The following is a 72,089-nucleotide window of genomic DNA, read 5'->3' on the forward strand; positions in this document are numbered from 1 at the left end:
ACAAATAAAAACTGCCAAGAACAATGAACATCATTGTGCTGAAAGTTAAAACTGCAGGCAAAGTGATAAACTACAAGGAGAAAGCTGTTGAATAACGATGGGTGTTCAATAGGCTTCGAACTAAGTCATCTGATAGTCAAGATGCAAGTTCTTAGACTATAGACAATGTCAACACACAAGTTTGGGAGAGATTCTTGATTAGGTTATGCATTCAGCGCTTTCTGCTCTATTCAAAACATAAAGTTCAATCACTTCGGCTGATGCCATATGCACGACATAGTGTGCTTTTTCGTGCACTGCTATATGCACGACTTCGTCAGATAACATTGCAAGCCGTTTAGCACACTGTTTTGACAGCACCTGAAAGGTACCACCCCACGTCAGCCTCTGAAAAAAGTTACTATAATAAATTGAGTGGTTGCGTGGAAAAGGTGGGTTCTTGATCAGTACAATAGTGTTTTACGTTCGAAAACAACCTAAAACTTACCCCTCCACTCCGACTCAAAAAATAATGCAGGGAATATTTGCCTTAGTATAGTGTTATTGTTTTATGGCTAATGGAATCTGCAAATGAAAGGAACCTGTTATTGTTTGCATTTTTTTGCGGAAACTACTGCTTTCATAGTGCGGCTTTAGCGATTGTTAGCTGTACTGCATCGTAAGCTACAGGAAAGCTACTGCACATGTCACGATCTTATTTCGAGTAGCTGATCGAACAGACTTCTCGGTGCAAATGCGTGCGGTCAGGCTACGCCGGTCATGCCTAGATTACGGCAAATGGCTACATATCACAACCATTTGTACTGCGCTAAGATGCGAGCGCTATTCCTGAATCGCCGCGTGAGCGTCACAATGAGCCCGAAACGTCGAGAAAGTCACGTTCGAGCGCATGTAAAGCAAAAATCGGCGTTTCCTATGGCATTGAAGCACACTTCTTGCACTGCGGTGAGCCAGATTTCATAGAATATGCCTGACAATGCGCTATGTCGACCTAAATATCACTAATAAGCTCGTGGTAACTTTCTTGTGAGCCTGAACCAAGTTTTTCATTTTGTGCTTGATCTGTTTGACTGTGACGCACACAGCGTGCCCGCATTGCTCGCTTGTGAGCTGGTTGAACAGAGCCGTCATCCTAGCGTACACGGGTGCATTGCGTTTCTGCGCTCGCAGATCGCGATGGTGATCCATCCACAAGTTGATGAGTAAATGCGTCAGTGACGCTGTGCAGGAAAAGCGTTTTTGCGCCGGCGCGCTCGCCTGCAGCGGGGACACGTTGCTGCTGGGGGCAGCCAATTTGCCTATTTCACGACGACACGGACGGAAACGGCGGCGGAAAGGAGACCGGCGAGCTTCGTTGATGTCAATCGCCGCTGAATTTTCAATGGTGCTCGCGCTAGGCTGGCATTTTCTTGAAACAGCGCCCAGTCGGCCAAATGGAGCTTCCAACGTCGTGGTTTTCTAGGAATGATTTTTGTAGATGTTAAGCCGATAAGAACGGGTAGATGATCGCTACCTTACGGGTTGTCCAAGACATCTCATTTAAAAGCAATAAAGAGAGAAAGGCGATGTTAGAGAAAAATTTATGCAGGTCTATCTTCCTGAGCGTGGGAAACAGTATGTGTGTTTGCCCTTGTAGAGCAGGCATATGTTATTGCACAGAATAAAATATTCTAAAATACTGGCCTCTAGCGTGCGTTTTGTTTGCTTCTCCACAAATTGGAGTCAGCATTAAAACCGCAGACTAACAGATATGGCTCTGGTAATTGTTTTAAAATGTCTTCTAAATCATGGAGTGTTACTGTCATGTGTAGTTGGAGAAATATGAAACATACTGTATCTGTTTTAAAAAGAACTACAGATAGTTCAACGGCTTAAGATGTTGTCGGAAGCTTGGTTTTACGAGTGGCCAAACTACTTTGAGCAACTATGACAGTCTGAGAGCCTATTTGCTTGCTCTTGGTCATGGCGAAGTACTTTATATTTTCTTAAAATACTTTTATGTTTTGGTCCCAAGTTTGTCTCCTGGAGACACAAAAGCCGCGGAATATAAAGCATGAATATCTTTTACGTCCCTGTAGTTTTTTATTATGCCTCGACAGTTCCAGTGAATTAAGAATGTCATATCTATTGACTTTTGGGGATGTATTTAAACACATATGCTCCCGCTTTTGCGGGGCCTGTTATTGGAATTTTTCCTCCCTTTTCTGCGCCGCCACTGCTCTGGTGGCGGGCGACTGCTTATATCGATCGCGTGGAATTGAGTGAATTGTGAATCAATGTGAATTGAGTAATTCACGTTGGGTCCACTCAGTTCGAATGGCTTGCGAGATGCGAGCCGCCAGGCGATGTATATTGTGGCACATTTCTGGACTGCGGCTGACGCCTCCGAGTAGACGAGTTGCTTGAAGGGCGTCAGTACGGATGGTAATGGGGGCTGTAGGGAGCAAGGTGACTGCGACTACAAAGGGAAGCGCATCTTGTATAGCAAGCAGCTCAGCACATAAGGAAGTAGGGGGTTTCGCGAATCGAAACATGGCCGCCTTTTTAAGGGCATACTGGCGGGGGCAGTAAAGTGCAGTCGTCGTTACACAGCCCTAGATACTGGCATCAACATAAGTAATAATTGAGCCGCGGGGTGGGTGACTATCTTGTTCCGCGATTCGCTCGCGAAGGGACGATGCCGCATAAGGTGAGGTTGGGCGACGTAGATCGGTAGGTTTGTTGTCGCTCAGCTGCACAAAGTCCCATGGAGGAAGAACTGACGGTGGCGGTTACAGTACGGTGTGTGATAAAGAAAAGGTCCTGCGTGCTCGCGGTGAATGCAAAAGGGTGGCCATAAGGCTACCAGCATCACGGCGCTGCTGCACAAGCTCGTCAAGGGTATTTAACTGAGTTTTTTCTTGAAGTGCCACGTTCGGCATGATGCGTAAAAAGGCAAGTGATAGCTCTCATTACATCTCGATTGACGGCTTCCAAACGATCCCTCTGAGCTCTGTTTATGTGTTGGAACTGTGCTTGGTAAATGAGGCACGGCTGCAAAACCGCTTTCACCAAATGTCGTGCTTCATGTAAGTGCCATGCAAGAGGAATGAAGGCCATATTGAACAGTGTTGGTGACAGCACCGAGCCTTGGGGTAAAGCGCGAACAGATTAAAATGTTCCTATGGAGTCACCACTGAGGCGTATGGCAAATCGTCTGCCTTCAAGGAAGGATTTTATAAAATTGCATATTCGAAGAGTCAAATGCAGCATGTCAATAGAATGAAAAATGTCAGCATGACTTATATTATCGTAAGCCTTTTCGATATTCATGGCGAGCACGGTACGTACACTGTGGCTGCGAGTCTATGACAGAACTTGCGACGCTAAGACAGCCAAACCATCTTCAGTGCCGATGAATGGACGGAAGTCAGTTTGGGCGGGGTGGTGGAAACCGTGGTGCTCAAGACACCACGACAGTCGTGTGGCTAACATTCTCTCTCTCAGCTTGCCCAGTGTTGATGTTAGAGAAATAGGCCTGAAGTTGCCAAGATCTGCCGGTAGCTTCCCGGCTTTTGGAATTGGGAACAAAGTGGCCAATTTACAGGTCTCGTTTAGCCATACTGGGTTAAAGGTGTCGAGAAGTTGAGGGAGGACATCACAACTCATGTTCTTGTACAACTCATATGGAATGGCATCTGAACCGGGCGATGTCTTTCGTTTAGCCTCATCTATTGCTGCAAGCAACTCAGGCATGGTAAAGGTAGACGCAATACCCTCGGCATCTGGTGCTGATGGCAGTTTATCTACGTAAGCTGGAATCCCTGCCAAGTTAGACTGGGTAGCTGAGGGTGGCAACACATCATATTTTGGAAAAAATTTCTGTGCGACTTCTTTGGCGAAATCACTCGGAGACAAGTTAGCTGCAAGGCATGCGGTGCTAACTGAGTCGGGACAAGAGTGACCGTGTTCCATTGAACGGAAACCTTGCCAGGGATATGGATTCGACATCTTCGCAAAAAACTGCTCACACCACGCATTCCGCTGCCTTCGTGATGAATGGCGTTCTTATTTGCGAGCCTTAGCAGTAATACAGCTGTCTTATACGTGGCTGTGCAGATGTGGGAACACGTGAGGCTTGCAGCTCGGCCTGTCGGCAGTTTAGGAGACCGTTATCTCGAACCGGTCGAGCGAAGTCTGCCCAGGTGCAGGTGGTAGCACTGTTTAACGCGCATTGTATGCGATCAGCAAGCGATGGTGACGACTCTGCTGGGTGATCCTGGAGAAAAGCACGGAAACAATCCCAGTTGACCACCGTGCACTTGCGGCGTTGCCGTCGAGCACGTGATGGATGGACACCGATGATTATAAGGTGGTGGTCACTGCCCCAACAGTCAGGCTCAAGGTGCCACGAGGGAGTGCCTGCGCCAGACCACCACGCCAGATCAGGAGCATATGTGGTACTGTGACTCTGACGCATAGCCAGTTTTGCTGAACTGGGGTGATTTAGAAGAATAAAAAACGCATCCGCGAAGGCATCCCCCACACGCCTGCCGCGGGGGCCCGAAGTAGGGTACCCCCAGTCTGGGTGTGGGGCGTTGAAGTCGCCTCCGACTAAAATCGAACACCCGGGGTATTGCCTACGCACAGTCAATAACCAGCCCAGATTAATACGGGAGCGAGCGCCACCCGCTGGTCTTACGTAAAAGGATACCACCACAACAGTTGCCTTCCGTACATTTACAGCAACTGCAACTACCTCCAGATAAGAAGTGCACCAAGTTTCCAGAGAGAGGCATACGTGAGGGAAACGCGCGTTAACGTACACCGCCGCCTTTCCTGGAGAGGAAGCAGTGTGCACAAGATGGTGGTTCATTGAAGGCGACGCGTAACGACTGGAGCCCGTAATTGCTGGCAAGGCATTTCTTCCCTTGTTCTCTGGCTTCTCTGCCGGTGGCGCGCAGGTGGCGCCACCAGCACGCGCCGTAACTAGGAAGACGTCAGGTGTGACTTCACCTTCTCCCGTCGCTATATCGACTTCTGCGCTATATTGACGCATTTGGTTGATTTCTTTGTTTTTTCTTCATAATTGGCAATAAATAAATAGTGTGACATTCCGTGTATGCTACGAGGATCCACGTTCGACGGCGCGGCGTAGACGGAGACCCGTGACAGCGGCATCATCAATTACCCAGCCATGCTCTTTGAGTGACGACCAGAAAAACCGGACCCGCCGCCGCCCCGGGGAAACAGGCTTTATCCTCCCCAATTTCCGGGCCACTGGGACAACATTCTTTCCCTCCCCCCCCCCCCCTTTGTCGTGGGCTATCGCCGGGAAGGCACCCACAGCTTCCCAGAAGGGCCGTGACGGACACCTGTCATGGCGGACAGGCAAGACTCGCCAAGAATGTGGAAAGACAGGCGCTAGTGAATTAGCTCCGAAGAGAGAGCCTGTGTATACTCTCACTTGAGAGAGAGTGGTGGCGTTTTTGTTGTTTATTTAGTTTGTATTGTTAACAGACTCTGGGTTCGAGGCTAAGCCCCACCCAAGGGGTGGTCCCCATCTCGCATGTTATTTTGGATTGGAGAATTGATGCTTTGGGCGGGCCACTGAAAATGACCGCCCTTAGTCCTTTGTTAATCAAGTGCTTAAAAGCGCATGTAAACGGATGCAGTCCAGTCTGAGCTGGGGCTCCATGCTTAGCATGTAATGTGATGCTACTTAGGCACTAACCTGCCCGGTCGATGAGTAAAGTAGTGCAAAGTTTGTTCTGTTGTAAAATTATGCTCTGCTGTCATCATCTACAAGCTCGCCTCCTGTTCATCTTCCAAGCCGAACGACACTAGAGGAAGGGTTTGTGAACCATCCTCGAAGAAACGGAAGAAGAACGCTCAGGACGACATCGTTCGCCAAGAGGGCCTTCAGCGCCGAAGCCCGACGGCGTGCAGCTTCTGCCAGCAACCGCTCGAGCCCAACTCCGGAGCCACTCCATCGCCCCCATGAAGTCGTCGGCACGTAAGCTCGGACGCCCCAGCCTCTGATGTATAACCTTAATCATGTGTAATTATTGAATATACCTGTTTGTTTAAACTGAGCCATACGGTGTCTCTTTGCCTCTCCGTCCCGTGTGGACCTGCGCATTATGGGGGTCATCACACTGGTGCCAGAAGTGGGGTCTCAAAAGCAAATGTCCTCTGAATGCTGTGACATTCATGACTTCAAAATTGTAATCAAAAGGGAATCACGGGACTGATTGTGGGACTTTTACCCCCATTTGAGAGGCTTGAGGCACTGGAGGGCTTGAAAAAAAAAATGACTATCTGAGGGAGCTCCCACTCCACAGCCGTCGCTCGGAGCAAGCATGCTGGCATTAGGAAGCGTCATTCCGACGTTTACGGGAGATAAGACAGGGGTTCCAATCTGCGATTTCTTTTCCATGCTAGAAGAAATTGGGAAAATGGGGGGATGGTCCGATGCTCAAATGCTGGGAATGGCGAGGTGTAAGATGGCAGGAGCTGCTCATGATTTTGCCTGGCGAGACGAAAAAGTAAAATCCACAAAATCATTTGCGGAATTTAAGAAGCTCGCGTTTGAGCATTTCGACACTGAACCACGTCACGTGCGGGTACAGAGGTTCCGTGACGCCGGACAGATGGTAGGGGAGGACGTGCGAACATTTGCGTCGCGGCTTCAGCGCCTAGCACGCGATACGTTAAGCAGGGAGGAGGAAGGAGACCAGCTAAGGAAGAAATACGCGGAGGATCTACTTAAAGAGGAAATGACCGCTTTGTTCGTGGCTGGTCTGCAAGACCCCGTGCGCCGGTTCGTGCTCTCGCGCAAGCCGAGCAATTTCGACCAAGCCGTGGAGGCCGCATTGGATGAGGAACAAAATGAGGCGTTAACGACAGCCGCAGCGAGAGTACGCGTCATAGAGAGAGCGGTGCTCAACCCTGAGGTTGCTCTCTTGACAGAGCGGTTAGATCGCTTAGAATAGCTGCTATCTCAGCAGGTAGAATGCCAGGTTGAAGCGCGCGCTCAACAGCGCCCATTCGCTGGAAACCGGAGACCGCCACAAAGCTACAGGCGCGGTATGCGAGATTTTGAAGAAATCGTATGCTTCGCTTGCCAGGGTCGCGGACACATCGCCAGGTTCTGCCAAAACGTGCGCCGTGGGGAGCCACAAAGAGAAGCAGGCGAGACACGCCCTAAGCAAGCCTACAGCGGGGCTCCAGATACCGAGTCAAAAAACTAGTTAGTCCTCCCCAGCCTGAGGAGCGTGGGGAGGGAGCAGTAGATGATGAGGTGGTGGTAGTTTGTGTGGCCGACGAGGCATGCCCTGTTGTGCGTTGCAAGTTAAATGGTTGTTGTATGGAATTGTTGATAGATACGGGGTCAAAGGTGACATTGCTTAAGGAGAGCAGTTTTAACACGCTTCGAAGGAAGGGGGACCGCGAGGTGTTGGAAGCGTCTGGTGGTATGACAACCAAATTTGTAGGCATAACGGGGGATCCTCTTGGCATAAGTGGACTCTACAGGTTACACTTCTCTCTCGGCGGAATTGCATTGGAGCACCCCTGCTACGTATGCCCGGACACAGTGTCTCTGCCAAACGGAGTGTCAGGTATATTAGGGCAGGATTTTTTGAGAAAAGGGAAGGTAGTAGTCTCATTCTCTGAGGAAGAGGTTAATGCGGGCGGCTCAAAAGTTCCGTTTTTGAACAGGAGAGGGGCTGAGATTCGCATTACCGATATTGACACCCGTCAAACAGTGGGATCATTGGAGAAGGTATATTCGCGGGTTGCCGTCCGGCTGGTCGAGGAGGCGATCGTCCTTCCTTGGTCGGAGCACATTTTGTACGCGTTTGTGCCTTCAGATGTAGAGAGCGGCGCCGTGGGAGTGCTTGAGCCGGTCGACTCTCTCAGCAATGGCCTGAAGGCAGCCGCGTGCCTCGTGACAGTTAATGACGCCCACAGAGTGCCCCTACGGGTGGTTAACTGTAGCCAGCAGCCACTGAGCCTTCCCAAGAACAAAACATTGGCTTTCTTCACCTCTGCGATAGAGCAACGTGAGCCCACCGATACGGTACTCGCCACTGTAGAGCATGCTAGTTCTTCGGCTGCTCCAAAGGTGTCGTTCGATCTTTCTCACGTAAAATCCAGGGAGAGGGAGGCTCTGGCTGGTTTGCTGAACGACTACTCAGAGGTATTCGCCGCGTCCAACCTGGATTTGGGCTGCTGTGGCGTTATAAAGCACAGGATAGAAACCGGCACTTCATCGCCCGTTTACCAGCGTGCGTACAGGATTCCTTACTCCCAACGTGAGGAGATGGAGCGGCAGGTGCAGGACCTGATTGATCGCGGCATTGTCGAACACTCAAAGTCACCCTGGGGAGCACCAGCACTATTGGTGGAAAAGCCAGATGGCTCGTATCGATTGGTAGTGGACTACCGCAAACTAAATGCCGTAACTCGCATCGATCCATACCCCATCCCCAATATACAGGAGACGCTTTCTCAGCTGGGCTCTGCCAGGTACTTCACGGTAGTGGACATGGCGGCGGGATTCTGGCAGATAGCAATGGATCCGGCAGATACCGAGAAAACGGCATTCAACACGCCCTCAGGGCACTATGAATGGAAAATAATGCCGATGGGTCTGGCCAACAGCCCTGCTGTCTGGCAGAGAACCGCTGATGTTATCCTGGCAGGTCTTCTGGGGAGGCTGTGCTTCGTGTATATGGATGACATTATCATATACAGTGACAGTTTTGATAACCATTTGCGCGATATTGAGCAGGTTTTGGTGCGACTAAGAGCAGCGGGTCTCAAGCTGAAGCCCTCTAAGTGCCAATTCCTCAAAAACGAGGTGAAATACCTCGGGCACGTTGTTTCAGCTGACGGCGTGCGACCGGACCCTGAGAAACTAAGGTGTGTCTCGGATTTTCCATCCCCGACTAGCGTCCGCCAGGTCCGGCAGTTTCTCGGCCTGATCGGTTACTACCGAAGGCACATAGAGGAGTTCGCCAAGCTCGCTAAGCCGCTCACCGCCTTAACAGCCAAAAATGTCGCCTTTCGCTGGGACGAAAACGCGGAGAATGCTTTTGGGGCCCTGAAAAGGAAGCTAATGAGTGCACCGCTGTTGCGCCACCCGGATTTTAATTTGCCCTTCGTTATGGCCACAGATGCGTCAAAGTTCGCAGTGGGTGCCGTGCTATCTCAGGTTATCGAGGGCAAAGAACATCCCGTTGCTTTTGCTAGCCGACAGCTGAGCCCCACAGAGCAAAAGTACGGAGCTACGGAAAGGGAGTGCCTCGCCGTTGTCTGGGCAGTAAAGCACTTCAGATGCTACCTTTACGGCCGCAAATTCAAGCTAGTCACAGACTGCCATCCTCTGAAATGGGTGACGAGTGTCAGGGACCCGAGCTCGCGACTCGCTAGATGGAATCTACACCTGCAGGAATACTGCTTTGAAGTTGAGCACAAGTCAGGAAAGACACATCTGAATGCTGATGCACTCAGCCGCACAGCTGCCGTGGCAGCTATAGATGAGTTTGTCCCCGTAGTCGACCCCGCCGAATTACGCACAGAGCAGTGCAAAGATCCGGACCTGAAGCGAATAATCGAAAGCTTAGAGGACGCACCGTCTCACCCCGAACAGCTAGGTTATTTCATTGGCAAAGACGGCACCCTGTGTCGGCGCACGAGGCCAACCAGGAAAGGGAGACCAGAGAAAACCGCTTGGGAGAGAGTCGTCATACCTCGGTCGTGGACAGAAAGGGTTCTTCGCGCGTTTCACGATGCGCCATGCGCCGGTCATTTTGGCGTAGCGAAGACACGCAGGCGTGTGGAGCGTTTGTACTTTTGGAGTGGCATGCGACAGGATGTTAGAGACTACTGTGCGAAGTGTCATTCCTGTCTCGAAAGAAAAACACCCAAGGGACGAAGACCAGCTCCAATTCAGCCGTTCCCTGAGGTTTCGGCTCCCTTCGAGCGGACAGGTATGGATATAATGGGCCCATTGCCCACGACCACTTCCGGAAACAAGTACATTTTAGTATTTGTCGACCACCTTTCAAAATACGCGGGAGCGGTAGCACTCCCAGATCAGAAGGCAGACACGGTTGCAAGAGCATTTGTCGAACAGATCGTGCTCCGACATGGACCCCCGAGGCAACTCTTGACAGATCGGGGAACGGACTTCGTGTCGCAGCTAATTAGGAGAGTTTGCGAGCTGCTTAAGATCGCTAAGAAGCAGACAACACCGTACCATCCGGCTTGCAACGGCGCGGTGGAGCGACTGAACCAAACCGTGGCCGGGTTCCTGTCGCATTTTGTTTCGCGCGACCAGCGGGACTGGGACTTGTGGCTCCCGTATGCAATGTTTGCCTACAATTCCGCAGCACACGAGAGCACGGGCGAATCGCCATTCTTTCTTCTCTACGGCCGAGACCCGGACCAGCCTAGTGAAGTGCCAGAGGGCCCCCGTCGTGTCCCATACGCTTCACTGGACGACTATAAGGTTGAGCTAGAATCGCGCTTGCAAGTGGCGAGGGACATCGCAAAGGAGTCCTTAAAGAAAGCGGCGAAGCGCAGGAAGGAGGTGCACGATCGCAGTGCTAGAGACGCGCCGTTTAATGTGGGGGACAGCGTGTACATTGAAAACTGCCAAAGGCAGATTGGGCTAGCTCGTAAGTTCCAGACGAAGTGGAGAGGACCGTGCGAGGTTGTCGAGAAGCTTTCTCCGGTAAACTTCAGAGTCCGAGACGTAAACCGGCGCTTGATAAGGATACACGCAAATCGCCTCAAGTCGGCACCGGTTCAGTATTCACGAAATGAGGAAAGGGAAAGCGCGGATTTTGATGGGGACAGAAGTGAAGCGGAGCGCGCAGATAGTTCGCAAGAAACGCCCTCTCCTGCATTTGTTCGGCAGGCGCCAGAGGTGACGGCCAGAATGCCACCGGATTTACTTCATGCATTGCTAGAAGAAGAAGCGCGCGAGGTTGCCGCGCAGATAACGCCAGGAGAGGCTCCTGCCACGAGCCCTCGCGAGTCCCAAAGCAGACAAAGGGTCACAGACTTACTTAGTATGACTCATGAAGGCCGATATCCGCTGCGAAATCGGAAAGCTAAGTCGGACTAATGGTGTAAACAGAGCGGAGTTTTGAACTGGTTAGAATTGTGTAATGCCACAGCTCATAACATTGCTATGTGCTTATGTGTTAAGTTATCGGAGTTGGTAGTTAAACCTTTCTGTCATTAAGTAACACCTTCACAGGAGAGCATGCGGAGCGCATGCAGAACCTGCGCTACTTCCTTTCGTTATCTATATTTTTGTCTGTGCCGTGATCGTGGTAGAAGTGGGAGCTCCTTTGTAACTGTGGTAAATTTATTTCGTCCAGTTTGGACTAGAAAGGAGAGGCTTGGGTGCTGAGTTTCATGTTTATCTGTAAAAGAAGATCAGTGCTGCCCCTGGAGACGCCAGTATTGACAGCGGAGGCATATGGTGTTGTGCAGTGGTGTTGAGTGCAGCGAAAAGCGTTTTGTCGGACGCACTGTGCGAGGCGATTCAGAAAGACAAGGGGAGCTGCGTGGACTCAAATGTTCGGAGAACATTCTTCTGGAGGGTGAGCGAGTGTGACATTCCGTGTATGCTACGAGGATCCACGTTCGACGGCGCGGCGTAGACGGAGACCCGTGACAGCGGCATCATCAATTACCCAGCCATGCTCTTTGAGTGACGACCAGAAAAACCGGACCCGCCGCCGCCCCGGGGAAACAGGCTTTATCCTCCCCAATTTCCGGGCCACTGGGACAACATTCTTTCCCTCCCCCCCCCCCCTTTGTCGTGGGCTATCGCCGGGAAGGCACCCACAGCTTCCCAGAAGGGCCGTGACGGACACCTGTCATGGCGGACAGGCAAGACTCGCCAAGAATGTGGAAAGACAGGCGCTAGTGAATTAGCTCCGAAGAGAGAGCCTGTGTATACTCTCACTTGAGAGAGAGTGGTGGCGTTTTTGTTGTTTATTTAGTTTGTATTGTTAACAGACTCTGGGTTCGAGGCTAAGCCCCACCCAAGGGGTGGTCCCCATCTCGCATGTTATTTTGGATTGGAGAATTGATGCTTTGGGCGGGCCACTGAAAATGACCGCCCTTAGTCCTTTGTTAATCAAGTGCTTAAAAGCGCATGTAAACGGATGCAGTCCAGTCTGAGCTGGGGCTCCATGCTTAGCATGTAATGTGATGCTACTTAGGCACTAACCTGCCCGGTCGATGAGTAAAGTAGTGCAAAGTTTGTTCTGTTGTAAAATTATGCTCTGCTGTCATCATCTACAAGCTCGCCTCCTGTTCATCTTCCAAGCCGAACGACACTAGAGGAAGGGATTGTGAACCATCCTCGAAGAAACGGAAGAAGAACGCTCAGGACGACATCGTTCGCCAAGAGGGCCTTCAGCGCCGAAGCCCGACGGCGTGCAGCTTCTGCCAGCAACCGCTCGAGCCCAACTCCGGAGCCACTCCATCGCCCCCATGAAGTCGTCGGCACGTAAGCTCGGACGCCCCAGCCTCTGATGTATAACCTTAATCATGTGTAATTATTGAATATACCTGTTTGTTTAAACTGAGCCATACGGTGTCTCTTTGCCTCTCCGTCCCGTGTGGACCTGCGCATTATGGGGGTCATCACAATAACTTTTCACTCTTCACTCATCAAGCTTGGCATAGTGGTTACATTCTGTCCCCTCCATCTGACGCTGTCAATTGTTTTCCGCTTACTTGATTAGTTGCCGCGCTACTTGTGGAAGACAACGTTACACCGGATGCGCGGGTATGAGCCAATGAAGGCTTTCGCCTTAAAAGAATGAAGTCAGAGACAAGTACCGTATTTACCTCATCGCCTTACAAGGCGAGAATAGGTGCAGCAAAACCTCCGAGGAGTAAGGTATGACCTCAAGGAAACGAAAGGGAAAGTCTAATGAAAAAGGCGTTGGTCGCAGAGTTCAACCGCGGGATATTGCAATGAAAGGAAAACGTTCTGCAAAGCGATCAACGGCAACAAATGTGAATGGGATTGCGTCGTGTGCAAATAATTATGAGCAGCAGAGCGCCTCGTTCTGTGTGGATCCAATGCACGATATGTGACGAGTGGGCTCACGAAGTGTGCGCAGGGCCCCACGGATTGTACTTCAAGTGCTCCGAGTGCAAGAACAGACGTTTTTTGGTTATGACAAAATGTCTCCTTTTGCCCCATGTGTCGGGGCAAAATGAGACAAATAGCTCTTTTTATGATTGATGAATATCCATAGTTGTGATGTTGCAAGGTTCCTTAGATTTGCTGACCGCTTACCTAAGAAGCCAACAAAGCCTCCTGTGCAACGTTTTCGGCTTCTGGAATAAAAGAGTAAAAACAGTGTGGGACTTTGCAAATTTGTGTCTCGTTTTACCTCGCCCTAGCCTACTATGTCGTTGTTTGTGTAGTTGTCTGTCGTAGTCGGCGGGTAAAGGGTGGGTGCGCTTCCATGGTAGCCATTTGGAGGGAGGTTACCATAGAATAAGTAGGGTATCGGGAGAGCGGCAAAAAGCCCAGCCGGACTTCGGTTACCCAAGAAAGATGAGGGTATGGGCGAAAGCGCAAGCAGGAGCAACAGGTCGGCGCTTGGCATGGACACTATCTGGAGCGTGGTTACCCTGGAATGACGACAGAGAGTTATCATGGACGTTGGCATTATGGCGAGAGCGTAGGAAGATTTAACCGTAGAATGCTTGCGACGGTAACTGCATGGAGGATGATTACCCTGGGAGGGAAGGAATGGCGAGGCTGTGAGAAGGCCCAACTCGTACGTGGTTATCATAAGAAACAACCATAAGGTATATTAAACCCCTTATATCCCCTTCAGCCACCAATTATGTCTGCTGAAATTTTTTTTTCTAAATCACGATAACTGGATCAAGCAGAAGAGATGTCCAAAAAATTTAGGCAAAATACTTTTACTTGAGCATGTTTCATTCCCGTCCACGTATGTCGACCTAGCGCCTCAAAGCTGCTATACGAACGTAAACACTGCAGCATTTGCTAGTATTTTCTAACTGATCGTTAGACATAAATAAGTCTTTAATTGTGAGAAAATGGGCTTCAAAAAATGTATTCTTTAGTAAATGACTTATGAAACAGATAAAAACAGTGGTTCTGTGCCGACACACATAGGAATATTCGACATTTCTGGCACCGAAAAGCGATCCATACTTCCAGGGCATTAGGGTATTCCTGCAATATTTGTTAAAGTGATTGAATGTCTCTAGCAGAAGCAAAAATGGTGATGTCCGCATACACAACACTTTGATGTCACCCTGAATTGGTATGTTCCGCATAAGTATGTTAAAAAAAAAGGAGACAGAAACAATTCCTGAGGCGCACTTCTGGCCTTTGAAAAGGTTTCTGAAGTAAATCAACAGTGAGAACAGAATAAGCTGCTATTTTTAGATATTCCTGCTATCAGTTTTATGAGGATTACTGGAGGAACCTTTCTTGCGTTTGTTGCTTGGGATGGCTGACTTCGACGGAGAAGAAGGAGCTCGGCGCTTCTGGGAAGGATTTACTATATCGACGTCTGTAGTGCAAGCGGTAGAAAGGCTGGTATTCCCGGCACCACGTACAGGCACAGACGAGGACGCAGCAGGAACAGAACCGAGAGGAGATACGCCGGAGAGGCTATGCGATGGATTAGTTGATGGAACGGAATACCAACAGTTGAATGAGCAAACTGACTTGAAATGACCTGCGATAGAGCTTCACTGAAGGTAGTACACATAGGTTCCACTTGCAAGCGCCTTCCCGACAGCTGACACATAATTTGTCAGCAACGCCTCTACCTCAGACATAAATTACCTAGATAGACCCGCGTGGGAATGCCTACTCCGGTCTAATAGTGCATAAGCATCGGCTCTAGAGCACCTTCTAGGCTGAATGATGTCCAGAACATTCGGCTCATCTGAACGTGTTGGACAGCAAAGATCATCAGCCGGATAAACACCGCCACAGAGGCTGCAAATGGCACTCTCAGATGTTCAGAGCTCGGAGGAATGGTTCTCCCCGCATAGTCGACAACGCGTCGCAGAGTTGCAAGCTTTGCTGTTATGACCAAAGCGCCAGCAATTACTGCATTGCAAAGGACCAGGACGTAGCGGGTGGACTCAGTACACTATGGATCAAACCTTAAGCTCAGACGGGCAAGACAATCCTGCAACTGTTGCGATCACAGACTCTGTTGGCACACGTGAGCCATTAGCATATCTGCTACAGCGGTAAACATTTAACACGCCAATGCCGGCATCCTGAAAGTCGCCAAGGAGTTCCTGAGGAGAGGTCGATGGGTCCACGCCACGTATAATACCTTTTGAACATGCGAGTTACTCTGGAATGAAAGGCATAACTGGAAATGATGTAAAGAATGTGCAGTGCAGCTACTCCGACACACACTGCAAATCAGAGGATAGGCACAGAATACCCCTAAAGCCGAAAGGGCGCACTTCAGATTTCCAGGTGGCGGCAGGTAACAGCGTAACACCTGCTCCTGAATCATTTTAGAATTTTTCAATTTTAGGGCCCAGTCTTCAATGCTGTCTTCAATTCAATGGAAAGAATGCAAGGGCAAACTTTGGGCCGGCAAGCAAGTGAACCGGAGAGCCGCACCCCCACACGTGGAAGCGAAAGACATTGCTCGAGGCCTCAGGGGACATTACACCTAGCTATTGGTACAGCAATACAAAAAAAAACTGAGCAGAAGTACAACACCTGGATCGGCCTCACCGTAGAAGGAAAAAGAGGGAGTCCAGCGGAGGCAACAGCGGAGGCAACAGGGCTCATGGCGCTGTTCTTTCGACCGATCGACCGAGGTGAAGAGTGCAGTAATTTAGGTAACGAAGTCATTTCACGAGTGAGTGAGTGGCTGCGAAAATGCAGGGAAAGTTTCCCTAATGCGCGTTGAATTTACGGTAGCAAAAAGAAACAGAATAAAGCATTTGTGGGGGGGGGGATCTTTCGGAGGTACCACATGTAAAAATCTCATAAACTTTAAAAAGGCATGAACACAAGGCCGATATATCCGCCGTAGGACCGAAAAGACTTCGTGGCAAAGTTACGTGACACCCATAAATATTTCTACCACATTAAAAGAAATATAGGAGAAGGTACGAACGCTGAAGAGTAAATACTCGACAATTCACACTTCCCCTTTTGCCGTGTTTCTCCTTGGCCTTTTAACTTCTTATACTTTTTGTACCTCTTATCTTTTTTAGCTCTGAAGAGCAAGTTTTATCGCCGCTTGTTTATGGCGTGTTCCTTGTTGGCTATTCAGTTTCACTTTCCTTTATTTTTTTCTTTCCTTGATACATTATAGTAAAGAGCTGTGTTGGTTGCTGCTTGCCTGCTGCCACCCTCACTCCATCTAGATCCTGAGTCATTGTCTTGTAAAAAATTGTCTTGCTCTGCTTGTGCGCCATTGACTCTGACCGAAAACTGTTTAAATACGTTGTAAAACTTTTTCTGAAATAAAGCTTAATGTTGAGCGCTTCTATCCGTGTCGTCCTCCTTGTTTCTTGTCTGTTGTTGTTTTTTTGCGCTGGTCCTTCTGGGATTATGATTTACCTACTAGCCACCTAACAGCAATTTTTGCCCTTCTAAAAGCGCCTGGTGTACAGAAAAATATCGAATAGCAAGCAGACATTTTAGGTGAATATTTTTCCGGCAGTTTCCAGCTCATCTCGTTATATAGAATCATTTCTTAAGTACAGAAAGGCAGCCGAGAAACAGACTCCCTACAAGTGGATATATGAATGAACCATATTAAAATTTTTACAGTCCAAGAAATAAGCACAGTCTTCCCCGCTGTTAAACAGACTGCGCTCGGTCCTGGCGGAATGCCCAATCAAATGCTGTCCCACCTCTCTGAACGTACCATATAGGCACATTTAAGTTTTCTTTAATAAGGTTTGGGTATCAGGTAAACTACCCGAAGCATGGAAGAAGACCCTCATTGCTCCATTTTTTAAACACGAAAAACCGTCAACCTCTCCAAAGAGTTATGAGACCAAAGCCCTCACCACCTTCATTGCAAAATCCTTTTAAAGCATCGCGAACCGTAGATTAACTTTCGTACTAGAAATCTGCAAGCTTATCAATGTCCATCAGTGCTGTCTCAATAAGGCAAGCTCCACAACAGACAACCTGGTTCGTCTTGAAAATATTGTCCGTGTAGCTTTTTACACAAACAACACTGTTTTGATGTTTTTATTTATTTAGAGAAAGCATATGATACAATTGCAGATTCTGGAATCTTCACGACTTGGCTCAACTTGACCTCTTCATGCTGCAAGCTTCTTGAACATATCGTAGCCAATTACATTAAAACATTTATTGATGACAACAACAAATTATCGGCTTTCCAGCATGGTTTCCGCAAAGGCTTTTCTACGGTCACCCAACTTACATCCGTAATTCACAATTTCGCTCAAGTTCTGGACCATTCCGGCCAAATAGATGTCATATTTCTAGATTTTAAGAAAGCTTTTGATTTAGTTCCGCACAATAAGCTTATCCATAAACTAGAAACTATAGGTCTTCCTTCTTTTATTGTTAATTGGGTTGCGGCTTATTTATCTAACCGATTTCAATATGTTAGTATCGATGGTCATTGTTCTAACAAACTTCCAGTCACTTCTGGTGTCCCGCAAGGCAGTGTCCTTGGGCCATTACTGTTTCTTATCTATATTAATGACATTACAGACATCATCTCTCATCCTGTTCAAATTAGGTTGTTTGCCGACGATTGTGTTTTGTTTAATGAAGTTAAAGTTCAAGACGACCAGATTTTACTTAATCATAACCTACACAATGTTAGTGAATGGTGCGTTAAATGGGGGATGGAACTAAACGCTGACAAGACAGTATTTATGCGGATTACTAATAAAAGAAACAGTCATTTCTTTTCATACAATCTTCCCACTCGGCACCTTTCAGAAGTCAAAGAATACAAGTACCTAGGAGTAACACTAACGAATAATCTTAGTTGGAATAAACATATTGAAACCGTATGCTCTTCTTCATTTCGCAATCTCTGTTTTCTTAGGCACAAGTTAAAACTAGCTCCCCCTAACGTTAAGCAATTGGCATATTAAACCATGATTAGACCAAAACTTGAGTATGCATGCACTGTTTGGGATCCTCACACAAAGGCTAACATTAATGCCCTTGAAAGAATTCAGCGCAAAGCAGTTCGGTTTATATTTTCTAAATATCGCACCACTGACTCACCATCTGCTCTGTTGCTTCAACATAATATACAGTCCCTTGAAACTCGGCGTAGAATACTAAGGTTAAGATTTCTCTTTCTATTGAAAACTAACAAACTGTCAATGGCCCCCGATTTGTATCTCCAACCGATAACGTCCAGGTCAACAAGAAACAGGCACACTGAATCGTTAAAACCTTACTTTGCCAGAACTAACATATTCAAATTGTCTTTTTTTCCCCGCACCATTACCGAGTGGAATCAGTTACCACCATCATCAACAGTTGACGTTGATGCCATTGAACAGGCCGTTCATTGACTTTTGTTTTGTGCTTTTCAGTATTGTGTTTATTGTGCCCCTCCTGCCAGGGCCCTTCACTGGGCCTGCAGTATGTCCTAAATAAATAAATAAATAAATAATAGACTTCCTCTCAAATCATTCATTCCTTGTACGCCTCTATTAAACCCTCTTGAGAATTTTCACTCAGGGAAACGGAGTACCTCACAGAAGTATTTTAAGCACGTTTCTCTTTGCTGTTAAAATGAATTCTAATATTAAAGTAGTTCCAAGGTCCATAATGTATTCAGTCTATGTCAACAATCTTCAAATAGCTTGCACGCCCTCAAAAATATAAAGATGCGAAAGACAAGTGCAGTTAACAATAAATAAACTGGCGACATGGGCTGAGCGAAATGTGTTCTGGTTCTCCACGGAGAAAAGAGTGGTCCTTCTTTTCTCACTCAAACGTCACCTACAGATAGATTCTAGACGACACTTGAACGAAACCGACTTACCGGTAAAGAGTGAGTTCAAATACCGAAGCATAAATTTCAACAAAAACTGACCTTCTTGCCCAACATAAAGAAGCTGGAAAAAAAGCCTCTCGGTCATTAAATATCTTAAAGATGCTTTGTCGTAAACGCCGGGGGTCTGAGAGGACCGGCCTTTTACACATCTACTCCACCATAGTTCGCTCTTGTTTAGATTATGGGTGCACAGTGTACAATGCAACTCGACCGTCCTACCTGAAGCCATTAGATCCAGTACATAACTAAGGTCTGCGCCTTGCAAGCGGGGCATACAGGACATAACCCATGAACAGTCTGTATGTAGATTGTAACGAACCAGCCGTAGCAGATAGAAGAGCCATGCATGCCATAGTTACGAAGTGCCCATCTAAGCAGCTTTTTTCTGACAAACCCAATGCAACGATGCCCCTTATCCTCCGTTTTGAAGGAATTTGCCTGGAATTAGGTATTCTGGACACACGACTTGATGCTGCCCAGAGACCCGAACCACTGTCACCTGGGTACACGTTTGCCGCTGTAGGGGACTACACATTGATACAATTTCATAAAAAGCACACTCCACGCGAGCAAATATTACAAGAATTTTTGGCGCTACACGAAAAGTACAAAGAATAAACATCGTTTTATAGACATGGTTCTAAAACAGCACTTTACGTGGGAGGTGCTGTAAGATAAATGGACGTTGGAAGATAAATGGGAAAAGGTAGTCAGCTTGCCTCATTGCGCGTCAATTTTCTCAGCCGAATGTTATGCCGTTTCTATGGCTGCATCAAAAATAGTCAAAAAGAACATTCAAACAAGCATTATCTACACCGACTCGCTGAGTGTAGTCGCACCACTGAACGCCAGAAATGTGAGAGTACCTTTAAAAGGTGATGTAATCCCGATCAAAACGCACGACAGAATTTTTTGTCGCGCATCTGTCGCGCGACACAATTTTGTGTAGCAAGACAAGCTGTCTTGTCGTGCCTTGTGTCGTGCGACAAGCTTCGTGTCGTGGGTTCTTTCGCGCGACAAAGTTGTTTGTAGTTGGTTCTGCCGCACGACAGACATCTTTCCTGCATTTTTTCGTGCAAAGAAAGTCCCTGTCGCAACATTTGTCGCGGGACAGGTTTCTGTCGCAAGTACTGTCGCGCGACAGTGGGAGTCGTGCCGCGCGACAGAGATTGCGTGCCTCAGCAAAGTTGCCTGTAGTGGGTTCAGTCGCGCGACAGACTTCTAGCGCGCCTCTTTTCACGCGACAAAAGTACCTGTAGTGCGGCCTGTCGCGCGACACAACAGCTTGTCGTGGGATATGCCGCGCGACAGATACCTGTTGTGGGATAAGTCACGCGACAGATACCTGTCGTGGATTGTGCCGCGCGATAGATACCTATCGCGGGATGTGTCATACGACAGATTCCTGGTGAGGGTAATTATTTTACTGCAGAATTCTAAAAATACTGTCGTGCGGTCGTGTGACAGCGATAGGATCAAATTGACCAAAGATGCTTCAAAGCGCGTACACTGTGGCGAGTCGCGAAGAGGATGCGAGGTGCTCTGGTCTGTTGGTGACGGGCACCGAGCGAAATGAAGTGCTCATTCGCATTGGCGAATCGAGTTTTCAACTCGCTTCCCGCGACCTGGCTCTCTCACCGAACGAGAATTGGCTTAGAGGAGAGGCACTGCTCGAGCACTCACTTAATTCCCTTCTGTTCCCACATGACAATGCGACGAAAATAGTGCATGCTCAAGAGTATAATGCGGCTTTGAAAGCCCTAAATCTGTATGCACAAGCGGCGAAGCCAGCGGTGCCTGCGTATCCGCACGCTCTTGCGGTGGCGGCATGTAGCTGCAGCAACGACAGCGCGTGCACACCAATCGGTGTGCGCAAGTCAAATGGCGCTACTGAAAGTCAGTGTCCTCTTGGCATCTGTGACATGTTCAAGCCATGTAACATAATGTACCGCTACTACTATATGCGCAGAAAAAACCAAGGACACTTCTATGCGTCGCGGAAAAGAATGTCGTTAATCGTCAATCAGGGAAAATTGCTCGCCATAACCATCCGGCTACACAAAGGCAGCATGTGTGTACATGCACGCAGTTCTCTGTATAAATGTTCAAAGCAACCCCGATATCATTTTTCCGCGCGTTTCAGTTTTAAGAGCGTCAGCTCTTACTACTTACGTTTGTCAAGGACACGTCTGTCTGCAGGGAAGGTCAAATTAGCCAAGACAGTTCCCACACTATATCACATAGCAACAGCGGGCGCGTAGAGCCTCAGTTGTCACAGATACCTTCGATCCGTTTTACATATGCCAGTATAGCGGCTATCGAAGTGGAACCCCGGGGACCCCCATTTGCATCAAATTTGGGGGCCGCCCGTTTGATGCATAACGATCGAAGTGGTGTCATTTGACTTGTCATGTTCCTGAGGATAAAATAAATATTTAGATGAAGAGCAAAATATGTGTGGGATTCGCACCGACGACCTTTTCGCCCCCAAACCGTACATTCCGGGGACTTCCAGACAGCCATATGGCCTAATCGTTTGTCGCAGAGGGTTCCAGATGCAGTCAAACGATTCATCTTGTTGTAATGCACACGTTTATAAAATTCGTTAGCTGATATATAAGGAGGAAACATACCGGATATAGCGAAGGTGGCTGTATATCGCAATAGTAGTGCAAAATCTTTGAAGTAGATGACGCTGCTTGTATCTTAGAACGAATGTTTCCGAAACGAAATGCCCTCAGATGTTTGTGTTTTGTCTTCTCCACGTTTGCTGAGCACCCCGATCTAGCACCCCGATCTAAAAACTTGAAGCTCTCGTAGCTAACGCTCTTAAGTCCAACGCTGATACAGTGTTGGCGGAGAATTTTTTTTAGCGGCAGTGACGTGGTGCTTATCATAAAATAGCAAAAAAAAATACTTTACGATGTCGTTCATTGCCTTCACTGAAAATTTCATGACGGTGACACGAAAATGTCGCTAAATATAGACAGCAGCGTATGCAGCCGAAGGTGAAATGCGGCGGCCGGCGAGTATGAACCGATTTCATTCTCGGTCGAAATGAGAATAAAGTCTTGGGACTGACGTCAACCGCGCGCTTTAAAGAGTTTCGCCTGCTTTGACACAGTCTAGCTCCTGTGCACCCGCGCTCGGTCCTCTAAACTACTCTGGTCCCAGTGTGACTGTGTGCTATGACAATCTGAGCGAAAAGGAGGATGTCTGGGGGTTTTGATGTGCACCACGGCCATAAAGTTGAGCGACATGATAACGTACGGGCGCGGCATGCCAGCCTGAATACCGGCCGCCAGCGTCAGAAAAATGCGACAGTAATGTTTGTTCAAGTCCATACTAAGCCGTCGGATGGAGTATCGTTGGCCAATATCGAGTCGTTGGTAGAAGCGATAACAGGAATACAAACAAATGTCTCCCCACGGCGCCTTTAATTGCTGCTGCTCAATCGCGGCTCTCCTGGCCTCAGCTGGCTCCGCTCCTGAAGGTGTCGCGGAAACCGAGCATATCTTTGTTTTACTATGAGACGAGGATCACAGTAAAACGATGACGAGAGCAGCACCTCAGCGCTAGCCAGTTTCGAAGTGCACTCAGCTGCTGCATCGATGCGAAACCGGCTAGGCTTAGCGACGACTAGGGCAGCCAGGGGGTAGCGCGTAGTTCATTGCCCGGCGCGCCCGCGGGCGGCGTCGTTCCCGAAAGCTCGCCTCGCTCACTCCCGCTGGCTCACTGATTGGCTCAACAGCTTGCGACCTTCACTGGGAAGGCTGGAAAATTGAGAAGCGAGCGACTGGCGCTGCGACTGAGCTATACTTTATGCCCACGCTTGCACTACTGGTGAACAACCTTTAACGCACATATGCTTGGGTTATCGGCTGCTTTGCGGCGAGTCTTAGTTAAGATCGTCCGCGACGCCGTCACCGTCCGTGACGCACAGGCTGAGAACTTCAATTCCAGTACGTGCCGAAACAACTCGTATTTTTCGTAACGATACGAGCTCGGAAACACGCCTGCTTCGATGCGCTAGTGGGCTCTTGCTAGTTAAACTACACGCGATCAGGATGCGGCGAGTGCTAGCCACTGTTGCATATTAGCTAAAGTGAGACGCAAGTATCGACGTAGTTTCGTAACGTAGTTGATATCAAAGCACTCCGCTTGTACTGGTCCCCGATTAAGCTGTTAAGTTTCATGATCTCCGGTGAGCGTGCCAGTGTCGCGCAAATTAATGCATCGCAGCTACTCTCCATAGTGCCAATTGCGTTCAACTTATCCACGATATTCGCCAGCTTGAGATACGGCGCTTTTCTTCGCTGTTTTTGTCGCAACTTAGTGATTTTATCTGGCATCAAACGAAATTGCATTCTGTCAACACCGTCGTCTGCTCCGTCGTCTGCTAGGGCATCCGGGTCACTTCAGGGGATCACAGGATCGCAGCTTCTTCAAACGACATGCCAGAAAAAGTAACTGAAAGCACTTTAGTATTCTTAAATAATCTAAAAATAATTTAAAATAAATGCAGTGTCTTTGTTGTGAAGATAATATAAATATTTATGGTTTAAAAAACAAATTTTTTTGTCGGTTTCAATTTTTCACCGACACGAAAGCGCAGCCGTCGGTGCCATTGCAGCGCAACCGACGCACCGTGTGAAGAACTCATTCAATAGGAAGGTGAGCAGGAGTGTGTTTTGGAAGCCAACGACCAAGATTTCGACCTGTCAACATTGGCGAGTTTCAACGGGTAAGCCATGAAGAGTGCTGCGACGTCTTTTCATCTGTTAGGGGAACGAAGACTCCTGCGCCGTTTTACTAAGCCTGGATGAATCGCATGGCCGGTGAGTCCCGCTCTGCGTTTCTTTGCTAATGATCAGTATTCACACGCGCTATTTGTATGCGGCTATATAGGGATGTGAGTGGAGGCAGTCCGCCTGCGGTTGCCGCAGCTATAATGCGGCGCCAAAAAGCAGGGCCTATATCCTGCATGACAAGTGTTGTTCTCATTGTCTTTATGTGCATTTATTACTCGCGTGCCGTGGTAAATAAAAATGGCACCAGATATCACAACAGAGTTACGCTTTCGCTTGCTAGTGCTTCGACACTCGGTGCAAAAGCATGGATTTGCACTGCGTAGAAGACGTTGAGCGAGAAGTGCCACGCAGCGGAGCGCTCGCGCTAGGCCAGCTGCGATCAGACACCGCACTATTTTGCTCAGGGTTAGTACTCATCGGATTAGTGCTTGTACCTTAATATGCGTCATACTAAATTTTGAGACAGTGATCGCATGCGAAAGGCTAGTTCATATTCATCGCCTTGTCATTTGTAAACTTGTCTGCGCTTCCCCAGTGGAACATTATTTGAGGCAGTGTTATGTCAAAGTTAGATTAATCTTGCGTCTCCTGAGCTGTAAACGTTGATGATTCCTCTCCTTCTGAGCACTGCGAGCTGTCGGATATGCAACTGCACAATTATTTAGGATTTCTACCTTTTTGCTATATCCCTCGCTTTTGTGGCCCGCATTCAAGTCGTTCGCCATTGTCGAAGGTTTTTTTGTTACTTATTCTCGCTTTGTTATTTTTTTCTTGGTTGTGTGCCATCAGCTGTGGTGCCGGTGATTCTCCGAGCTCGGAACTCTTCCCAGGCACGGGCTCCTACCCACAGACCTCCCTTAGCTGCACTCACGAGTGTTCTTTGGTATTTTTTTGTTTCTCTTGCCTTTACTTGCACTACCAGTCGACAAATTTGTGCAGCTTTTAATTGTATGCAGATTTGTTAAATGCGCTAGCAATTTTTCTATGATGCCAAGCTGTGCTGTGAGATATCAAGCTTCTTGCAAGTGAAGGCATGCTTTTTTCCATTCTCTCTTCTCATTTAACCAAGGCAGACTGGTTGCAAGTTTCAATTTAATACCTAGACGTTGGTGCAAGGCACCATGATAGGAATTAATGAAAACCTGCACATCCTATATTCAAATTGGTGTGCGGTATTTCAGCCAGCTCATCTTTCAGTGTGGTTATAACAGTCATTGTGACTCTTCTCAAAGAATGTATATGGGTGCATTACATAAAATCTGTTCATTTGTTTTGTCATGGGCTAGCTCATTGGTTTTTTATTTACTTATATTACGTCTAAGTTTAGTTTTTAAAGCAGTAGACGATTTCCTCTCTTGCCATTCATGACATGGCTACAGCCACTGACAGCTGTTGCTCTGGATGTATTTATTTGCAGTTGCCAGCGGCCAGCATCTATTGGGTCATGCGTGCTTCCTGCCTTCGGCTGTGTCATCCCTCCTGATCCGTTCATGGTAGTTATTCTTTTTCAGTGATGCATATCTTAGCTGCCTATTTAGAAAAATATTTTCAATATAGGCTTGCAGCTAGGTTTAGAAATGCATGAAACTCTACATGCACTTCACAGCAGTACCTCAGCTTATAATTACCGGAACTGTAGGCTTGTACAAAATATAGTCGCTGATGTAGCTCTTAACGCAGCTGCTGTTAACATAAACGTGCTTTGACATTGCACACCTGTTGCCTGGTATGCATATGTGTCCTCGAAAAGGACCTATATGTTCGTTTATCCCTTTAAAAACATTGTGCTCTACAATGATGGTTTAGCAGTATTTCTGACACAGAGACCAAACTGTCAGTCAGTAATGTAACATTGCACGATGACACCAATCCTTGTATGGTATAGCATCCTTGCAATGCACTGGGCAAGCTGCTGTCAGCACAGATTTATTGCTCGTTTATTGCCATAGCATATGGTTATACTGCACGGTTTGCACCTCTACCTTCTTAAAGCTGTATACTTGGGAACTTTAAAATTAGTTGAAGGAAAATTCAAGGAAATGTAACAGTAACTGTCTCACATTTTGGTGGACACTTGAACCGTGATATAAGGGAGGGATATAGAAGGGATGTAATGAAGAGCTGATGCCCATGTTAGATGCCCCTCTTTAGTTAAACATACCTCGCAATTAACACATTTGGTGCAAAACAAACATAGGACTTGCACGCTCACAAGCACCCTCATGTCAGTAAAACAAAGTGCCAATGTTGCCGTACTTTAGAGCTTTGCTCCTAAAAGCGCAGCTGACTGCTGCTCAAAGTTGAGAGCAAAAATATGTCTACTTTTCCTCATGTGCAGTCTGCAGTGCTGGTGCCATTTGCAATGGTGATTGACATTGTGTTGCATGATGCTCAGTCTGTTCCTGGTGTTAGTGATTTTGTCTGTCGTGTGAATGTGCTGTTAAAATTAGTGCAGAACAATGGTTCTCTAGTTCATTTTAGGTAACTGTCTCCTGTGCCACATGCTACCACCCTTTTTCCTCAAATTTTCTAATCTCATTTAGCCACCTGATTGCCACCCATTCATGCATTCACCTACTCTTGGAATCCTCCCAGTGTTTTAGTGCGGTATTGCTTATATCTTCTCTGCATTACTCATGCACTGCATTTCCTCTTTTTTTGATTTAGTCAAGATATCTCTGTTCCTGTTTCTTGCATAAGCATAAGAGGCGACTCAAGTGCACCATCTGGGCTTGTGATGCAATGTGTAAGGTTATTGGGTAAAACCTGGTTTCTTCCTACTGTTGCACCAAAAAAGATTCTTAAAGATCAGGTTCAACCCAATTTCTGTGCAAATGTGCCTGTAAGAAAGTGTGGTTTGAAGGTGCACATGGCGAAGAACTGCTGGAGTGTAGTGGATGTCACATAATTCTTCTGACAGATTTTTTAAACAATTCTGGTTATTTTATTTCTCTTTTAATGTTTATTGTTTTTCGGTTGCTTATAATTTTTGGATAAACTGAAAACTACATGTACTGACTGGTATTTCATTCCAATAATTATACCCATTATTATGAAGCTGTGTTGGAAGGTAGGTGTGCATTTAGTATGCGTGCTTTGAATTTCAGTGATTGTTTCTGCAATGCAAAATGGAGGACAGGTCTCTGCTGTGCGAGTTTTTTGCAATAGAGTGAAAGTAGCTGGAGAAGCATTTGCTACTGTGTCACACAGCCAAAAGTTCTCCCACAGACCACTGAGCTTCTGAATACCGATGGCTTAAAGCTCGAAGCTGTGGTTGCCCTTTCCGAGGTTTTCTGCATTAACGAGTGCAAGCCCAAGGGCTCAGAGCTAACAAGCATTTGAAACCATAGAGCTATACACAGTAGTGCTGGGGCCGTGCAGCAAGTCAGTGTGAATTAGGTCGCGATAAACATGGTTTACTGTAGAAAGCTTGTGTGAAAAAATAGTTGCGCTCACAGAAACCGCTGTTTCTTTCTTAGTCGGTCATTGAAACAAAGCAATGCATGTAAAATTTTATATCTCACTGATCTCTCAATTTTTTTCCAGCTAAAGACCAAGAGTAGCATGGAAGTTGTGCAAGCCACCAAGTTGCGTGTGATTTTTGCCAGGGACCTGGAGCAGGCTGGGAAATTAGTGGATGGCCAGTGGTATTCACTCAGTAAGGCAAGCTTTTTCTGTAAGTACAGTTTTTGGCATGGCATTGCTTAGGAACGCATGCACTAATCTGACTACTCTATGCCCGCCCATGCTTCAAGAATAATGAAGTACATGAAAAAAATTGATTGCCGAAAAAAAATTGCCGCTTCTGTTATGTTTTTTCAGGAAAGTATTTGCCATTTAAAGGGCTGTGAAAACCTTAAAAATTATATGCTTGTTGTGGCTTTTTTTCAAATTTCTTCCACGTCTATGTTGGCCTGACCTTGTACCTTGTCTGCATGAGATTGGCTGCTACATACAGTTTGCTTTTTTGTTGCTCCTTTATTGCCTGTCACAATCTTTACTTTGCGTGGCAGTGTCATGCAGTTTGGGAAGTAATCTGATCTTATTTCTGCATTGGCCTGTAGTGCAAGCTTTTGCATGTGGGGCAGGTTTATGGTGTCCTTTTGTTTGCTGTAACTGCAGTTTGGCAATGAGGGTTAGAGGCTTAGTCCTTTTTTATTTTGATGCAGTGTCATATACTTCATGCATAAATTATTGAAGTAAGCACTATTTTTTGTAATAAATGAACATGCATTAAAAGTGCACTTAACTCTAAGATGGCTTTCTTTCGGCATGCAGTATTACATCTTAAAACCAGCCGGAAGACACAAAACAGGAGAAGAGATGAGCACAAGATGAGGCTGATCTAACAACTGAAATTTTATTGAAGGAAAGTGGCAAAAGAAGACCTGCAAAGAGATTCAAGCACACAAGACCCCAAAGCAGTGAGAGGGCAAAAAATAACCGAAAGGCACTGACGTACTAGTAAACCATCTAAAAAACTAATTCCTTATAGTGAAGGTTCACGGACGGTTTAGCCAGGCACTTGTTTTTAGCCTTACTGATGTAGTAAGCCTCAACTATATCAGGACAGATTTATCACTTCCCTAAACCACTGATGTGCCGCAGAAATCAGGCGTGCAAAGAGAAAGGTCGTCCTCCGATGGCATTCACGAGATTGAACGTGCAGTGTCAGGTGAAAATTCGCCTTCCTCTCTATACAGTGAAAGTGCTCTCAGCCAGGCGCACATTCAGATATCTGCTTGTCTGCCCATAGTAGTTTAAGCTACGAGGCAGTGGAATGCAAAAAACCGGTTTACTTTTGCAAGTGGTGAACATTTTTTATCTGCCACTGTGCATAGCGGACGATTACCCGTAGTTGTATCAAGCCTAGTTTGAACGAAGAAGCAAAGGGCTCCTACCTTACTTTTAGCGGTCAAGACAACAGCAACATCATACTTTGGTGCAACTTTCTTGGGATGGTGCGAAATGGCGTGGAGGTAAGGTATAGAGCCCGTCTTTTTGTGCTGCTCAACTACATCAGCATCATGTGAACGGTGTTCCCTCGAGAGAGTAAAAACACACTCTGACAGGTGCGCAAGATGGGCAAGTGGGAACCCAGGTGCCATTGGCTTGGAAACCTGCTCCGAGAATCCATTCTAAACACTGTGATGGCATGACTTCCATAAAGCAGTCGTGATGCATGTGATTGTCAACCTGTCCTTCACCAGCCTCGAGTGGTTCAACTCGTAGCTAAGAGGCTTCCTGATATTGGCCTTTGGCGCCAACATATGTGGTCGTCCGCAAAGCGCAGGTCTAAGTCAAGAAACCACAAACGGTTATGCTTAGTGGAATTCAGACCTAAAAGATAGGCTTTGACCACATGCCTAAAGATTTCTAAAACGTCTTGTGCCAACTTATCTGCGCCCTCCTTGTGCAAACAAAATAGGTAGCTATCAACATAACGAAATGCTACTATGCCGAGGCCTTCCAAACAGGGCTTTGGTGCGGTATCGACTCTGGACAGAAGAATGTCGCGGAGGAACAGTGCAACCTGGGACCCTCTGCATATGCCTGATTTATGATGTAAATACCGCCTTGCCAACTCACAAAAGTGGAGTTCTGTGGAGTTCTAGTTTCTTGTGGACAGCAACCTGGGCAGGTGCTCTGCAGTGAGTATCGACATGGAGGGCCTGCACTATTCATTGTCACATGATAGACCTCTGAGGTATGTGCAAACTGCATCAGGGTGAACAATGAACATGCTTTTATAGATGATTGCGTGATTTCGGTTGCTGGCTTCTTGGGGCTGTTGTCCTTTTACTTCAAATCCGCATTTGTCAGTTGGCAGGGTGGTATTTACACGCAGGTCGTACCTTTGCTCAGCAACATTTTTTTGTCTAAAGTCAATAAGGCATTAGAGCCCTGTTTGGAAGACCTTGGCATAGTAGCATTTCGTTGTGTTCATGACTGTAATTTTCCTGGACATAGAAGGCTCAGATAAGTTGGCACAAGATGTTTTAGGAGTCTAAGGCATGCGGTCAAGGCCTGTCTTTTACATCAGAATTGTCTAAGCAGAACCAATAGCAGTTTCTTGATGCAGACTTGCGCTTTGTGGACGAATATGTTTGTCGGGGCTACAGCTAAAGATCGGGGAAGGCTCTTTTTAGCTACGAGTTGGACCACTCGTTGTTGGGGAAGGATAGTGAAGAGGTGTATTTGTCGCTGGTTAAGGTCAGTAAAGATGGAAACACTTGATGGGTGTGCAATCGTGTGCATGGCATCAGCTTTAGATAAGTCATGCCATCACTGCTGAGGACGCATTCTTGTAGCAGGTTTCCAAGCAGCTGGGTTCCCACTTGCCCATCTCAACAACCTGTCATAGTATGTTTTCACTCGCTCGAGGGTAAATAGCACATACTCCGATGATGCTGATACACCTTACTTCCACAGTATTTCACAGTCTCAAGAAAGTCGCGGGAAAGCGTAATCCTGCTGTTGTCTTAACGGCGAAGTGCAAGACAGGAGGCCTTTGCGCCGCCATTAAAAAGGCTTGATAAAACTGGGTACTTGTCCACAATGGACAGTGTCACAAAAAAGGTTCACCACTTGCAAAAGTAATGGAGTTTATTGCGTTCCACTGCCTTATGGCTGCAACTAATATGAGCAGACAGGCAGATATTTGAATTTGCACTTGACTGAGCACATTCACTCTATAGGGGGAAGGCAAATTCTAATCTGGCACTGTATGCTCAATCTTGTGAATGCAAATCTGAGGATGTCATGTCTCTTTGCACGCCTAATTTCCACGACACATCAGTGGTTTATGGAAGGGATAAATCTGTCGGTAGATAGTTGAGGCTTACTACATCCGTAAGGCTAAGGACACGTGTGGCTAAGCCATCGGAAAACCTTCACCGTAAGGAATTTGCTTTTTTACATGATTCATTAGTATGCCAGTGACCTTTGATTGCACTTCGCCCTTTCACTGCTTTGGGTTATTGTGCGCTTGTATCTCTTCGCGGGTCTCCTTTTGCGGCTTTCCTTCAATGATGCCGCCGCAGTGGCTCAGTGGTTATGGCGCTCGGCTGCTGGCCCAAAAGACGCAGGTTCGATCCTGGCCGCACCAGTCAAATTTCAATCGAGGCGAAATTTTAGAGGCCCGTGTACTGTGCGTTGTCAGTGCACGCTAATGAACCCCAGGTGTTCGAAATTTCTGGAGCCCTCCACTACGGCGTCCCTCATAGCCTGAGTCGCTTTGGGACGTTAAACCCTCACAAATCAAATAATCAAAATCTTCAATTAAATTTTTGTTAGTCCCGCCTCTTGAGCTCATGTCTTCTTGTGTGTTCTGGCTGGTTTTAGGGTGAGTCAGTACCACTCGGCCAGTCATAAGCCTTGTTCAGTATTACAACATTTTGAATAAAGTGAGAAGTTTACTAGGCTATGTTGCCGGGGATCGTGTCCGCAGCAGTTTTGGGCAACTCAGAAGAGATAGCTTCATAGTATTGGTTGTGTAATTGGCAGAGGATGATGTGAGGATGCTGCTCGAAAAGAAAATTTCATAATCGGATAATTATTTACAGCCAAAAATGTCCAAAAAGTGGCTGGGCCAGAGAAAAAGTGCCGCGAAATTTGAAAACGCTGTAAGTAGGTGGAGCTACAGCGTAGTGCCAAGTTTGAAAATCTGGAAGTATGGACAAAGCCAAAGTTTGGCGCCAAGTTTGAAAACTCGAAATGAGCAATCACGTGACCAGTGATAAGTGTCCTATACTTAACCTGGAGATAGGAAAAAGAATGATAAATTAGATGCAATTAGGTAATTATTGAGAAGCGAAAGGCAATGATCGCGTGATTAGACTGGGCGGGTATTCAGTGAGTGGGCAGGAACGATCCGTGGAGGGAAATTTGAAAACTCGAAATCGTTGCTGGGATGAAATGAGGGTAAAATAAGAGTTAATTGATAACCAATCAAGTCAACGAGAAAACAACCATGGCGCCAATTTTGAAAGGCGACCAGTGTCGAGAAAGCATCAACGCTTTCACATTTTTTTTGCGCAGGTAGCTGCGGTGATCTCTATTTTTTGTTTTTTTCAGCCAAGACAAAAACCATTTTTCTTGGCTCATGGGCGATATATCTAGGAACCTGCGGCCAGGACAACGCTGGACAGCATGCATCCGCAAGCTCAAAAAAAAAGCACGAAACAGTAAATAAATATTGATCATTTTCATTTCAATTCTAGTGGTTTTGTGCACAAATTACTCTGGAATGCACAAAGCTTGTGTTAATTGACAGGCGACCATTAACAAGCTGTGCATTTTTGTGCATAGCCTGCTCCAGAACACAAATCCTGTGTTAATTGACAGGTGACAGTAACGACTGTTACACAGTGTGCGAGCACTACACAAGACACACTACAGAAGACAAGGCAAATTACAGAAGACAAGACAGACTACAGAAGTCAAGACAGACTACAAAAGAGAGGACAAACTACAGAAGACAGACTATAAAAGACAAGACAGACTACAGAACACAGGACTACAAAAGACAAGACAGACGACAGAAGACAAGACAGACTACACAAGACATGCCCAAAATACGACAAGACAACAGACTACAGAAATTTTCTGTCTTAGAATCCTGTAGTGCGTTTTGACTGGGATATATAACGCAACTGCTGAAAGTGAAGGAGATATAATTAGGCTCTGATGGATATCAAGTTATCTTGGAACCAGCAGAAACGAGAGAGCTGACGTGTGCGCTGCTCAAGCTAGCTGGCTTTAAGGAAAGTTACGACTGTAAATATACTCTAGGCGGATCGATAATGTTAGTGAAAAATATACTTAAAGAAAAATGACAGTTTACATGGAAGAGAGAAGAAATTAAAAAAACTGCATTTAGTGAAACCTATTCTGAGAGAATGGAGATCATGCAGCAATCAGGAACGTTTGATAGAGGTAATTGTTTGCTGCCTGCGCCTCGGGCACTGATACCTAACACATAACTTTCTACTGACAAAAGAAAACAAACCTTTGTGTGAGAAATGTGGAGATGAGCTCACAGTAAATCACATCTTATTCTCGTGCACAGAAGTCGAACGGCTAAAGAAAAAATATTTTACACTATTTTACAATAAACGCATTCTCTTCCACGAAAATATAATTTAGGAGGTAAAGTACTTGTAGTTATTTTGTCTGTTTTTAGTTTTCGGAAAGAAGCGGCAATGTTAACCAAAATGTAATATCACCGACGCATTATTTCTAAAAACTCTTACCATGTGAGTTGACGCATTTTGTGTTGCACCTCATTCATTTTCTCAGGCCTGAGAAGAAGGCTGAGGTCTACATTTGATTTGTATGGCTCCTTGGAGTCCATGTCCGGACAAGGGCTGTCGCTGAGGACACCCAATATTTGAAATTATACCATGTCTTTGGCGCATGATAGCCTGAGTTGCTTATGCGCAACAAAACCCAATACAATTCAACACCTTTAGTTGGGATTATCTTTGACGGCCTGTGCACATTTTTAACGCCAGTCTCGTCCGCATTGAAAATTTGAGATGGCCTGCGCTGTTCTTTGGAAAAAATTATTTCCAAATGGTCAAATTACTCCCTCACTGGAGACCTTGAATGTGCCTGGACTCAGAGCATTGAAAGTCTTTCCGGTTTTCGAGTCGATAACTCCGCATGATTACGGCCAAAGTAGGAGGTGGGGAAATCTTTTGCTGCGATCTTGCGGTCTGTGTTAAATAGATGAGACATTTTGTTTGCTTCATAGAAGTCATAAAAGAGTTCCCCAACATCCCTGCACGTCATTCCAAAGAGGCATTTCTCCACACAAAAAATCTGCCCTACGAGAATTTATTCTTACTTCGAGGAAGAAATTTGTCTGTTTCATCCAAGCTGCTTCTTGCAAATCACGTAAGAACCATGCGTTTTCAGTCATTTTGCTCGTTTTGAACGGCATCCTTATGCACAGAGAAGGCTTTCTCTGCATCCCGAATAGAACGTTTTCGCTAGCGCACGCTTTCGAGAGCCTTCTTCATATTGGCGTCGCTGCACGCCGCCCTCGTCGGGTTTCTTTTGAATGTGCGGGCCATTCTAGAAAACGACCGAAAAAACCAGAGCTAAGAATGCACTTAGCGCGAGGAGAGACTGTAATTCTTAACCCGATCGACGAACTGTCGAGTTTTGCTCATTCCATAGGTTTCTACAGAATCAATTTCATAGTCATAAAGAATACCACATAGGGAACTGTAATTGCTTTCACAGCTAGCCAAGAAGATTCAGTAAAAACACAAATACGTACCTTGTTGCAATAGTTCACGGCTACGCTCCTGCACAGGTGCAAAGAAACGGGGCTTCAGAATTTTGCACCTTTTTGGCGGAACAACCACCTCCATGAAAGTCGATACAGAATTTTTTTTGGAAGTGGACAAAACAAGAATAACGCCATTTTTTACACGCGTTTATTGAACACTCAGCGGCATTTATTGTTGGTTTAGAAACCTACTTAAATTTATAAAAATTTACGAAAGATGTGGCTAGATGAGACGTGTCTCATTTTGCCCAATGTCTCAGTTTACCCCGACCAACCTTCTGCGACGGGGAACCCATGAACGGGTGCTTAACGGGAGTCGCGTTAATAACCTAATATCTTTGCAAAAGCAGAATTTTAGTGCAGTTAAAGGAGTCAGAATACGAAATAAAATAGCGCAATCCCGAATGAGCTCGGTGGTCTTATGCCGGAGAAAACGCGGCTTAACATCTTTTAAAAGACATAGGATGTAACGTACAGAGCCTGCGCGGAGCTTTTAAGCTTGCTAAATGGAGATTTTAAAATAAGAGCGGCAGACGTACAATTCAGGGAAATCGCCCTCTCTTGCTTCAGTCGTCGTCACCTGTCCAACTGGCCAAACAGCATGCAGTATAGCAAACTTCGAATCTGCCCTCAAGTGCGCTTTACACGCTGTGGCTTGCTAAATGGTACATCATACTGAGGACTGGAGCGCAGTTGCAACACGCACGAGAAAGAAGGACTGATACACCTTATAATCATATATATATATATATATATATATATATATATACGACATATATGCAAACTGCCCTGAGGTAGAGATAAAAGAAAAGAATCTCTGCAGAGTCATTTTACGAAAGATTGACCGAAACATACAGTTTACCTGCATAGGGCTTAGCACTGCTAATAATTACTCAATTCGACCTGGTATTTGCAGCTCGGGAACATTGCAGATAGAGATCACAAGATACTCGAGAGGAAATTCCGAAAAATACTTCGGCACAATATTTAACTTTGTTACCTTGAGGAGGTCTCAAAAAGTCCGTGAGCAGTGTTAACTTTGTTACCCTTAGGAGCTGCAAAAAATTCCTAGCAGTGCATCTTCAAACCGGCGGCCGTACCAAGCTTATGTTAGATTTTTAATAATTACTCAAGAGAGAAACAAAATAACGAACAATCACCTGAGAAAAAAAAAACTTTCATATCAGAATCGGCGAAAAATAACTGCATAAAAACTTGTGCGACGTGGGCGCGAAAATAAGCAAATGCACATATTTCTTCCTCACAGTCACATTCGCTTACGATCCTGCAGGGCAGAAGTCGAGGTGGACAGAACTTAAGTTCGCAGAAAACTGTTGTTAAACCTTGGAACGCGACAACCACGACCATGTAGCTGATGCCTTTCTTGGGTACGGGCTGCTAAGTCTGCCTGCCGCCGTATAGGTCGGCAAGAATCTCAAAAACATCGGCTTCGGTTGTGCGAGATTGCCCGTCGACTCGGATCGGACCGTAAGCTTGTATTTCACTCAAACATTAGTGTTACTGCCCCTGACTTGAGCTCCTGTATGTCGTACACCTAAAACATATTATTGTTGAATTTATGTCTGTTATCCGTCTGCTATTTTACACGCCTTTACCAGCTCAATTAATTCGCTAAAATGTTTTTAAACCATAACATTAGGAAGTAGTTGTTAAGAAGACAGATTAATTGAAGTCTTCGCTCAGTGTGCATAATCTGCACAGGGGCAAGACATTTTTCAGGTAAGAATTCGAATACTGTTCACGGAGTGTACAGCTTGATGGTAACGGTAAGTGCATATCGACCTGTTCGTGCATGTCAATGTTGCCCTTTCGAGATAAACTCATGGCCCACTGGACCTGCAATGTGGAGAGTGCAGGCATTAATCAAGGTGTGCAATCACATTAAAAACTGCCGCTCTTACGTGTATCTCTTATCGCCGCCGATTTTCTTTATTTGACTTCAACCGTATGCAATAGCATGGCAGCTATAAACAGCTAAAATGAAATGCTGAGCTAAAATAAGACTAGCTGAAATGAAATTGCTGACAATTGCTCGCTCACCAGCCAAACTAGCCGCGTGTCACTGTTTATAGCGTAAATATTTGTTGCGTTCTTGTTGGTATGTAATGCATTTACAGCCACGCGCCTTTCATCCGCGGTGCCATGTGACCCGATTTTGTTGCTAATTTCAAAATGCGACCTCGGCTATCGACATCCCCTGGAGTAAAAGTGCGCAGAGCGCATGTATTCGCGAAAAATTTTCTGTCGCACTGTAGCTAAAAATAATAGACTCTTTGGCATGGATAAAGTGCGAAAACGTTCAGACAACAAGCAACAGTACTACGGAATACATTTACAAACAGAACTTTTCTCTCGTTCCTCAGTCTCGTCTGGGCGCTTTTCTCTTTTTCTCTTTGTCAACCCGGTGCACCTAACCTCCGCTCTCTTCAAATGGTTGTGCAGTTATTGACACAGAAATGTAGGAACAAGTACAAGAGTTAAAAACAACTCAAATCTCGTCGGTGGCAAAGGTTGGCTCCGTTTATAGCTAGTGGCTAAACTCCTACTAGCCCTTTATCGTGACGGGAACGTAGTTCTTCACACGAAGTTTATTAAGAAAAACAATTTCTATTATATTATTGCTAATGCGTTTTCTGTTTATTCACGATAGAAAATGTTTTATGTACTATTCTACATAGTGCTCGCATCAGATGAGGCGGCGAAATATCAGAGGTCATGCAAAATGTCGCAGCACTTGATGGCACAACTGCGTTCGTGGTTACACAGCCTTAGAAAGGTTTAATGATTACTATTTGTGCTCGAAGCTTTAGACATGTAGAAATATCTGCGTGCTTACTCCAAGCAAAAAATATTATCGTGCCCCTCAAGATGGCAGCTCTCTGAACTTGCTATGAAACCAGCATCGTGCGCTTACTGAAAAGGACTCGCAGGCTGCACCACTATTTTCAATTGAGGTGTCCAACATCTGTACTGATAGTACCGTTAGTGCGCCACTCATTCACATGAACTACCTGAATCTCATTTCCTTCCGCATTTTCAATATACTTAGTCTTGTGTTAGTTATATCCCCTGTATCCCCTGTGTTATCGCCTGTGATACCGCCAGTATAGCTGTACTGCCTTGGTTAGATATACTCCCTTGTATATTAAGCACAGAGGCAGTTCAGAGCTACCTGTTAGCACCAGAGTGTGCTTGTGGGGATCAATCGTACTTTTCCGGTCCTATTACGTGGTAAAAATGATTACGCCTGTTTTAATGCAGTTGTATCCGTTCACTTTTTTGAACACCACTGTAAAACGTCCTCACGTATTCGCACCACCTTCAATCTGTTTAGGAGGTGCTGAAGACGAGAAAAGGATATGACTTTGAACACGCTTGCTAAACAGGTACAAGTGTTTCAAAAAAGACCAGGAGAGCAGATACTTTGTCTAGTTGGTTGATAATCATAGTGAAGAAGTTGGCGTGGAAAACGAGGACAAGAGTAGACAGACAAAGACCTCGAGCAATACTCACGACTGAAGGTTTGTTCTATACATATGCTCGAATAAACGAAAAACAATCCAGAAGAAAACAATAATGTCCTGAACACCCCCTGTTACGCCGTGAAGCCCAATGATTTCAAGAACAGATACTCCGGATCAGAGAAGCGGACGGTTGTCTGACTAATGTACTTCTCTCCACTGATGTGCATACGGAAGGCTTCCATAAGCACACGCGTGAGTTGATCCCTGTGCCTGAATAGGAAGGTCGTTTTGCCGGAAAGCGATTCGCACTGGAATTTGTTTTTCTTGACGTTTTTGCTGCACGTGCGGCAATGTTCAGGGAGATTGTCAAGAGAATCTCCCCCGAGTAATCTTCGGTGTTCTCCTCAAGTTTCGCAACGTCCGGTTTTGACAGTGTATACCCTTCGCGAGATAACGGCAATTTCAATATAACCCCCTCCCCCTGGCACACTTAACGAACGACGCTTGGTGTTTAATGCTGCAGCATTTTTTCTCTGTCATGCCGTCCTTTCGCCTCCTTCTTCCATCCCGCTGTGCACCTGAGAACAGATTGATTCCGACTTTAGAGCGGCAAAAAACGCAATCCGAATGCTTTAACGCGCAGCTACATTTTAAGCCCATGTGCCAATCTGTGCGCGTATGGCATGAAGGCAACACTTCGACGCTCTGTTTCCAGAGGTTTTATTCGCGTCAAAGCGTTGATCCACCTTACCAACCTTCCACTAGCTTCTGCGATTATATTCTGAGGGTACCCTCTTACTTTTACATTCTTCAACTGGGATGTAACACTTTCATTAATTGCATGGGGGAAGGACTTGGCGATGGCCGCCTTCTGACAGGAAGTGAATGTCTAGGTCTTTATGACTTTGGAATGGCCGGCTGAATAATCAAGCAATGTTGTGTTGGCCTAGGGGGGTATACTTGCTGCCTGTTGACTGTTGAGACTTATGCCTGAAGTGGAAAACTGAATCTAACTACTGTAGAGCACTGCGTTTTTTTACTGGAGAAGCGCTCGTCTATGTCAGTCTACGCTTGTTTTCGTTTTTCCGACGTCAACTTTTCAATATACTAAATTTTCTTTAATGAGGCCTACAATCATCACTGTCTATAAAACTGATCATTTGAGAACTCATTTGTGGCGGACATTTTAGGTAAGCTGTGATCCGAAGCACATCACCTGCACGCGCAATGTTTGCGTTATTACAGAGGTCCGCCTGTCCTGGTTTGCCCGGTGGATGCTCCTACGCGGGGCATGAACATCTAAAGACCTTGGAGGACTGGCACACCCTGCTGCGGTCAAAGGACGCGGCCAGTCAGACCATCGCCACACGCCGGGCCACCAGTGCTGTGGACGTTCGAAACAATCATTTGAGGGCAGTGGGGTTGTTCGGGAACGCAGGGGCCGCATGCTCCAAAATCATTTGTTAAAATAAATTTTTTCTCCTGTCTGCATACCTGCCTGCCTGCTTGCCTGCCTGGCTGCCTGGATGGCTGGCTGGCTGCGTGGCTGCCTGCGTGCCTGGCTCTTTGCCTCCTTGCCTAGCTGTTTGCCTGCCTGCCTGGCTGTCTGGCTCTTTGTCTGCCTGCCTGGCTGCTTGCCTTGCTGCCTCATTCATTTTCTGCACTGGGGCAGGATATTCTCTTCGTATCAATTCCAATAGTGTTTACAGCATATACAACTTGATGGTAGTGGTAAGTGAATGACAGTCTTTCTGTGCATGTCGGAGTTAGCACTACGAGATAAACTTTTCCCACTAGATCACATTGTGGAGATTGTAGGAATTACTCTAGGCGTGCAATTTCATCAAATACTGCCGCCCTCTGTTGTATGTCCTGTCGCCGCCGATTTTCCTTAATTGATTTTGACCGTGTGCAATAGCTTGGAAGCTCAAACTGGAATTCTTAAACTGCCGAGCACCACCCTTTCACGTGCCGAAACAGCCGCGTGTCACTGTTTATCGCGTAAAAATTTCTTGCATTTATGTTGGCTTGTCATGCATTTGCAGCCAAGTGTCTTTCATGTGCGTTGCCATATGCACCGATTTTATTGCTAATTTCAAAATGCGACTTCGGCTATGGACATCACTTTGAGTAAACGTGCGCATACCGTAGCTATTTACGAATAATATCCTCTCGTGCTGTACATAAGAGTAATGGACACTTTGGGATAGTTGAAGTGAGAACCCGTTCAGACAACGAGCAGCAGTACGTCGAAATACATTTACAAAGAGAACTTTTCTCTCGTTCGTCAGTCTCGTCCGGGCGCTTTTCTCTTTTGTCAACCTGGTGCACCTAACCTCCGCTCTCTTCTAATGGTTGTGCAGTTATTGACACAGAAATGTAAGAACAAGTACAAGATTAAAAACCAGTCAAATCTCATCGGTGGCAAACGTTAGGCTCCATTTAGAGCCACTAACTAGACTGCTACTAGTGTTTAGATAGTGACAGGAACAGAGTTCATCAGACGAAGTTTATTAAGAACAAAAACAGTACGTATTAAGTTTATCCTAACATATTTTCTGTTTATTCAGGACGGAAAATGGCTTCATGTGTTATTCCGCACAGTGCTCGGATCAAGTGAGGCGGCGAAATATCAGAGGCCATTGTGAATGTCGCCGCGCTTGATGGCACAACTGCGTTCGTAGTTACACAGCCTTAGAAAGGTTGAATGATTACTTTTTATGCTCGAAGCTATAAGCATACCGAAATATATGGGAATTTATGCCAAGCAAAAAATTCTCTCCCGCCCCTCAAAATAGCAACACTCAAAACTTGCAGTGAAGGAAGGATTGTTCGCCTTCTAAAAAGGACTCGCAACATCTTCGCAGGCTGCACCCCTATATTCAGCTGAGAGAGGCTCATATTAACTTAACCTGCCTATACTGATATTAACGTTATAGCGGAACACGATCACTTAACGTACCTGAAACTTATTTTCATCCGTATAAGCAATATACCAAGTGCTGTGCTAGCTATATCGCCTCTATTCCCTGTGTTATCGCCTGTCATATAGCCATTATAGCTGTACCGCCTGGGTTAGCTATACTGCCTCGTATATTTTAGAGCCACCTGTTAGCTCCAGAATCTGCTTGAGCAGATTAATCACACTGCTGCCAGCCATATTAGGAGCTAAAAAAGATTACACGTTTTAATGCACCCGTATCCGTTCGCTTTTTTCAACGCCACTATGAAACGTCTTCGCACCACCGTCAATCTTTTTTAAAGGTTTTGAAGACGACAAAACGATATGACTCTTACCATGCTTGCTGAACAGGCACAGATGTCATAAAAAAGACTAGCAGAGCAGAAAGCTTGGCTAGTTGGTGGATATGCATACTGAAGAAGTTAGAGTGGAAAACGAGGACAAGGGTAAACAGAAATAGACCCCGAGCAATACTCACGACTGAAGGTTTTTTCTATACATATGCTCGAATAACAGAAAAACCATCAAGAACAAAAAATAATGTCCTGAACAAACCCTGTTGCGTCGCGAAGCCCAATGATTTCAATAACAGATACTCCCTATCAGTGAAGCGGACGGATGTCTGACTAATATACTTCTCTCCACTGTATAGCATACGGAGGGCTTCCATGAGCTCACGCGTCAGTTGATCCTTGTGCCTGAATAGCAAGGTTGCTTTGTCGAAATGTGGCTTGTACTAGATTTTATTTTCCTTGCCGTTCGTGCTACACGCGCGACAATGTTTAGGGAGATTATCAAGGAAAGTCTCTCCCGAGTAATCTTCTGTGTTTTCTTAATGTTTCTTTGGCGCATCCTCCGGATTTGACAGTGTATACCCTTCGCAAGATAACGGCAATTTGAATATAGCCCCCCCCCCCCCCCCCCCTGGCGCCGTTAACGAACGGAGATTTGTGTTTGATGCTGCCGCATTTTTTCTCTGTCGTGCCGTCCTTTCGCCTCCTTCTTCCATCCGACAGTGTGGCTGTGAACAAATTGATGCTAACTTTACAGCGTCGAAAAACACAATCCGATCAGCGTAACGCCCAGCTACATTTTAAGTTGATGTGCCATTCTTTGCGCGTATGGTATGACAGCAACATTTCGACGCTCTGTTTCCCGAGGGTTTGTTCGTGACCCAGCCGTGATCCACCTTGCAATCCTTCCACAACATTACACAATTACATTCTGAAGGCACCCTCTCACTTTTACCCTCTTCAACTGGGATGTAACGCTTTCGTTGATTGCATTTGGTAAGGACTTGGTGATAGCCGCCTTCAGACGGGAAGTGACTGTCTCATAGAGAACGAGCATTGTTTTTTTGGCCAAGGGCGGTGTCCTTGCCTGCCTGATGACTGTTTAGACTTAAGCCTGAAAGTAAAAAATTGATTCTATCAAGTGAAGAGCCCTGTGTTTTTTACGGGAAGAACGCTCGTCTCTGCCGGTCTACGCTTCTGCTCGTTTTCCGTGTCCAATTTTCTCTCTCTATACTAATTTTGCCTTATTGAGGCCTAAAATCATCACTGTCTATAAAGCTGGTCATTTCAGAACTTCGTTGCGTCAGTCATTCTAGGTACGAGGTAACCCACCCATATCATTTGCACGCTCAAGGTTTGCATTATTACAGAGATCCCTCCATGGTTGCCCACTGTACTCTTCCCTTCGGGGCCTGAGCATCTAAAGACTTGGGAGGACTGGCACATCCTGCTCTGCTCGGAGGGCCCGTCTAGGCTGACCATCGCCACTCACTGGGCCGCCAGTCTTGTGGACGTTTGAAACAATCATTTGAGGACAGTCGGGACCAATCTGTTTTCAGATGCACAGCGGGATGGAAGAAGGAGGCAAAAGGACGGCACGAGACAGAGAAAAAATGCCGCAGCATTAAACGCCAAGCTTCATTCGTTACGTTTGCCAGGGGGATGGGGGGTTATATTGAAATTGCCGTTATCTCGCGAAGACTATATATCGGCAAAACCGGACGTTGCATCCGCGAAACTTGAGGAGAACACCGAAGGTTACTCGGGGGAGAATCCCTTGACCATCTCCCTGAACATTGCCGCACGTGTAGCAAAAACGACAACAAAAACAAAATCCAGTGCAAATCGCTTTCCTACAAAACGACCTTCCTATTCAGGCACAGGGATCAACTCACGCGTGTGCTCATGGAAGCCTTCCGTATGCACATCAGTGGAGGGAAGTACATTAGTCAGACAACCGTCCGCTTCTCTGATATGGAGTATCTGTTCTTGAAATCATCGATCTTCACGGCGTAACAGGGGATGTTCAGGACATTGTTTTCTTCTGGATGGTTTTTCGTTTATTTGAGCATATGTATAGAACAAACCTTCAGTCGTGAGTATTGCTCGAGGTCTTTGTTTACTCTTGTCCTCGTTTTGCACGCCAACTTCTTCACTATGATTATCAACCAACTAGACGAAGTATCTGCTCTCCTGGCCTTTTTGAAACACTTGTACCTGTTCAGCAAGCGTGTTCAAAGTCAAATACTTTTCACCACTTCAGTACCTCCTAAGGTGGTGCGAAGACGTGAGGACGTTTTACAGTGGTGTTCAAAAATGTGAACGGATACATCTGCATTAAAACAGGCGTAATCAATTTTACCACGTAATAGGACCGGAAATAGTACGATTGACCCACGAAAGCACACTCTGGTGCTAACAGGTAGCTCTAAACTGCCTCTGTGCTTAATATAAAAGGCAGTATAGCTAACTAAGGCAGTACAGCTATACTGGCGATATCACAGGCGATAACACAGGGGATACAGGGGATATCGCTAACACAGGACTAAGTATATTGCTAATGCGAAGAAAGTAAGGTTCAGGTAGTTCATGTGAATGCGTGGCGCCTTAACGGCATTATCAGTACAGATGTTGGACACCTCAATTGAAAATAGTGGTGCAGCCTGCGAAGGTGCTGCGAGTCCTTTTCAGTAAGCGCACGATGCAGGCTTCATAGCAAGTTTAGAGATTTGACATTTTGAAGGGCACGATAATATATTTTGCTCAGAGTAAGCGCGCAGATATTTCTATATGTCTAAAGCTTCGAACACAAATAGTAATCATTCAACCTTTCTAAGGCTGTGTAACCCCGAACGCAGGTGTTCCATCAAGCGCTGCGACCTTTAGCATGATCTCTGATATTTCGCCGCCTCATTTGATGCGAACACTATGTAGAATAACACATAAAACATTTTCCATCTTGAATAAACAGAAAACGCTTTAGCATTATTATTATATGAATTGCTTTTCTTTATAAACTTTGTCTGACGAACTAAAATTCCGTCATGATCAAAGGGCTAGTAGCAGTTTAGCCAGTAGCTATAAACGGAGCCTAACCTTTACCACCGACGAGAGTTGCGTGGTTTTTAGCTCTTGCACTTGTCCTTACTTTTCTGCGTCAATAACTGCACAACCATTTGAAAAGAGCGGAGGTTAGGTGCACCGGGTTGACAAAAGAGAAAAGCGCCCAGACGAGACTGAGGAAGAAAAGAAAAAGTTCTGGTTGTAAATGTATTCCGCCTTACTGCTGTTAGTGGTCTGAACGTTTTCGCACTTCATCCATCTCAAAGTGTTCAATATTTTTAGCTACAGCGCGACAGGAAATTATTCCTATATACTTCCGCTCTGTGCACTTTTACTCAAGGTGATGTCGATAGCCGACGTCACATTTTGAAATTAGCAATAAAGTCGGTGCCATGCGCATGAAAGCCGCTTGGCTCTAAATGCAGTACATGCCAACAAGAATGCAACAAATCTTGACGCAATAAACAGCGACACGCGGCTGTTTTGGCTCGTCAGCGAGTGGTGTTCAGCAATCTCATTTCAGCTATTTTCATTTAAGCCCAGAATTTCATTACAGCTATTTTCTCCTGCCAAGCTATTGCTCAAGGATGAAGTCAAAGAAAATCGGCGTCGATACCAGTTACACGCTATAGCGGCAGTTTTTAAGGTAATTGCATGCCTTCATTAATGCCTGCACTCTCCACCCTGCAGGTCCAGTGGGCCATGATTTTATCTCGAAAAGCCAACTTTGACATGCACGGACAGGTCGATATGCACTTACCGTTGCCGTTAAGCTGTACACACCGTGAACATTATTCGAATTCGTACATGCAGAATGGCTTGCCCTGTGCAGATAATGTTCAACCCTGAACGAAGACTTGAATTCATCAATCTCTTTAGCAAGTACCACCTAATGTTATGGTTTAAAAAAAAGTTTAACGAAGTAAATGTGCTGATAAGGGCGTGTAAAATTGCAGACGGATAACAGACAGAAAATCAACTTCAATATTTTTTAGGTGTACGACTTACATGAGCTCAGGTAAGGTGCAGTAACACTAATTTTTTGAGTGAAATACAAGTTCATGGTCCGATCAGAGTCGACGGGCAATCTCAAACCGACCGAAGGCGATGTTTTTGAGATTCTTGCCGACATATACGGGTGCAGGCAGATTTAGCAGCCCGTACCCAAGAAATGGTACCAGCTACTTGGTGGTGGTTGTCGCGTGCGATGTCTTAGCAAGTTTTATACGGACTTAATTTCTGCCCAACTCATCTTCTACCCTGCAGCATCGTAAGCGAACGTGACGTGAGGAAGAAATATGTGCCTTTGCTTATTTTCGCGCCCACATCGCACAACTTATGTTGTTCTTTTTCGCCGATTCTGAAATGTATGATATTTTTTCAGGTGATTGCTCCTTGCTTTTTTTCTCTCTTGAGTAATCATTAAAGAACTGATAAAAGCATGGTACCGCCGCCGTTTTGAAGATGCACTGCTCAGAACTTTTGGCAGCTGTTCAGCCTAATAAATTTATTACTTTTCAACGACTTTTTGGCAGCTCCTCAAGATAACAAAGTTAAATATTGTGCCGAAGTATTTTTCGGACTTTCCTTGCGAGTATTCTGTGGTCTATTTTTGAAACGTGCACGAAATGCAAAAACCAGGTCGTAATGAGTAATCAGTAGCTGTGGTAAGCACTATACAGTAAAACTATTTGTTTCAGTCAATCTTTCTTGAACTTACCCTGCAGAGATGCTTTTCATTATATCTCTACTTCAGGGCAGTTTGCGTAAATGTCATATATATATATATATATATATATATATATATATATATATATATATATATATATATATATATATATATATATATATATATATATATATATATATATATATATAGTATGATTATAGGGTGTTTTCGTCCTTCTTTCTTGTCAATGTTGCTACTGCGCTGGAGTTTGGTTGTCTAGATATGTTGTTGTCGCATAAAGACGACACAACTCTGGTTGCGGCGCACGCGACCTCTCCTTTTCAATCCTCCGACATGTTATCACGCATGCGACGACCCAGCTTTTCATTTTATCTCTGCTTCAGGGCAGTGTGCGTATATGTCATATAAATATAGTATATAATTATCGGGTGTTTTCGTCCCTCTTTCTTGTCCGCGTTGCTACTGCGCAGGAGTTTGGTTGTCTAGATATGTTGTGGTCGCATAAAGACGACTCAACTCTGGTTGCGGCGCACGCGATCTCTTTTTTTCAATCCTCCGACATGTTATCACGCATGCGACGACGCAGCTTTTCATTTTATCTCTGCTTCAGGGCAGTGTGCGTATATGTCATATAAATATAGTATATAATTATAGGGTGTTTTCGTCCCTCTTTCTTGTCAGCGTTGCTACTGCGCAGGAGTTTGGTTGTCTAGATATGTTGTTGTCGCATAAAGACGACACAACTCTGGTTGCGGCGCACGCCACCTCTCCTTTTCAATCCTCCGACATGTTATCACGCATGCGACGACGCAGCTTTTCATTTTATCTCTGCTTCAGGGCAGTGTGCGTATATGTCATATAAATATAGTATATAATTATAGGGTGTTTTTGTCCCTCTTTCTTGTCAGCGTTGCTACTGCGCAGGAGTTTGGTTGTCTAGATATGTTGTTGTCGCATAAAGACGACACAACTCTGGTTGCGGCGCACGCCACCTCTCCTTTTCAATCCTCCGACATGTTATCACGCATGCGACGACGCAGCTTTTCATTTTATCTCTGCTCCAGAGCAGTGTGCGTATATGTCTTATAAATATAGTATATAATTATAGGGTGTTTTCGTCCCTCTTTCTTGTCCGCGTTGCTACTGCGCAGGAGTTTGGTTGTCTAGATATGTTGTTGTCGCATAAAGACGACACAACTCTGGTTGCGGCGCACGCCACCTCTCCTTTTCAATCCTCCGACATGTTATCACGCATGCGACGACGCAGCTTTTCATTTTATCTCTGCTTCAGGGCAGTGTGCGTATATGTCATATAAATATAGTATATAATTATAGGGTGTTTTTGTCCCTCTTTCTTGTCAGCGTTGCTACTGCGCAGGAGTTTGGTTGTCTAGATATGTTGTTGTCGCATAAAGACGACACAACTCTGGTTGCGGCGCACGCCACCTCTCCTTTTCAATCCTCCGACATGTTATCACGCATGCGACGACGCAGCTTTTCATTTTATCTCTGCTCCAGAGCAGTGTGCGTATATGTCTTATAAATATAGTATATAATTATAGGGTGTTTTCGTCCCTCTTTCTTGTCCGCGTTGCTACTGCGCAGGAGTTTGGTTGTCTAGATATGTTGTTGTCGCATAAAGACGACACAACTCTGGTTGCGGCGCACGCCACCTCTCCTTTTCAATCCTCCGACATGTTATCACGCATGCGACGACGCAGCTTTTCATTTTATCTCTGCTTCAGGGCAGTGTGCGTATATGTCATATAAATATAGTATATAATTATAGGGTGTTTTTGTCCCTCTTTCTTGTCCGCGTTGCTACTGCGCAGGAGTTTGGTTGTCTAGATATGTTGTTGTCGCATAAAGACGACACAACTCTGGTTGCGGCGCACGCCACCTCTCCTTTTCAATCCTCCGACATGTTATCACGCATGCGACGACGCAGCTTTTCATTTTATCTCTGCTCCAGGGCAGTGTGCGTATATGTCTTATAAATATAGTATATAATTATAGGGTGTTTTCGTCCCTCTTTCTTGTCCGCGTTGCTACTGCGCAGGAGTTTGGTTGTCTAGATATGTTGTTGTCGCATAAAGACGACACAACTCTGGTTGCGGCCCACGCCACCTCTCCTTTTCAATCCTCCGACATGTTATCACGCATGCGACGACGCAGCTTTTCATTTTATCTCTGCTTCAGGGCAGTGTGCGTATATGTCATATAAATATAGTATATAATTATAGGGTGTTTTCGTCCCTCTTTCTTGTCCGCGTTGCTACTGCGCAGGAGTTTGGTTGTCTAGATATGTTGTTGTCGCATAAAGACGACACAACTCTGGTTGCGGCGCACGCCACCTCTCCTTTTCAATCCTCCGACATGTTATCACGCATGCGACGACGCAGCTTTTCATTTTATCTCTGCTTCAGGGCAGTGTGCGTATATGTCATATAAATATAGTATATAATTATAGGGTGTTTTTGTCCCTCTTTCTTGTCCGCGTTGCTACTGCGCAGGAGTTTGGTTGTCTAGATATGTTGTTGTCGCATAAAGACGACACAACTCTGGTTGCGGCGCACGCCACCTCTCCTTTTCAATCCTCCGACATGTTATCACGCATGCGACGACGCAGCTTTTCATTTTATCTCTGCTCCAGGGCAGTGTGCGTATATGTCTTATAAATATAGTATATAATTATAGGGTGTTTTCGTCCCTCTTTCTTGTCCGCGTTGCTACTGCGCAGGAGTTTGGTTGTCTAGATATGTTGTTGTCGCATAAAGACGACACAACTCTGGTTGCGGCCCACGCCACCTCTCCTTTTCAATCCTCCGACATGTTATCACGCATGCGACGACGCAGCTTTTCATTTTATCTCTGCTCCAGGGCAGTGTGCGTATATGTCTTAAAAATATATAACATAATTATAGGGTGTTTTCGTCCCTCTTTCTTGTCCGCGTTGCTACTGCGCAGGAGTTTGGTTGTCTAGATATGTTGTTGTCGCATAAAGACGACACAACTCTGGTTGCGGCGCACGCCACCTCTCCTTTTCAATCCTCCGACATGTTATCACGCATGCGACGACGCAGCTTTTCATTTTATCTCTGCTTCAGGGCAGTGTGCGTATATGTCATATAAATATAGTATATAATTATCGGGTGTTTTCGTCCCTCTTTCTTGTCCGCGTTGCTACTGCGCAGGAGTTTGGTTGTCTAGATATGTTGTTGTCGCATAAAGACGACACAACTCTGGTTGCGGCGCACGCCACCTCTCCTTTTCAATCCTCCGACATGTTATCACGCATGCGACGACGCAGCTTTTCATTTTATCTCTGCTTCAGGACAGTGTGCGTATATGTCATATAAATATAGTATATAATTATCGGGTGTTTTCGTCCCTTTTTCTTGTCCGCGTTGCTACTGCGCGCGAGTTTGGTTGTCTAGATATGTTGTTGTCGCATAAAGACGACTCAACTCTGGTTGCGGCGCACGCCACCTCTCCTTTTCAATCCTCCGACATGTTATCACGCATGCTACGACGCAGCTTTTCATTTTATCTCTGCTCCAGGGCAGTGTGCGTATATGTCTTATAAATATAGTATATAATTATAGGGTGTTTTCGTCCCTCTTTCTTGTCCGCGTTGCTACTGCGCAGGAGTTTGGTTGTCTAGATATGTTGTTGTCGCATAAAGACGACACAACTCTGGTTGCGGCGCACGCCACCTCTCCTTTTCAATCCTCCGACATGTTATCACGCATGCGACGACGCAGCTTTTCATTTTATCTCTGCTCCAGGGCAGTGTGCGTATATGTCTTATAAATATAGTATATAATTATAGGGTGTTTTCGTCCCTCTTTCTTGTCCGCGTTGCTACTGCGCAGGAGTTTGGTTGTCTAGATATGTTGTTGTCGCATAAAGACGACACAACTCTGGTTGCGGCGCACGCCACCTCTCCTTTTCAATCCTCCGACATGTTATCACGCATGCGACGACGCAGCTTTTCATTTTATCTCTGCTTCAGGACAGTGTGCGTATATGTCATTTAAATATAGTATATAATTATCGGGTGTTTTCGTCCCTCTTTCTTGTCCGCGTTGCTACTGCGCGCGAGTTTGGTTGTCTAGATATGTTGTTGTCGCATAAAGACGACTCAACTCTGGTTGCGGCGCACGCCACCTCTCCTTTTCAATCCTCCGACATGTTATCACGCATGCTACGACGCAGCTTTTCATTTTATCTCTGCTCCAGGGCAGTGTGCGTATATGTCATATAAATATAGTATATAATTATCGGGTGTTTTCGTCCCTCTTTCTTGTCCGCGTTGCTACTGCGCAGGAGTTTGGTTGTCTAGATATGTTGTTGTCGCATAAAGACGACACAACTCTGGTTGCGGCGCACGCCACCTCTCCTTTTCAATCCTCCGACATGTTATCACGCATGCGACGACGCAGCTTTTCATTTTATCTCTGCTTCAGGACAGTGTGCGTATGTCATATAAATAAAGTATATAATTATCGGGTGTTTTCGTCCCTCTTTCTTGTCCGCGTTGCTACTGCGCAGGAGTTTGGTTGTCTAGATATGTTGTTGTCGCATAAAGACGACACAACTCTGGTTGCGGCGCACGCCACCTCTCCTTTTCAATCCTCCGACATGTTATCACGCATGCGACGACGCAGCTTTTCATTTTATCTCTGCTCCAGGGCAGTGTGCGTATATGTCTTATAAATATAGTATATAATTATAGGGTGTTTTCGTCCCTCTTTCTTGTCCGCGTTGCTACTGCGCAGGAGTTTGGTTGTCTAGATATGTTGTTGTCGCATAAAGACGACACAACTCTGGTTGCGGCGCACGCCACCTCTCCTTTTCAATCCTCCGACATGTTATCACGCATGCGACGACGCAGCTTTTCATTTTATCTCTGCTTCAGGGCAGTGTGCGTATATGTCATATAAATATAGTATATAATTATCGGGTGTTTTCGTCCCTCTTTCTTGTCCGCGTTGCTACTGCGCACGAGTTTGGTTGTCTAGATATGTTGTTGTCGCATAAAGACGACTCAACTCTGGTTGCGGCGCACGCGACCTCTCCTTTTCAATCCTCCGACATGTTATCACGCATGCGACGACCCAGCATTTCATTTTATCTCTGCTTCAGGGCAGTGTGCGTATATGTCATATAAATATAGTATATAATTATAGGGTGTTTTCGTCCCTCTTTCCTGTCCGAGTTGCTACTGCGCAGGAGTTTGGTTGTCTAGATATGTTGTCGCATAAAGACGACACAACTCTGGTTGCGGCGCACGCCACCTCTCCTTTTCAATCCTCCGACATGTTATCACGCATGCGACGACGCAGCTTTTCATTTTATCTCTGCTCCAGGGCAGTGTGCGTATATGTCTTATAAATATAGTATATAATTATAGGGTGTTTTCGTCCCTGTTTCTTGTCCGCGTTGCTACTGCGCAGGAGTTTGGTTGTCTAGATATGTTGTTGTCGCATAAAGACGACACAACTCTGGTTGCGGCGCACGCCACCTCTCCTTTTCAATCCTCCGACATGTTATCACGCATGCGACGACGCAGCTTTTCATTTTATCTCTGCTCCAGGGCAGTGTGCGTATATGTCATATAAATATAGTATTTAATTATCGGGTGTATTCGTCCCTCTTTCTTGTCCGCGTTGCTACTGCGCACGAGTTTGGTTGTCTAGATATGTTGTTGTCGCATAAAGACGACAAAACTCTGGTTGCGGCGCACGCCACCTCTCCTTTTCAATCCTCCGACATGTTATCACGCATGCGACGACGCAGCTTTTCATTTTATCTCTGCTCCAGGGCAGTGTGCGTATATGTCATATAAATATAGTATATAATTATAGGGTGTTTTCGTCCCTCTTTCCTGTCCGCGTTGCTACTGCGCAGGAGTTTGGTTGTCTAGATATGTTGTTGTCGCATAAAGACGACACAACTCTGGTTGCGGCGCACGCCACCTCTCCTTTTCAATCCTCCGACATGTTATCACGCATGCGACGACGCAGCTTTTCATTTTATCTCTGCTCCAGGGCAGTGTGCGTATATGTCTTATAAATATAGTATATAATTATAGGGTGTTTTCGTCCCTCTTTCTTGTCCGCGTTGCTACTGCGCAGGAGTTTGGTTGTCTAGATATGTTGTTGTCGCATAAAGACGACACAACTCTGGTTGCGGCGCACGCCACCTCTCCTTTTCAATCCTCCGACATGTTATCACGCATGCGACGACGCAGCTTTTCATTTTATCTCTGCTTCAGGGCAGTGTGCGTATATGTCATATAAATATAGTATATAATTATCGGGTGTTTTCGTCCCTCTTTCTTGTCCGCGTTGCTACTGCGCACGAGTTTGGTTGTCTAGATATGTTGTTGTCGCATAAAGACGACTCAACTCTGGTTGCGGCGCACGCGACCTCTCCTTTTCAATCCTCCGACATGTTATCACGCATGCGACGACCCAGCTTTTCATTTTATCTCTGCTTCAGGGCAGTGTGCGTATATGTCATATAAATATAGTATATAATTATAGGGTGTTTTCGTCCCTCTTTCCTGTCCGCGTTGCTACTGCGCAGGAGTTTGGTTGTCTAGATATGTTGTTGTCGCATAAAGACGACTCAACTCTGGTTGCGGCGCACGCCACCTCTCCTTTTCAATCCTCCGACATGTTATCACGCATGCGACGACGCAGCTTTTCATTTTATCTCTGCTCCAGGGCAGTGTGCGTATATGTCTTATAAATATAGTATATAATTATAGGGTGTTTTCGTCCCTCTTTCTTGTCCGCGTTGCTACTGCGCAGGAGTTTGGTTGTCTAGATATGTTGTTGTCGCATAAAGACGACTCAACTCTGGTTGCGGCGCACGCCACCTCTCCTTTTCAATCCTCCGACATGTTATCACGCATGCCACGACCCAGCTTTTCATTTTATCTCTGCTTCAGGGCAGTGTGCGTATATGTCATATAAATATAGTATATAATTATAGGGTGTTTTCGTCCCTCTTTCCTGTCCGCGTTGCTACTGCGCAGGAGTTTGGTTGTCTAGATATGTTGTTGTCGCATAAAGACGACACAACTCTGGTTGCGGCGCACGCCACCTCTCCTTTTCAATCCTCCGACATGTTATCACGCATGCGACGACGCAGCTTTTCATTTTATCTCTGCTCCAGGGCAGTGTGCGTATATGTCTTTTAAATATAGTATATAATTATAGGGTGTTTTCGTCCCTCTTTCTTGTCAGCGTTGCTACTGCGCAGGAGTTTGGTTGTCTAGATATGTTGTTGTCGCATAAAGACGACACAACTCTGGTTGCGGCGCACGCGACCTCTCCTTTTCAATCCTCCGACATGTTATCACGCATGCGACGACCCAGCTTTTCATTTTTTCTCTGCTTCAGGGCAGTGTGCGTATATGTCATATAAATATAGTATATAATTATAGGGTGTTTTCGTCCCTCTTTCCTGTCCGCGTTGCTACTGCGCAGGAGTTTGGTTGTCTAGATATGTTGTTGTCGCATAAAGACGACACAACTCTGGTTGCGGCGCACGCCACCTCTCCTTTTCAATCCTCCGACATGTTATCACGCATGCGACGACCCAGCTTTTCATTTTATCTCTGCTTCAGGGCAGTGTGCGTATATGTCATATAAATATAGAATATAATTATAGGGTGTTTTCGTCCCTCTTTCTTGTCCGCGTTGCTACTGCGCAGGAGTTTGGTTGTCTAGATATGTTGTTGTCGCATAAAGACGACACAACTCTGGTTGCGGCGCACGCCACCTCCTTTTTTCAATCCTCCGACATGTTATCACGCATGCGACGACCCAGCTTTTCATTTTATCTCTGCTTCAGGGCAGTGTGCGTATATGTCATATAAATATAGAATATAATTATAGGGTGTTTTCGTCCCTCTTTCTTGTCCGCGTTGCTACTGCGCAGGAGTTTGGTTGTCTAGATATGCTGTTGTCGCATAAAGACGACACAACTCTGGTTGCGGCCCACGCCACCTCTCCTTTTCAATCCTCCGACATGTTATCACGCATGCGACGACGCAGCTTTTCATTTTATCTCTGCTTCAGGGCAGTGTGCGTATATGTCATATAAATATAGTATATAATTATAGGGTGTTTTCGTCCCTCTTTCTTGTCCGCGTTGCTACTGCGCAGGAGTTTGGTTGTCTAGATATGTTGTTGTCGCATAAAGACGACACAACTCTGGTTGCGGCGCACGCCACCTCTCCTTTTCAATCCTCCGACATGTTATCACGCATGCGACGCTGCTTTTCATTTTATCTGTACTTCAGGGCAGTTTTCGTACATGTCATATATATATATATATATATATATATATATATATATATATATATATATATATATATATATATATATATATATATATATATATATATATATATATATATATATATGTTTATAGGGTGTCTTCGTCCTTTATTGTCAGTGTTGTTACTGCGCTCTAGTACTCAGTATGATGGACCATTTAGCCAGCCACAGCGTATAAAGAGCACTTCAGGGCAGTTTCTAAAGTCTGCTGTACTGCATGCTACTTGGCCAGTTGGACAGGTGACGACGACTGAAGCAAAACAGGCTGATTTCTCTGAATTGTATGTCGGCCACGCTTATTATCAAATCTCCATTTAGCATCTTAAAAGCTCCGCGCAGGCTCTGCACGTTACATCCTATCTTTTAAATGATTTTAAGCCGCGTTTTCTTCGGCATAAGACCACCGAGCTCATTCGGGATTGCGCTATTTTATTTCTTATTCTGACTTCCTTTAACTGCACTAAAATTCTGCTTTTGCCAATATATTCAGTCTTTAACGCGACAACCGTTAAGCAGCCGTTCATGGGTTTCTTGTAGTAGGTAGGGCGCGGTAAACTAAGACATGGCGCAAAATGAGACATGTCTCATCTAGCGGCATCTTGCGTAAATGTTTTTAGATTAGGAAGGCTTCTTAAACCAACATTAGGCGCCGCTGAGTGTCCACTAAATGCATAATAATAACGGCGGAAATCCTGTTTTGCCCACTACAGAAAAAAAATTCAGGAGCGACTATGATGGAGTAGCTGTTCCGCCAAAAAGGTGCTAACTTCTGACGCCCCGTTTCTGTGCACTGTGCAGCAGCGTAGCCGTGAACTATTGCAACAAGGTACGCATTTGTGTTTTTACTGAATCTCCTTGGCTAGCTGTGGAAGCAATTACAGTTCGCTATGTGGTAATCTTTATGACTATGAAATTGATTCTGTAGGAATATATGGAAGGAGCAAAACGCGACAGTTCGTCGATCGGGGGAAGCAATTGCAGTCTCTCCTCGCGCTAAGTGCATTCTTAGCTCTGGTTTTTTCGGTCGTTTTCTAGAATGGCCCGCACGTTCAAAACAAACACGACGAGGGCGGCGTGCAGCGACGCGAATATGAAGAAGGCTCTCGAAAGCGTGTGCCAGCGAAAACATTCTATTCGGGCTGCAGAGAAAGCCTTCTATGTGCATAAGGATGCCCTTCAAAACGAGCAAAATGACTGAAAACGCATGGTCCATACGTGATTTTCAAGAAGCAGCTTGAATGAAAAAGACGAATTCTTTCTCGAAGCAAGACTAAATGCTTCTAGAGCAGATTTTATGTGTGGAAAAATATCTCTTTGGAATGGCGTGCAGCGATGATTGGGAACTTGTTTATGACTTCTGTGAAGCAAATGAAATTTCTCTTCCATTTCACACAGACCGCAAGACGGCAGAAAGAAATTGGCTCACCTCGTTCCTTGGGCGTAATTATGCGGTGTTATCGATTCGCAAACCAGAAGGACTTTCAATGCTGAGAGTCCAGGCAGTGTCAAGGTGTCCTGTGACGGAGGAATTTGACAATTTGAAAACTATTTTTTCCAAAGAACAGCTCAGGCCATCTCAAATTTTCAATGCTGACGAGATTGGCGTTAAACATTAGTACAGAGCGTCGAAGATAATCGCATATAAAGGTATTGAATTGTATTTTGTAGCGCATAAGCAACTCAGGCTATCATGCGCCGAACACTTGGTATAATTTGGTTGAATAGAGGCGTACAAGGAATGAACGCTTTTAGAGGAAGACTTTTAGGCAGTTCAACATCCTACAACGAATGCTAAGTTCAGCCAAGTGGTGAAGATTCCAGAATCTGCAGTTGTATCATATGCTTGCTGTATCATATGCTAACCGCAGCACCACTGTGCATTTCCTTTTTTCTTTCGTACCGCGAGTGACCGTCGGCGCGATTCAGCAGGTGCAGTGTTGAACGCGGTGCTACGTTGCGACGCGCACCCGAGAACAGCCGTAGAATGGCGCTTAGCCGGCCGCTTTATGAATGCGACCGTGATCGTCCACCCGATTCGCTTCTCCTGGTTGCGCACAACGAGGCCTTGTTGTCTGCGAAAAGGGCTGAACTGCAAGCTCTGCGCATTCAGAAAGCGTCAATCAAGAAGAAGCGGAAGGCGGCTGAGAGGCGATGTCGCAGCCTCGTTGCACTTTCTGTTCTGATGTCTGCCAGGCAAAGGATTCTGTGGACGCTTTCCAGACCACCCTCTTGGAACGACTCCGCCGTGCTGACGTTGTCGGATTAATTCTTCAATGCTAACTATCGTGTGACCCGTTCCACGTTAGCGTAAATCGTGAGCTCGTGTTCCTCATTAACACGGTAAGATACGAACATGCGAGCTTGCATACCCCTGCACCAGCGCGTCGCCCTCTCGCTGTACAGACTTGCCACATCGGCAGAGGAAAGGACTGTGGCGCATCTCATCGGCGTGAGTCGGCCATCCGTGAACCTGATTTTCCGACAGTTTTGTGACGTTGTCGGCGACGTTCTCGAGCCACACGTTGTGCGCTTTCTGTCACTGAACAATATTAGAGAAAATGTGCGACAGTTCGAAGCCTGCACAGGCTTTCCGCAGGGCTTTGGCGCGCTGGACGGTTCCCATATAAAAGTCTCGCCACCCAACAAAAATGCGCAGGACTATTACTACTATAAGGTCTGGTATAGCATAATTTTTCTTAAGATTGTAGACCACTACTACAAGTTAATGTATATTAGTGTAGGGTCTCCAGGGCGCATTCATGATGCAGCAGTGTACACAGGCTCGGCAATACTGGACGTAGTAGGAACTGATGTCTCCACTCTACCAAGCCAAATTATTGAAGGGATGCCAATAGGGGCGGTCCTCCTCTTTGACCTCGGCTGTCCTTTGCAGCGTCATGTGATAAAGCGTTTCCGCCATATGAATGCAGGAAACCCAACAGTGCAAACGTTCAATTGCGCATTTTCAAAAGCGAGGCGTGTCGTTGAGATTGCATTTGGGAGATTGAAGCCTAGGTTAAGGGTTTTGAAGGGAATTGAGATTCAAATCGAAAATGTCAAACGCATTGTGCGAGATTGTTGCATCCTTCACAATGTATGCGAGCCCATGCGTGAACAGTGAGACACACAGTGGAGTGCTGAAGCTGCAGCCGGGGAGCTTCCGCAGCCTGTTTGTTGAGCAACGCAGTAAGCTCGTCAGGTGAAAGTGTCCGCCATGCTTTGGCCAAGCACATCTTTGCATTGAAGCCATGACTACTTCGAAAAATTTTGTTTTAGGCATGCTATTGTGAACAATAAAAAGAATGTGAAAGATTGGGCAAGTATGTGACAATTTTTGGAGCACGTGTGCACGCAGAGCTTTATTCAGCGCTGTCGGAGCAGTCAGGCTGACGCTCAGGCCGACCTTCAAAGTATTGGCGGATTATGCTGACCATTTCACGGTGTATGTCATTGGCCTCCTCCTGGAGACAGACCGTCTTTTTAGACAGCTTGTGCTCCTTTCTAGGCATATTTTGGCACGCTTTTCTTGCCTTTTAACAGCAGCACAACTTTTTTTATAGATGATATCGGCTGTCGCCTTTTGTGCGTGCGACCTTGCTCGGCTGAGGCTGCAGGTGTTGAAGCCTGGCTTGTCGATGCCTCGCTGGACGAGGCCAGTCTCGTCGACGCCTCGACATTTCCGCTGTCTGGGCTCCTCGGCACTTGTTATGGCTGTCCTGAAGCAATAAGCTCAGCATCCTCTGGCAGCCGCTCAACCATGTTCAGCTTAATAAAAGAAGAACAACGGAACATTACCGATTGTTGCTTCTAAGTGATTAATACTGTGTTGCATGATGAATGTAAGTTGTACACATCACCTGCAGAAACATTTTAATATACCAGAATTTTATGCAATAGTTGCCCTTTTCTCTAAAAGAGTTTTCTTACACCCTAAAGCACACGGCTTACCCTGGTGCCCTTCTTTGTAACATAAGCAGCTTTACCTATCTCAGCCTATTATCACAACTCCAAAAAAGTAACAAGTATCGTGCCATCCAGTATGTCGGAAATGTTAACCAATGATTTCGAAGCTACACTGACTGTGATGCTAATTAAAGTTATTTGAGCATGTTCAGTATTCTGGCACACAACAATATCTCATGTTCATGTCATGTGCTTTAGTAACATAAAATTCTCTAAACTTTGTTGCCACCTGTCTCCGGCGAAAAACATGGCCGGCAAAAAAACAATTTTTGTTTGTCAGTCCACTTCTCGTGTTCGCATACAATGAAAATAAACAAATGTTGCACCTGAAAGCTCTCCTGTACCAGGCTTCTATCATTCATAGGCAGGTTCCCTAGGAGTGTGTGAAGCCGTCTATAGAATGGGCGCTGAGTTGCAGCAGGCCCAGTGCCAGCGATGCTTGCCTTTCTGAAATAAAAAGAAACTACAGCTAAGAGACACTTCTTTGTCATAAGAGATGAACGTGATTTTATGCTGCACAAATAAAAACTGCCAAGAACAATGAACATCATTGTGCTGAAAGTTAAAACTGCAGGCAAAGTGATAAACTACAAGGAGAAAGCTGTTGAATAACGATGGGTGTTCAATAGGCTTCGAACTAAGTCATCTGATAGTCAAGATGCAAGTTCTTAGACTATAGACAATGTCAACACACAAGTTTGGGAGAGATTCTTGATTAGGTTATGCATTCAGCGCTTTCTGCTCTATTCAAAACATAAAGTTCAATCACTTCGGCTGATGCCATATGCACGACATAGTGTGCTTTTTCGTGCACTGCTATATGCACGTCTTCGTCAGATAACATTGCAAGTCGTTTAGCACGCTGTTTTGACAGCACCTGAAAGATACCACCCCACGTCAGCCTCTGAAAAAAGTTACTATAATAAATTGAGTGGTTGCGTGGAAAAGGTGGGTTCTTGATCAGTACAATAGTGTTTTACGTTCGAAAACAACCTAAAACTTACCCCTCCACTCCGACTCAAAAAATAATGCTGGGAATATTTGCCTTAGTATAGTGTTAATGTTTTATGGCTAATGGAATCTGCAAATGAAAGAAACCTGTTATTGTTTGCATTTTTTGCGAAAACTTCTGCTTTCATAGTGCGGCTTTAGCGATTGTTAGCTGTACTGCATCGTAAGCTACAGGAAAGCTACTGCACATGTCACGATCTTATTTCGAGTAGCTGATCGAACAGACTTCTCGGTGCAAATGCGTTCGGTCAGGCTACGCCGGTCATGCCTAGATTACGGCAAATGGCTACATATCACAACCAATTGTATTGCGCTAAGATGCGAGCGCTATTCCTGAATCGCCGCGTGAGTGTCACAATGAGCCCGAAACGTCGAGAAAGTCACGTTCGAGCGCATGTAAAGCAAAAATCGGCGTTTCCTATCGCATTGAAGCACACTTCTTGCACTGCGGTGAGCCAGATTTCATAGAATATGCCTGAAAATGCGCTATGTCGACTTAAATATCACTAATAAGCTCGTGGTAACTTACTTGTGAGCCTGAACCAAGTTTTTCATTTAGTGCTTGATCTGTTTGACTGTGACGCACACTGCGTGCCCGCATTGCTCGCTTGCGAGCTGGTTGAACAGAGCCGTCATCCTAGCGTACACGAGTGCATTGCGTTTCTGCGCTCGCAGATCGCGATGGTGATCCTTCCACAAGTTGATGAGTAAATGCGTCAGTGACGCTGTGCAGGAAAAGCGTTTTTGCGTCGGCACGCTCGCCTGCAGCGGGGACACGTTGCTGCTGGGGACTGACAATTTGCCTATTTCACGACGACACGGACAGAAACGGCGGCGGAACGGAGACCGGCGAGCTTCTTTGATGTCAATCGCCGCTGAATTTTCAATGGCGCTCGCGCTAGGCTGGCATTTTCTTGAAACAGCGCCCAGTCGTCCAAATGGAGCTTCCAACGTCGTGGTTTTCTAGGAATGATTTTTGTAGATGTTAAACCGATAAGAACGGGTAGATGATCGCTACCATACGGGTTGTCCAAGACATCTCCTTCAAAAGCAATAAAGAGAGAAAGGCGATGTGAGAGAAAAATTTATGCAGGTCTATCTTCCTGAGCGTGGGAAACAGTATGTGTGTTTGCCCTTGTAGAGCAGGCATATGTTATTGCACAGAATAAAATATTCTAAAATACTGGCCTCTAGCGTGCGTATTGTTTGCTTCTCCACAAATTGGAGTCAGCATTAAAACCGCAGACTAACAGATATGGCTCTGGTAATTGTTTTAAAATGTCTTCTAAATCATGGAGTGTTACTGTCATGTGTAGTTGGAGAAATATGAAACATACTGTATCTGTTTTAAAAAGAACTACAGATAGTTCAACGGCTTAAGATGTTGTCGGAAGCTTGGTTTTACGAGTGGCCAAACTACTTTGAGCAACTATGACAGTCTGAGAGCCTATTAGCTTGCTCTTGGTCATGGCGAAGTACTTTATATTTTCTTAAAATACTTTTATGTTTTGGTCCCAAGTTTGTCTCCTGGAGACACAAAAGCCGCGGAATATAAAGCATGAATATCTTTTACGTCCCTGTAGTTTTTTATTATGCCTCGACAGTTCCAGTGAATTAAGAATGTCATATCTATTGACTTTTGGGGATGTATTTAAACACCTATGCTCCCGGTTTTGCGGGGCCTGTTATTGGAATTTTTTCTTACTTTTCTGCGCCGCCACTGCTGTGGTGGCGGGCGACTGCTTATATCGGTCGCGTGGAATTGAGTGAATTGTGAATCAATGTGAATTGAGTAATTCACGTTGGGTCCACTCAATTCGAATGGCTTGCGAGATGAGAGCCGCCAGGCGATGTATATTATGGCACATTTCTGGACTGCGGCTGACGCGTCAGAGTAGACGAGAAAGGGAAGCGCATCTTGTATAGCAAGCAGCTCAGCACATAAGGAAGTAGGGGGTTTCGCGAATCGACGCATGGGCGCCTTGTTAAGTGCATACTGGCGGGGGCAGTAAAGTGCAGACGTCGTTACACAGCCCTAGATACTGGCATCAACATAAGTAATAATTGAGCCGCGGGGTGGGTGACTATCTTGTTCCGCGATTCGCTCGCGAAGGGACGATGCCGCATAAGGTGAGGTTGGGCGACGTAGATCGGTAGGTTTGTTGTCTCTCAGCTGCACAAAGTTCCATGGAGGAAGAACTGACGGTGGCGGTTACAGTACGGTGTGTGATAAAGAAAAGGTCCTGCTTGCTCGCGGTGAATGCAAAAGGGTGGCCATAAGGCTACCAGCATCACGGCGCTGCTGCACAAGCTCGTCAAGGGTATTTAACTGAGTTTTTTCTTGAAGTGCCACGATCGGCATGATGCGTAAAAAGGCAAGTGATAGCTCTCATTACCTCCCGATTGACGGCTTCCAAACGATCCCACTGATCTCTGTTTATGTGTTGGAACTGTGCTTGGTAAATGAGGCACGGCTGCAAAACCGCTTTCACCAAATATCGTGCGACATGAGATTGAGCGCCGCCGGTTTTGAGAGCAATTCGTCTGATTAGGCTCAAAGTGTTCAACGCCTGCTTTTTAGCCTGATAAAGCGAGGCAGTGCCTGTTCCGGACTGATGTATCGACAAACCCAGAATTTTCTATGTCGAAGATTCTTGAACTGGGGTTCCAGATAGTTGGAGACGGATTGACGTGGCAGCGAGTTTACGGCGTCCCCAGCGGTTGGCTACTGACATGAACGAAGTTTTGCTCACTGAAAGCTGTAGGCCGACAGACAAAGCGTAATGAGCGGTAATATCTAAGGCTGACTGTAGGGCCGCCGCATGAGTTAGCAGGTCATGGTCAGTGCTCCATACCGTGATATCATAGGCGTACAGTAACAACTCGACGTCACGGACTTCATGTAAGCGCCATGCAAGAGGAATGCAGGCAATATTGAACAGTGTTGGTGACAGCACCGAGCGTTGGGGTAAAGCGCGAACAGATCAAAATGTTCCTATGGAGTCACCACTGAGGCTTATGGCAAATCGTCTGCCTTCAAGGAAGGATTTTATAAAATTGCATATTCGAAGAGGCAAATGCAGCATGTCGATAGAATGAAAAATGTCAGCATGACTTATATTATCGTAAGCCTTTTCGATATTCATCGCTAGCACGGTACGTACAATGTGGCTGCGAGTCTATGACAGAACTTGCGACGCCAAGACAGCCAAACCATCTTCAGGGCCGATGAATGGACGGAAGTCAATTTGGGCGGGGTGGTGGAATCCGTGGTGCTCCAGACACCACGACAGTCGTGTGGCTAACATTCTCTCTCTCAGCTTGCCCAGTGTTGATGTTAGAGAAATAGGCCTGAAGTTGCCAAGATCCGTCGGTAGCTTCCCTGGTTTTGGTATTGGGATCAAAGTGGCCAATTTCCAGGTCTCATGCACAGAGCCGTTTAGCCATACTGGGTTAATGGTGTCGAGAAGTCGAGGGAGGACAGCACAACTCGTGTTCTTGTACACCTCATATGGAATGGCATCCGAACCGGGCGATGTCTTTCGTTTAGCCTCATCTATTGCTGCAAGCAACTCAGGCATGGTAAAGGTAGACGCAATACCCTCGGCATCTGGTGCTAATGGCAGTTTGTCTACGTAAGCTGGAATCCCTGCCAAGTTAGACTGGGTAGCTGAGGGTGGCAACACATATTTTGGAAAAATTTCTGTGCGACTTCTTTGGCGAAATCACTCGGAGACAAGTTAGCTGCAAGGCATCTTCGCAGAAAACTGCTCACACCACGCATTCCGCTGCCTTCGTGATGGATGGCGTTCTTAGTTGCGAGCCTTAGCAGTAATACAGCTGTCTTATACGTGCCTGTGCAGATGTGGGATCACGTGAGGCTTGCAGCTCGGCCTGTCGGCAGTTTAGGAGACCGATATCTCGAACCGGTTGATCGAAGTCTGCCCAGGTGCAGGTGGTAGCACTGTTTAACGCGCATTGTATGCGATCAGCAATCGATGGTGACGACTCTGCTGGGAGATCCTGGAGAATAGCACGGAAACAATCCCAGTTGACCACCGTGCACTTGCGGCGTTGCCGTCGAGCACGTGATGGATGGACACCGATGATTATAGGGTGGTGGTCACTGCCCCAACAGTCAGGCTCAAGGTGCCACGAGGGAGTGCCTGCGCCAGACCACCACGCCAGATCAGGAGCATATGTGGTACTCTGACTCTGACGCATAGCCAGTTTTGCTGAACTGGGGTGATTTAGGAGAATAAAAACGCATCCGCGAAGGCATCCCCCACACGCCTGCCGCGGGGGCTAGAAGTAGGGTACCCCCAGTCCGGGTGTGGGGCGTTGAAGTCACCTCCGACTAAAATCGGACACCCGGGGTATTGCCTACGCACAGTCAATAACCAGCCCAGATTGATACGGGAGCGAGCGCCACCCGCTGGTCTTACGTAAAAGGATACCACCACAACAGTTGCCTTCCGTACTTTTACAGCAACTGCAACTACCTCCAGATACGAAGTGCACCAAGTTTCCAGAGAGAGGCATACGTGAGGGAAACGCGCGTTAACGTACACCGCCGCCTTTCCTGGAGGGGAAGCAGTGTGCACACGATGATGGTTCATTGAAGGTGACGCGTAACGACTGGAGCCCGTAATTGCTGGCAAGGCATTTCTTCCCTTGTTCTCTGGCTTCTCTGCTGGTGGCGGGCAGGTGGCGCCACCAGCACGCGCCGTAACTAGGACGACGTCAGGTGTGACTTCACTTTCTCCCATCGCTATATCGACTTCTGCGCTATATTGTAGCAGTTGTTACACTGAAAAGGAACTGCAGCGGCTGAACGAGGGCACCAGAGAAACGGACCTACACTTCAGCGTCGTCTACTTCTAGAGGCCGCGATCTCTTTCTTCTTCTACTTCCAATCCTCGTGTCACGGCCCCTCTTCAGGAGCATCGCCCCGATGCGGTGTTACCGTCAGACCGAATAGCGGGGAGAAAAAGTGTTCAAGAGGTACACCACGAGTCTGACATCACGGAATATGACTACATGCAGACGGAAAGTCACTCGGGGGGTCGCTCGTAGTACGGCTTCATTCGCACCACATGCACAACGTCGCTGCGTTTGCCGTTGTGCGATGAACGAGCTGGCGAGGCTGGTGCAACTTCGTAGGTTACGTCGCTGAGGCGGCGGACAACAAGGTAAGGGCCGAAGTAGCGGCGCAGTAACTTTTCGGACAGCCCGCGACGACGAACGGGCGTCCAAACTCACACATAGTCGCCTGGGAGGTAGGTAGCGTAACGGCGTCCAAGGTTGTAGCGGTCAGCATCGATCTGCTGCTGACGGTGAATGCGGTGTCAGGCTAGTTGCCGTGCTTCTTCCGCGCTCTGAACATAGGTGGCGACGTCGACAAGTTCACTCTCACTGTCAGGGGGGTCCACGGGTAGCATTTCATCGAGGGGGGTGGTAACCTATCGACTGAAGACTAATTCGAACGGAGTGAACTGCGTCGTCTCTTGCTGCGTGGTATTATACGCGAATGTTGCGTATGGGAGAATTTCGTCCCATGTCTTGTGCTCGATATCAATATACATGGAAAGCATGTCGGTCAAGGTCCTGTTGAGGCGTTCTACCAAGCCATTTGTCTGCGGGTGGTAGGCTGTTGTACGTCTATGGCTGGTGTGCGTGAGCTTGAGCACAGCCTGAGTGAAGCGGTCCGTAAATGCAGCTCCACGGTCAGTAATGATAGCTGCAGGAGCGCCATGACGCAGGACGATGTTGTGGACGAAGAAGTCGGCGACTTCAGCAGCAGTACCGTTTGCAAGTGACGTGGTCTCAGCGTATCGGGTCAAATAATCTGTCGCGACCGCAATCCACCGGGTTCCTCTGGTCGACTTCGGAAAAGGGCCGAGGAGGTCTATGCCAATTTGCTGAAAAGGAGTCTTTGGTGGTGCTATGGGCTGCAGAAAGCCGGCTGGCTTCAGAGGAGGAGATTTGCGCCGTTAGCAATCCCGGCATGTTGTTACGTATCTAGGCACGGATGGGAGTAAATTGGGCCAGTAATACTTAAGCCGAATCTTTGCCAGTGTGCGACTAACCCCCAAGAGGCCGGCGGATGGTTCATCATGACAAGCGCTTAAGATTTCGGAGCGTAACTGGGATGGCACAACAAGCAGAAACGTCTCTTTGTTGCTGTCAAAGTTGCGCTTGTAGAGGACTCCACGCCGCAGAATGAAGGTCTGTAGTCCACGGCGAAACACACGAGGTACATGAGAATTCAAACCCTCCAGATACTTAACGAGTGGCGCCAACTCAGAATCTGCTCGTTGAAGCTGCGCCATACGGGAGATGCTAATGACACAAAGAACAGGGCAATCTTCGGGAATGTTTTGCGTAGCCGGTTCTACGGGCGCTCGTGATAAACACCTGTAAACCTGTAAACGGAGGCTCCATCTGGCCAACCGGCCAGAAGGGTCTTGAATGCTGGCCAGCCAGCATAACGAGTGATGATCGCTGACAACACGAAACAGTCGGCCGTAGATGTAAGGTCGAAACTTACTCAGAGCCCAGATGACGGCAAGGCACTCTTTTTCGGTCGTCGAATAGTTACGTTCCGATCGAGAAAGTGTGCGGCTCGCGCAGGCGATTACTCGCTCTGCGCCGTCCTGCCACTGTACGAGGATCGCTCTGAGGCCGACATTGCTGGCGTCAGTGTGGACATCAGTCTCTGCATTCTCGTCAAAATGAGCTAGTATTGATGGACTTTGAAGGCTGCAGCGGAGTTCCTCGAAGGCTGCGTCTTAGGCACTTCCCCATACGAAGGGTGTGTCATCTCTAGTCAAGGCAGTCAATGGCTCAGCTAGGCGAGAAAAATCTAACAAAGCGGCGGTTATACGAGCAGAGGCCCAAAAAACGTCGGAGGGCCTTCTTGTCGGTTGGGCGTGGGAAACTGGAGACGGCGGAAGTCTTATCGGGGTCTGGAAGAACACCTTGTGCGCTGACAACATGTCCTAAGAAACGGAGCTCCTCGAAGGCGAAATGGCATTTCTCTGGCTTGATCGTTAGTTGTGCAGACTGAAGAGCTTGAAGGACAATGCGCAATCGCTGCAAGTGTTGTTCGAAGCTAGACGAAAAGATGACCACGTCGTCCAGGTACACAAGGCACGTCTGCCACTTCAAACCAGCTAAAACAGTGTCCATCCTGCGTTGAAATGTGGCCGGAGCGGAGCAAAGTCCAAACGGGAGCACCTTAAATTCGTACAGACCGTCGGGTGTCACGAAAGCCGTTTTCTCGCGGTCTCGCTCGTCCACCTCGATCTGCCAATATCCGCTTTTCAGATCTAAGGAAGAGAAGAACCTGGCGTCCCGGAGTCGGCCAAGGGCATCATCGATCCTCGGGAGTGGGTATACGTCGTTTTTGGTAACTTTATTCAGTTTCCTGTAATCAACACAGAATCGCAACGTGTTGTCTTCCTATTTCACCAGGACCACCGGCGACGCCCACGGACTTGTTGACGGCTGTATAACGTCGTCTGCAAGCATTTCATCGACTTGCGTCCTAATAGCTTCGCGTTCTTTAGGCGAAACGCGGTATGGACGCTGACAAACTGGTGGCGTGGCCGAGTCGGTGACAATGCGATGCTTGGCTACCAGCGTACGTCCGACCTTGGAGCTCGCCGCGAAGCAATCTTTAAAATCAAGTAGCAGCGACGACAGAAGGTTCTTCTGATGAGGTGACAACTCCGGGTTGATTTTAACCTTCTGAAGGGCGTTACTTGGTGCGGCATCGTCGTGATGATTCACCTGTACGGGGCACAGATTCGGCAACCTATTCACGTCGTCGAGGAAGGCGACGGCCGTTCCTTTGGCGAGGTGCTGAATTTCGTTCGTGAAATTCGTCAGAAAAACTCTCGCACAGCCGTCATTCAGTTCAACAAGACCGCGCGCGATAGCCCCACCCTTCTCGAGCAACATCGAAGGGTGACTGTCCGCAATACCCTCGTAGTCGTGAAACGAGTCGTTCCTCACTAACACCAGCACACTGGACCGTGGTGCCAGCATTACGTCGTCTTCGACTATACGCAGAGCGTTGACTCCTGGGCCTTCTGTGTTACTGTGCGCCACGGCTTGCTTCGTCGAAAATCTGACTCGCGCCTCGTGTAGATCGATCACAGCACCGTTTGCCTGTAGAAAGTCGAGGCCCAGGATCAAATCTCTCGAACACTCGCTCAACAAGACGAATTCACCCACGTAGAGGAAACCGCGGATGCCGACTCGGGCTGTGCACCTTCCGGCCGGGCTAATGAGGTGACCTCCAGCCGTGCGAATGCTAGGGCCCAACCATGATGTCAAAACTTTTCTCAATTCCTGGGCGAGGGTGTGGCTCATCACGGAATAGTCAGCCCCAGTATCAAGTAAAGCGATGGTGTCAGTTCCGTCAATCGTCACACGCAAATCAGAAGTAGCGCGTCGGATGCTGTCGCTACCCTGCCCCGGTGAGGAATCAGCTCTATCGGTATATCGGCGGCGGAGGATCTTCAGTTTTCCCGACAGCATCGGCCTAGCCTCCGGAGACCGCTGGAATTAGTTTTCTCGGCGTGGACTGGGAGAACGCCGCTCAGGGTAGCCGGCGTCTCGGCGAGGATTTGGGGAACGGTAACGCAGAGGAGATGACGACCTAGGATCGTAGCGACCGTATGTCCCAGGCCTCTGACGGGCCGACAAATGAGTTTCAATTTAGAATGGGCGTTCGCCATTCCGGGGGCAAGGGTCGTCGGGCGCGAAACGACGCAGACCCACTCGGCGGTACGGGCAGGCACTGTAAAGATGTCCCGCCTCATCACAGTGGTAGCAAAGGGGCCGCCGGTCCGGTGCACGCCACACTTCATACTTCCGTAGCCGCTGATAAGCTTATCGAGCAGGCACACGGGAAAGACCAGACTGCTGCGCTGCGTGAGTCGCGGTATTCACGTCGTAGCCTGGCGTTGGGGCCCGGCAGAGGACAGATGCATAGGTTGGTCTGACCTCAGTCTGTCTTGGGATCTCAGGCAGTTGGTGCTGCTGTGCTGCTAGGCGCACCTCGTCCCGGACGACTTCAGACAGCGATGTAACAGACGGCGCGCTGGGAGGCACCTGGCGGGCTTGTAATTCCTCCCTGACGATCGACCTGATTAGGTCCCGTAAAACGGCCGCATTACTCCCTAGCGGCATCGAAGAAACAGCGGGCCCAAGCGTGCTTACATCCCGATTGTATTGCCGGGCTCGTTGCAGGTGCGTCGTCTCCATGGTAGTCGCTTCCGTGGGGAATTCGGCAACAGTACGCGGTGGACTCCGCACAAGACCGGCGAAAAGTTCCTGCTTGACCCCGCGCATGAGGTGGCGAGGCTTCGTCTCCTCCGCCATGGATGGGTCAGCACGCTTGAAGAGGCGCGTCATGTCCTCTACATACATGCGGACGCTTTCGTTAGTCCGCTGGTTACGGGAGCGAAGCGCAGCTTCAGCTTTCTCCCGGCGGTCTGCGTTGGGGAATGTAGCTATGAGATTTTGGCGAAATGTCTGCCAGGTGGACAGGTTGCTCTCGTGGTTCTCGTACCATGTCCTAGCGGAGTCCTCGAGCGCAAAATACACATTATGGAGCTTACGGTCGTCGCTCCAACCGTTGTAGCGGGCGACCCGCTCGAAGATGTCCAGCCAGTCTTCCGCATCTTCGTACATGTCGCCGTGAAAAGATGGCGGTGTTCGCGGCGTGTGGTAGAGGATGGGCGCCGGGAACCTACTGTCCGTGGCCATTTCCGGTGGGACCGTCGGTCGAGGCTGCGTCTTCCTCGTCGGGTTGTCAAGAGGCCCGAACTCGGGTGTCTCACCGCGGAGGCGGCGGCTTGGGCGCTGATGGACCGGTGTGAGTGCCGTCTTTATCTCGTAGGCGTACGCAGGTCGGGAAGCGTACCCAGCACCTCCAAGAGATGTGTAACAGTTGTTACACTGAAAAGGAACTGCAGCGGCTGAACGAGGGCACCAGAGAAACGGACCTACACTTCACCGTCGTCTACTTCTAGAGGCTGCGATCTCTTTCTTGTTCTACTTCCAATCCTCGTGTCAATATTGACGCATTTTGTTGATTTCTTTGTTTTTTCTCCATAATTGGCAATAAATAAATAACTTTTCACTCTACACTCATCAAGCTTGGCATGGTGGTTACATTCTGTCCCCTCCATCTGACGCTGTCAATTGTCCGCTAACTTGATTAGTTGCCGCGCTACTTGTGGAAGACAACGTTACACCGGATGCACGGGTATGAGCCAATGAAGGCTTTCGCCTTAAAAGAATGAAGTCGGAGACAAGTACCGTATTTACCTCATCGCCTTACAAGGCGAGGATAGGTGCAGCAAAACCCCCGAGGAGTAAGGTATGACCTCAAGGAAACGAAAGGGAAAGTCTAATGAAAAAGGTGCTGGTCGCAGAGTTCAACCGCGGGATATTGCACTGAAAGGAAAACGTTCTGCAAAGCGATCAACGGCAACAAATGTGAATGGGATTGCGTCGTGTGCAAATAATTATGAGCAGCAGAGCGCCTCGTTCTGTGTGAATCCAATGTACGATATGTGACGAGTGGGCTCACGAAGTGTGCGCAGGGCCCCACGGATTGTACTTCAAGTGCTCCGAGTGCAAGAACAGACGTTTTTTGGTTATGACAAAATGTCTCCTTTTGCCCCATGTGTCGGGGCAAAATGAGACAAAATGCTCTTTTTATGATTGATGAATATCCATAGTTGTGATGTTGCAAGGTTCCTTAGATTTGCTGACCGCTTACCTAAGAAGCCAACAAAGCCTCCTGTGCAACGTTTTAGGCTTCTGGAATAAAAGGGTAAAAACAGTGTGGTACTTTGCAAATTTGTGTCTCGTTTTACCTCGCCCTAGCCTACTATGTCGTTGTTTGTGTAGTTGTCTGTCGTAGTCGGCGGGTAAGCGGTGGGTGCGCTTCCATGGTAGCCATTTGGAGGGAGGTTACCATAGAATAAGTAGGGTATCGGGAGAGCGGCAAAAAGCACAGCCGGACTTCGGTTACCCAAGAAAGATGAGGTTATGGGCGAGAGCGCAAGCAGGAGCAACAGGTCGGCGCTTGGCATGGAAACTATCTGGAGCGTGGTTACCCTGGAATGACGACAGAGAGTTATCATGGACGTTGGCATTATGGCGAGAGCGTAGGAAGATCTAACCGTAGAATGCTTGCGACGGTAACTGCACGGAGGATGATTACCCTGGGAGGGAAGGAATGGCGAGGCTGTGAGAAGGCGCAACTTGTACGTGGTTATCATAAGAAACAACCGTAAGGTAGATTAAACCTCTTATATCCCCTTCAGCCACCAATTATGTCTGCTGAAATGATTTTTTTTATAAATCACTATGACTAGATCAAGTAGAAGAGATGTCCAAAAAATTTAGGCAAAAATACTTTTACTTGAGCATGTTTTATTCCCGTCCACGTATGTCTACCTAGCGCCTCAAAGCTGCTATACGAACGTAAACACTGCAGCATTTGCTAGTATTTTCTAACTGATCGTTAGACATAAATAAATCTTTAATTGTGAGAAAATGGGCTTCAGAAAATTATTCTTTAGTTAATGACTTATGAAACAGATAAAAACAGTCGTTCTGTGCCGACAGACAGAGGAATATTCGACATTTCTGGCACCGAACGCGGTTTTAAATGTGTAGCCTTCGCATCGGCACCGTTGTGCACTTAACGTGTTAAGAAGTCGGGGCCAATGGTTCCTTCCATCATAAGCAGCCTAGGTGGAGAGAGAGAGAGAGAAAGAAAGAAAGAAAGGAAGAAAGAAAGAAGGAAAGAAAGAAAGAAAGAAAGGAAGAAAGAAAGAAAGAAAGAAAGAAAGAAAGAAAGAAAGAAAGAAAGAAAGAAAGAAAGAAAGAAAGAGCTTGTGGCCTGTTTTCTGCATGGTTTTTACAGAGGAGAAATTATATTTAAAGGCCGTTGTTGGCCAAATCAAGTCAGAGACCTGAAACAAACTATCCCAACTCTCTACCCGTGTGCTGATTGCTGTTTTGTAGCCTTGGAACTTAACGGCCAGCTCTGAACTGACTCGTGATGCGAGAGCTCAGGTCCCCCGTTTTCATCTCCGCTTGTGCAGTGCTGCCACTTTGTATTTTTCTCCGTCGCCAGTTTTATACAAAATATTAATGCCTCTTGCTAAAATCCGCAGCGAAAGTTTCAAAACGATAAAGAAGGCCATTTTCAGACCACCACTGAAAAGAAGCATAAAATTGTTTTCTTGCTTCGGATTCATGCAGTCTACTTTTTCGCACCTGGGGTCTCTTATCTCGTTCCAATATTTTTTGGGAATATGAGACCCTCCGGGACACCTGTGGCTATAAGCACAGATCATAACACGTGTTTTCGGGTAGCGGCTCAGCGTAGTGGCGTTCTTTCAACAATCTGCTGGTCTTATGGCTCGGTCAGCCACACACTTCTTTGTAGGCATTCCCCACCGGCTATTTTCATGCACAACGCTTGAACACTGCAGTTTTCAAACGTTCTCCTTCTAAACGCACATTTTTCAACATCTGTAAGCAATAAGACCCATTTCGTACTACTTGTGCCCAAAAAAGTGGGCAGAAAACGCAACTTTGATAACTTCAGCATGAAGGCGCCATGTCCACGTTTGTGCGCGCGCCACTGTTGCTGCCTCAAATACGATGACACATACCCAAGGTTGGGCATCGGCTATGGTTTAGTGGAGATCCAAACAGAAAAAAAATCACCTACGTTTATCTCAAGCGGCTCTTAAATATAGAGGAATCTGAGGGAAAAAGACAATAACGAATTTTCAGAGATCTTGAGGAAATCGGAATGAGAATCAAAGAAACAAAGCGGTGTGCATTGATTAGCTAAATTTTAAGGATTAATCACAAAGAACAAAATTTTGAGAGGAAAGAAAAGACATCGAGAAGTTAACGAAAAAATATCTCTGTTTCAATAATATACGTGTGAAGAACCTGACACACCTGCCAAATGGCATGCCTTTGACGGTGGCACCGAAGGAGAGGAGGACGGGAAGAGTAAACAGCAGCCCTAATTGAG

The 72,089-nt window shown here is 46.6% G+C and overlaps 1 long non-coding RNA gene across 1 annotated transcript; it reads left to right on the forward strand.

The window, feature by feature from the left end:
• Positions 1–25,285: 25,285 nt before the first annotated feature.
• Positions 25,286–32,025, forward strand: LOC144104864 (uncharacterized). The gene is made up of 3 exons (XR_013308640.1): positions 25,286–25,371; positions 27,425–27,554; positions 31,955–32,025. It is a non-coding gene; the product is annotated as an uncharacterized LOC144104864 (long non-coding RNA).
• The last annotated feature ends 40,064 nt before the right edge of the window (positions 32,026–72,089 follow it).

This window comes from Amblyomma americanum, chromosome 9, assembly GCF_052857255.1.
Source record: "Amblyomma americanum isolate KBUSLIRL-KWMA chromosome 9, ASM5285725v1, whole genome shotgun sequence".
Taxonomy (NCBI): domain Eukaryota; kingdom Metazoa; phylum Arthropoda; class Arachnida; order Ixodida; family Ixodidae; genus Amblyomma; species Amblyomma americanum.